At 38.3% G+C, this 72089-nt stretch overlaps 1 protein-coding gene across 10 annotated transcripts; it reads left to right on the top strand.

Moving 5' to 3' along the window:
- Positions 1-12057: 12057 nt before the first annotated feature.
- Positions 12058-56170, top strand: CLCA2 (chloride channel accessory 2). Of its 10 annotated transcripts, XM_042997731.1 has the most exons (19): positions 12058-12229; positions 13357-13588; positions 14438-14671; positions 19065-19194; positions 19293-19586; positions 20463-20600; positions 23541-23691; positions 26829-26937; positions 28064-28223; positions 30351-30578; positions 33327-33557; positions 34353-34530; positions 35395-35501; positions 37511-37735; positions 40512-40782; positions 44099-44269; positions 47840-48073; positions 54337-54430; positions 55515-55598. In XM_042997731.1, the coding sequence occupies exons 5-19, from the start codon at positions 19401-19403 to the stop codon at positions 55516-55518; spliced, it is 2487 nt and encodes an 828-aa protein (XP_042853665.1). In that variant the 5' UTR covers positions 12058-12229; positions 13357-13588; positions 14438-14671; positions 19065-19194; positions 19293-19400; the 3' UTR covers positions 55519-55598. The 10 variants fall into 10 exon arrangements, with proteins under 10 accessions (XP_042853665.1, XP_042853660.1, XP_042853656.1 ...); XM_042997726.1 differs by lacking the exon at positions 54337-54430 and having other exon boundaries at positions 47945-48073; positions 55515-56170; XM_042997722.1 differs by lacking the exon at positions 54337-54430 and having other exon boundaries at positions 55515-56169.
- The last annotated feature ends 15919 nt before the right edge of the window (positions 56171-72089 follow it).

Consider the following 72089-nt stretch of genomic DNA (forward strand, 5'->3'; position numbering starts at 1 on the left):
CCTTTTCCAGCATGTCCTATAATTGAAATCATACAGTATGTGTCCTTTTCATATAGGTTTCTTTTAGTTTGTAATATGCATTTAAATTTTCTCCATGTTTTTCATGGTTTGACATCTCATTCCATTGCCTGGATGCACCATAGTTTATTTTTTCATTTACCTACTGAAGAACATCCCAGTTGCTTCCAAGTTTTGGCAATTATGAATAAAGCTGCTATAAACATCCACATAGAGGTTTTAATGTAAACATATGTTTTCAATTCCTTTAGGTAAATACCAAGGAGTGAGACTGCTAGATCTGATTATCTCTTTTCATCCAGATATTTTCCACAGAGTTTGAGGCCTCAGACATGAGTCTTTTTAAAAAAACTGTAGTAGCATAAGTGAATCTACTTTTCCTTCTCAACTATAAATGATTCCCGTAATTACCATAATTTGCAAAAATCCAGGATGTTTGACTAGTTAAATAAGGACTTTCAAATTCAGCCCAAGTTGTAGCATATGTTCAATATTTACTATCACTATAACTATTTCATGTATGGAACATTTAATATATCATATAGACAATTTTTAAATCAAAATAACTTGTTTTAATATCATACAGAAAATAACATTGCTTATCCTTATATTGTAAGCTCAGTATTCTATCCTACAGACATTATCATTTCTTTGGCTGACTAAGGGAAAATGATGCATGAGTGCGAAATTTCCTTCTTAAAATATATTATTATTTGGCTCTGATTAGGTTTTAAAAGCTTTAAGAATAAATCTAAGCAATTTAGTTCTCATGGCATAAAGATGTTATGTGGTCATAGAGAGTAGAGACACTATTTTATTATTCTTGTATTGTTTGAAAATCTATGAATATAACTAAAAGTTTATTTAAGAATTAGTTAACTATTTAAAGAACACACATAATTGCATAGCAAAGGAGAGCATCAATAACAGAAAAATGCAGCCTAGTGAATGAGAAAAGATATTTGTAAACGATATAGCCAATAAGGGGTTAGTATTCAAAATATTCAAAAAATTCAAATAATGTATAACTTGACACCAAAAAACAAACAATCTGATTTTAAAATGGGCAAAATAACGGACTAGACATATTTTTAAAGAAGACATATGGATGGCCAATAGACACATGAAGAAATGTTCAACACCACTAATCATCAGGGAAATGCAAATCAAAACCATGATGAGGTATCACCTCACACTAGTCAGAATGTCTAATATCAAAAGACAAGAAATAACAAGTGTTGGAAAGGATGTGGAAAAAAGAGAGCCCTCATACACTTTTGGTGGAAATGTAAATTGGTGCAACCACTGTGTAAAACATTACGGAAGTTTCTCAAAAAATTAAAAATGGAAACACCATATGATCCAGTAATTCTACTACTGGGCATTTACCCAGAGAAAATGAAAACACTAATTCAAAAAGAAACATGCATGCCTATATTTATTGTAGCATTCTTTGCAATTGCCAAGATATGGAAGCAGCCCAAATGTTCATCAATAGATGAAGGTACAAAGAAGGACACACACACACACACACACACACACACACACACAGACACACACAAAATGGAATATCATACAGCCATAAAAATAATGAAATCTTGCCATTGGTGACAATATGGATGGACTTAGAGAGTATTATCTTAATGAAATAAGTCAGAGAAAGACAAATACCATATGATTTCACTTATGTGCAAAATCTAAAAAAACAAAACAAATAAACAAAGGCAAAACAGAATAAACTTGTGGTTGCCTGAGAGGTAGTGGGTGGGGGATCAGTGAAATAGGTAAAGGGGATAAAATGGTTCAAATTTTCAGTTATAAAATAAATAAGCCACAGGGATTAAAAGTACAGCATAGGGAATATAGTCAATAATATTATAATAATGTATGGTGACAGTTACAACACTTAGGAACATTGAGTAACTTATAGAACTGTCAAATAAATATGTTGTACACCTGAAACTGACATAATATTGTATGTGAGTTATACTTCAACAATAAAACAGGAAAACAAAAACAAAAAAATAAACAACACTCTGAAAATGATGAACTCCTAGGTGTCAAATATGAAGAAAAACATTCATAAGGAAATAAAATGTGGTCCTTTGGAAACAGAAGATTAATAATGCAGGGATACGATATGAAATTGGCATAGTTAGCACATTTGGTCTAGTATACATTTTAAGAAAAACTTAAGAAAGCTGAAGGATTAGTCCTGTTGTTTGCTTTTTTAAAAATCGTTTTCTTTTAGACCCGTTTACTTTGGATGGGCTTTTGTCAGTAGGTCTTTTCCCCCTAGTTTATTGAAGTTCAGCGTGATCCTTTTGTATGGAAGAGAAAATTGCTTGGTCAAAATTCTACCTAGAAGATGAAAGTAATATTAATTTTTTATCAAAATATCATATAGTCCACATATTAAACCACTTATATACATGTTTCCAAACACTGATTGGCACTTTTTAGAAATATCAATGCTATTTTTTTAAGTGCCTTTATCAGTTGTAACAGTTTGGGTTGGAAGTAACAGAATACCTGACTAATGTTGGCTTAAAGAACCGGAGCGTTTGTTACCTCACACAATAAGATGTCTGGAGTTAGGCACTCTCCAGATTGGCACAGCTGTCACCAGTGTCATCAGAGACACAGGCTCTTTCTAAAACCTTTCCGCTCTACTACCCTTTACTTTTTGGTTGCCCTCTTCACCTTCCACCTAAGGGCCACAGAGTCTCCCTCAGCTAAGTGCCTTCTTTGGAAAGAAAGGTGGGATTTTCCTAGACATTTTTCATTTATTTCAGGGAAGAAAATATTATCTATAAATGATCTCAACATCACCATCTCCTTCTCCACCTCCCTCCTGCTAGCAGACTAATCCTTAGATTACCGGCTTGAGTCGGGTCACAGAGTTGTGCCCCAATATGAGGGAGGCTTGGAAAAATGAGCCTCAGACATTTTTGACCTCCATCTTGGAAGACAGCTTCTGCCAGCAAGAAAGTGAAGGAGGCAAGCTATTGTCCAGGCAACTAATAGTGCCCATAAAGGTGCCACACACACCAGAGAAAGGCCATAAATTAATATAGTTTAATATTTATTTTCTTAAGTTTATCTGTTTTGAGAGAGAGAGAGCAAGAGAGAGAGCAGAGAAGAGGCAGAGAGAGAGAGGGAGAGAGAGAGAGAGTGAGAGAGAGAGAGAGTGAGAGAGAGAATCCTAAGCAGGCTCTGCACTATCAGCACAGAGCCCCATTCAGGGCTCGATCCCATGAACCATAAGATCACGACCTAAGCCAAAATCAAGAGTAGAGGCTTAACCAAGTGAGCCAACCAGGTGCCCCTGTATTAATATTTATTAAACTTTTATTGTGACCTAAATACAGTTTTAATCACTACATGTACTCTTTTTTTTAATGTTTATTTATTTTTGAGAGAGAGAGAAACAGAGCACGAGTGGGGTAGGGGCAGAGAGAGAGGGAGATACAATATCTGAAGCAGGCTCCAGACTCTCAGCTGTCAGCACAGAGCCTGACATGGGGCTCAAACTCGTGAACTGCAAGATCATAACCTGAGCTGAAATTGGACGCTTAACTGACTGAGCCACTCAGGCGCCCCACTCCATGTACTATTTAAATTTTACAACAATTTTACAAATGTGGAAAGTGAGGCATGGCGATATTGAATAACTTACCTAAGGCCACACAGTCAGTAAAAGCCAGAGCTGGAATTTCAATCCAGTTAGTCTAATGTCAAAGCCAAACTCTTAACCATTTAATTGCTGTTTCCACATGATCATTGCAAACAGGATTAAAGGTGAATGTCAATAAAAATTTATGTATTTGAAAACAGAAGTGGCAGACATTTTTAACATATTCTTAGACTCTGGAATTTTACTATTTTACTATTTTGCTTTATCCCCTGCTTAGTAAGTAATTTACAAAGTATGACTCATTCCTATTATCTATATTATAACTCATCCAAGTGGAGATAAAACATGTATATGATATAATGACATTTAGGATAAATTATGACACTAAAAAATTCATTCCTTTATTCTTCATTGAAAAATACAAAATGCTTCCCAAAAAGTTTCTTTTAAAAATCTGTCACTTGCTCACAACCATTGCTTTTTTTTTTTTTTTAAACGTTTATTTATTTTTTGAGACAGAGAGAGACAGAGCATGAATGGGGAGGGTCAGAGAGAGGGAGACACAGAATCTGAAACAGGCTCCGGGCTCTGAGCTGTCAGCACAGGGGCCCGATGCGGGGCTCGAACTCACGGACCGCGAGATTATGACCTGAGCCGAAGTCGGCGCTCAACCGACTGAGCCACCCAGGCGCCCCCAACCATTGCTTTTAAAATACCCTCGGGGAAAGGGAGGTAAGATGGCAGAGCAGCCTGGAGACCCTGAGCTTGTCTTGTCTGTGAAACACAGTCAGCACCAAACCATTTTGCACACCTAGAAAACTGATCTGAGGATAAACACAATAATCTGCATAATTTGAGCTACAGAGCTCGGCAGTTAGGCAGTTACATGCTGTGGAGACATGAACTGGGGGAGAGAAAAGCCACAGAGGGTAGGGAGCTGTTTTTGTGGATGGAGGACAGAGAAAGGGGAAGAATGCAACACATCGGGAGAATGCAAGAAAAACACTCCCCTAAAAGTAGCTGGAGTGAAAACACGCAGGGGACTGAACAAGAAATCTGTTCCCCAAAACCACTGATGGGAAGAAAGGAGAGGGTTTCAATACTACCAGGATTCAATAAACAGTGGAGTGCAGAATCTGAAGTTCTGGAGCTCAGTGCCTGGTGGTGCTCTGGTGAGGAAGTAGGATGAATCCCCAGAGCAGGCAGCAGGGTCCGTGTGCCACACGGAGAGAAGTGGCTCCCCTGCTTAGAGTTTGGTAGAGGCCATACGGCCTCCCCACAGGCAAAGGTCACAGTGGACCTGGAGAGCAGCCACGTTTGCTGGTATTGGGACAAAGACAGCAGAGTGCAGTGAAACCTGGCACTGGCTATGTTGTGATTTGCCATAATCTCTGACCCTCTGCCACTGTGCGATTGCGCAAGCGTTTTCTGGGGCAAGCCAGCACCCAGACATTGCTCAGCGAGACCCTCCCCCAGAGACTCGAGGCTGGACCAAGCCACAGGGGTCCCTGAAATGCAAGATTTTGAAACATAACCCCATCTGAAATAAAACTCTGGAGGGAGGTGCTGCCTGGTAGGTGGGACGGCTTAGACATGAACAGGGCAGAGGCCAGGGGTGGACAGAGGGCTGAAACAAAGGAGAGGTGCTTGATAGTGGGTCGGTGAGAGCAGAAGCTCCTGTGCCAGAGACTAGGGACCTAAGTGAAGCCATTTCCACCTCTCCCACGCATGCGCATATGTGCCACCTTGATTCACCCCACTAAGCTAAGCAGCGCCCCATAGTGGAGAACGGAGCCATTACACCAAGCCCTACTCAACTGTGCCCTCCAAGCACATTCCGCAAGACCAGCACAAGTCCCTCCACCTGCTTAGTGTATGGACTATAGAGGGCTCCATAGTCTCAGTTCTAGGGGAAATGATGTAACTTCATTTGGTTTTTATTTGGTTTGCTGGTTCATTTATTAGTCTGGGGTTTTTCTGGTTTGTTTTTTTGTTTCTGCTTTTGTTTAAGTTGGTTTTTTTTTCCTTTCTTGGATACAGAAAGAAAATTTTATTTTTGTTTTTTAATTTTAATTTTATTTTTATTAATTTTTTACTTTATTTTTAATGTTTTATTTTTTATTCTATTTAATTTTCTTTATTTCATTTTATTCTATTTTATTATATAATTTTTAAATTTTTTTAACATTTTCTTACCTTTTTTTCTTTTCTTTCCCTTTTTTCTCTATCCTATCAAGCTTCTTGCAACGAGCAGACCAAAACACGCCTAGAATCTAGCTTCCTTTATTTGAGTTTTTGTTTTGTTTTTAATTTTTTAATTTTAATTTTTTTCCTCCAAAATGACAAACCGAAGCAATTCACCCCAAAAGAAAGAACAGGAAGAAAAGACAGCCAGGGGCTTAATCAATACAGATAAAAGCAAGATGTCTGAACTAGAATGTAGAGCCATAATATTAAGAATACTAGCTGGGGTTGAAAAAAGCACAGAATCCTCTTCTGTGGAGATAAAAGTAAAAATCTAGCCAGGACAAAATTAAAAATGCTATAACCGGGGCGCCTGGGTGGCTCAGTCGGTTAAGCGGCCGACTTCGGCTCAGGTCATGATCTCATGGTCTGTGAGTTCGAGCCCCGCGTCAGGCTCTGTGCTGACAGCTCAGAGCCTGGAGCCTGTTTCAGATTCTGTGTCTCCCTCTCTCTCTGCCCCTCCCCTGTTCACACTCTGTCTCTCTCTGTCTCAAAAATAAATAAACGTTAAAAAAAATTTTTAAAAAAATGCTATAACCAAGATGCAGTTTCAAGTGGATGCCATGACAGTGAGGATGGATAAAGCAGAGCAGACAATTGGCAATATAGAAGATAAAATTATGGAGAATAATAAAGCAGGAAAAAAGAGGGAAACAAGGCAAAAGAGTGCGATACAAGACTTAGAGAACTCAGTGACTTATTAAAAAGGAATAACATCCAAATCATAGGAGTCCCAGAATATGAAGAAAGAGAAAAAGGGCAGAAGGTTTATGTGAGCAAATTATAGCAGAAAACTTTCCTAATCTGGGGAAGGACGCAGACATCAAAATCCAAGAAGCAGAGAGAGCTCCCATTAGATTCAACAAAACCAACCATCACCAAGGCATATCATAGTCAAATTCACAAAATACACAGACAAGGAAAGAATTACAAAAGCAACCAGGGGAAAAAAAGGTCCTTAACCTATAAGGATTACATTCGCAGCAGACAGAAACTTTGCAGGCCAGAAAGGAGTGGCAGTATATATTCAACGTGCTGAATCAGAAAAATATGCAGCAAGTATTCTTCATCCAGCAAGGCTATCATTCAAAATAGAAAAAGAGGGCCACCTGCGTGGCTCAGTTGATTAAGCGTCCAACTTAAGCTGAGGTCATGATCTTGTGGTTTGTGAGTTTGAGCCTCATATTGGGCTCTGCCCTGACAGTTCAGAGCTTGGAGGCTGCTTCGTATTCTGTATTTCTGTCTCTTTCTGCTCCTCCCCCACTCGTATTGTCTCTCTCTCTCTCTTTCTCTCTCTCTCTCAAATAAGAAAAAATTAAAAAAAATAAAAAAAAATAGAAGGAGAGATAGAGTTTCCCAGACAAACAAAAACTAAAGGAGTTCATGACCACTAAACCAGCCCTACAAGAAATTCTAAGGGGGACTCTTTGAGTGGAGAAAAGATGAAATAAAACAAAAAAGACCAAAAGCAACAAAGAGTAGAAAGGACAAGAGAATATCACCAGCAACAACTCTACAGGCAACACAGTGGCACTAAATTCATATCTTTCAGTACTGACTCTAAATGTCAATGGACTAAACACTGCAGTATCAGAACAGATTAGAAAACAAGACCCATCTATATGCTGCTTACAAGAGACCATTTTAGACTAAAGACACCTGCAGATTGAAAGTAAAAGGATGGAGGGGCATGTGGGTGGCTCAGTCGGTTGAGCATCCGACTTCAGCTAAGGTCATGATCTCGCGGTTTGTGAGTTCGAGCCCCGCATCGGGCTCTGTGCTGACAGCTCAGAGCCTGGAGCCTGCTTCAGATTCTGTGTCTCCCTCTCTCTCTGCCCATCCCCTGCTTGTGCTCTGTCTCTCAAAAATAAATAAATAAATGTAAAAAAAAAAAACTTAAAAATAAAAAATAGAAAGTAACGGAATGGAGAACAATCTATCATGCTAATAGTCATCAAAAGAAAGCTGGAGTAGCTGTACTTATATCAGACAAACTATATTTTAAAATAAAGACTGTAACAAGAGATGAAGAGCATTATATCATAATTAAGTGTCTATCCACCAAGAAGCTCTAACAATTATAAATATTTATGCCCCAAACATGAGAGTATACAATTATATAAATAAGTTCATCACAAACATACAGAAACTCATTGATAATAACACCATAAGAGTAGTGGACTTCAACACTCCACTTACAGAAATGGACAGATCATCTAAGCAGAAAATCAACAAGGAAATAATGGCTTTGAATGACACACTGGACTAGATGGACTAAACAGATATATTCAGAACATTTCATCCTAAAGCACAAGACACATTCTTCACAAGTGCACATGGAACATTCTCCAGAATAGATCACATGCTGGGACACAAATCAGCCCTCAACAAGTACAAAAACATTGAGATCATGCTTTGCATATCTTCACACCACAATGCTATGAAACTCAAAATCAACCACAAGAAAAAATTTGGAAACACCATGAATACTTGAAGACTAAAGAACACCCTATTAAAGAATGAATGGGTTAACCAAGAAATTAAAGAGGAAATTAAAAAGAACATGGAAACCAATGAAAATGAAAACATGACAACCCAAAACCTCTGGGATGAAGCAAAGGCAATCATAAGAGGGAAGTAAATAGCAATCCAGGCTTTCCTAAAGAAGGAAGAAAGGTCTCAAATATACAACCTGATCTTACCCTAAAAGAGCTGGGGAAAATAAAACCTAAAACTAAAACTAAAACTAAAGCCAAAAACTAGCAGAAGGTAAATAATAAGATTAGGACAGAAATCGATGATATCGAAATTGAACAGTAGAACAGATCAATGAAACCAGGAGCTGACTCTTTGAAAGAATTAACAAAATTGGTAAACCCCTAGCCAGATTGATCAAAAAGAAAAGGACCCAAATAAATAAAATCAAGAATGAAAGAGGAGAGATCACAACCAATACCGCAGAAATGCAAACAATAATAAGAGAATATTATGAGCAATTATATGCCAACAAATTGTGCAATCTGGAATAAGTGGTCAAATTCCAAGAAACACATAAACTACTAAAACTGAAACAGGAAGAAATATGAAATTTGAACAGACCCATAGCCAGTGAAGAAATTGAATCAGTAATCAAAAATCTCCCAACAGGAGCCCAGGGCCAGATGGCTCTCCAGGGGGAATTATACCAAACATTTAAAGAAGAGTTAACACCTATTCTTTTGAAGATGATCCAAAAAATAGAAGTAGAAGGAAAACTTCCAAACTCATTTTGCAAGGTTAGCATTATCTTGATTCCAAAACCAGGCAAAGACCCTACTAAAGAGGACAACTACAGACCAATTTCATGATGAACATGGATGCAAAAATTCTCGACAAGATACTAGCAAACCGGACCCAACAATACATTAAAAGAATTATTCACCATGATCAAGTAGGATTTATTCCTGGGATGCAGGGCTGGTTCAATATCTGCAAATCAATCAATGTGATACATCACATTACTAAAAGAAAGGATAAGAACCACATGATCCTCTCGGTAGATGCAGAGAAAGCACTTGACAAAACACAGCATCTTTTCTTGTTAAAAATCCTCAAGAAAGTAGGGATAGAAGGATCATACCTTAAGATCATAAAAGCCATCTTTCATAAAAGATATGATAGAGAAAAGATATGAAAGATCCACCGCTAATATCATCCTCAATAGGGAAAAATTGAGAGCTTTCCCCCTAAGGTCAGGAACATGACAAGTATGTCCACTCTCACCACTGTTTTTCAACATAGTGTTGGAAGTCCTAGCCTCAGCAATCAGACAACACAAAGAAATAAAAGGCATCCAAATCAGCCAGGAGGAAGTCAAACTTTCACTCTTCACAGATGACATGATACTCTATGTGGAAAACCCAAAAGGCTCCACCAAAAAAGTGCTAGAATTGATCCATGAATTCAGCAAAGTCACAGGATATAAAATCAATATACAGAAATCAGTTGCATTTCTATACACCAGTACTGAAGCAGGAGAAAGAGAAATCAAGGAACTGATCCCATTTACAATTGCACCAAAACCCACAAAATACCTAGGAATAAACCTAACTAAAGAGATGAAAAATCTATATACTTGTAAACTATCGGAAGCTTATGAAAGAAACTGAAGAAGACACAAAGAAATGGAAAAATATTCCATGCTCATGGATTGGAAGAATAAATATTGTTAAAATGTCGATACTACCCAAAACAATCTACATATTCAATGCAATCCCTACCAAAATAACACCAGCAGTATTCACAGAGCTAGAACAAATAATCCTAAAATGTGTATGGAATCAGAAAAGACCCTGAATAGTCAAAGAAATCCTGAAAAAGAAAACCAAAGTGGAAGGCATCACAATTCTGGACTTCAAGCTGTATTACAAAGCTGTAATCATCAAGACCGTATGGTACTGGCACAAAAACAGACACAGAGATCAGTGGAACAGCATAGAGAACCCAGAAATGGACCCACAAACATACGGCCAACCAATCTTTGACAAAGAAGGAAAGATTATCTAATGGAATAAAGACACTCTCTTCAGTAAATGATGTTGGGAAAACTGGATAGCCACATGCAGAAGAATGAACTTAGACCACTTTCTTACACCATACATGAAAATAAACTCAAAATGGATGAAAGACCTAAATGTAAGACAGGAAGCCATCAAAATCTTAGAAGAGAAAACAGGCAACAACTTCTTTGACTTTGGCCACAGCAACTTCTTTCTTGACATGTCTCCAGAGGCAAGGGAAACGAAAAAAAAAATGAACTATTGGGACCTCATCAAGATAAAAAGCTTCTGCACTGCAGAGGAAACTATCAGCAAAACTAAAAGGCAATCGACGGAATGGGAAAAGATATTTGCAAATGACACATTAGATAAAGGGTTAGTATCCAAAATCTATACAGAATTTATCAAACTTAAGACCCATGAGACAAATAATCCAGTGAAGAAATGGGCAAAAGACACGAACAGACATTTTTCCAAAGAAGACATCCAGATGGCTAACAGACACATGACAAAATGCTCAAAATCACTCATCATCAGGGAAATGCAAATCAAAACCACACTGAGATATCTATCACCTCACACCTGTCAGAATGGCTAAAATTAACAACTCAGGCAACAACAGATGTTGGCGAGGACGTGGAGAAAGAGGAACCCTTTTGCACCGCTGGTGGGAGTATAAACCGGTGCAGACACTCTTGAAAACAGTACAGAGTTTCCTCAAAAAATTAAAAACAGAACTACCCTATGACCCAGCAATTGCACTACTAGGTATTTGCCCAAAGGATACAGGTGTGCTGTTTCAAAAGGGCACATGCACCCCAATGTTTATAGCGGCACTATCAACAATAGCCAAAGTATGGAAAGAGCCCAATTTCCATCAACTGATGAATGGATAAAGAAGACGTACACGTATACACACATATACATACAACGGAATATTACTCAGCAATCAAGAAGAATGAAACCTTGCCATTTGCAACAATGTGGATGAAACTAGAGTGTATTATGCTAAGTGAAATAAGACAAATATATGATTTCACTCAGATGTGGAATTTAATATACAAAACAGATGAATATAAGGAAAGGGAACCAAAATAATAAAAAACAGGGAGACAAACCATAAGAGACTCTTAAATACAGAGAACACCCTTACTGGAAGGGTATTGGGCTAAATGGGGAAGTGGCATTAAGGAGGACCCTTATTAGGATGAGCACTGGGTGTTATATGTAAGTGATGAATCACTAAATTCTTTTCCTGAAATCGTTATTACACTATATTGTAACTAACTTGGATTTAAATTTAAAATAAAATAAAATACTGTTAATATTTTTATATTGTGAACATCTGATCTTAGCTAAAATGTATCATCCATTGTACATTTTTAGTTTGTAAGATGACTCTATTTCTAGTAACCAATTATATTAAATTTATGTTTAGTTATATTAAGGAACTGATAGATTTTTCCTTTTTCCTAGTTACGTGCCTCTAAAGAGACCCTACTCAAAAAAATTCCTATTACTTTCTAATGGAGAAAAAAAATAAAAACAGCTGTGTAGTGAAAGACATACACTGTACTAACCATGTTTTTAAGTTTCTCCCTATTTTTTTTTGTAGGAGAATAGAAAAAAGCAGAAGAGAAAATACTCATATGGGAGACACAAAAAGAATTGATGAGTAGTAACCGAAAAGAAAGGAAGTCCAAGATGCTCTCAGTTTAAGCAGAGCATTTATTGGAATTTTCAAGCAAGTCACAGTCAAATGTGGAGGTTATTCAAGAAAACTGGGATCAAAGTAAGGGGCTAGGTACTGCAGATAGGGGAAGAGCTCGGAGACCATAGCTATGCCCAAGCTAGTCAAATGGAACATAGCAACTTTAGGGAATAGAAGTGACATATCACAAGAAAAAGAATGTTAGCAGAATAAATACTTTAACATCTAATTTAGAGGAGAAGAAATAGAAATGAGTTGAAGTGGCTTTTGAAGCCATTCAGGAAGATCAGTGACTAAGCCAGAAGAGTCTTTAAAAACCCTCCTTGGCCAGAATCCCTCCTGGGCACTATATAACCTTCTGAGGTTGAAAGGGATCCCTTCCAGCCCTCCCAGGCTGCCTGGTTTCTAAGTGGTGCTAAGGACTCTGAGGGGCAGGGCATTGGCTCTGCATGAGACCAGGCAGGGGTTTTGTGGGTGGTGGCTAGTTAGTTGTTAGCTTTTGCTGTTGAAAGTAAGGAAAAGAGAGAAAGGAGGAGAGATTAGATCCCTTGGGATAGAAAGAGACGGAGGCGAATGGGGGGCCAAGGGCACTCCACATTTGTGGAAAATTACTTAAGGAATGCCGATGCCCTCAGTGATTGGGAAGTGTTTTATTTTATTTTTCTGTGACATAAATACCTCTCTAGGTCCACCTATAAACTAATAAAGTCTCAATTGTTCACCACCTATGTACATGTTTCTTTGGAAAACTCAAAACATTATATTTGGAACAAAATAGCAAAGCACAGGGACAGCTCCTGTGGCTCCAGGAAACAGGAATTTTAAGAAGTTGTGGAAATCTAGGAGGGGGACCTGTCGTCCTCAGGTATTGAATTGACATGGATAAAAACCAATTACCCATAAGTCTCTGAGGAACAGGGGACCCCAGCTGACAACAGCAGATAATTAAATTAATAATAACTGTATCTACCACTTACCAAACACCTATGGACAAAGCATCAAGAACCACAGCTTTATGTTATAAACTTGGACTATATTTTTTATTTAATTCGACTATAGATAAACTCATATCATTTTCATGTCATTTCTCCTCATTTTATCTCTTCTGTTGTCAGTCAGCATTATGTGAGGCATTTCTGGGCAAAGTATTCTTTGATTCCTCTCTTAATAATCCTACAAACTGAACGACTTTTATTTCACCTTAACAGCAAAAAGTATTCCCTGTAGAGAAGAAAGGAAACTCCTAGAAAGCTGAAGGAAGGCTAAAGAACGACAACCAAGACCATTGTCTGAGGTCCGTCCACTCCATTGCCTCACATGTGGTCAGCGATAAACCCCTCATTGGCCCCTGCTACCACCCTTGGCTTCCTCACAGAACGGAAATCTGGAAGGAAGATTGTGTCACTGGTCCACATCCATCACTGATGGCCCATTTCACAGGTAAACTCCAGTCTTTCCCATGAGCTGCCAGCCTATGTGGTATGTGCACTGGACCCGGCCTCCGTGTCACAGCCCCTCCAAGCTCGGGGCCCCGTTCATGGCCTCTTGTGCCTGGCTCCACTCCAGGCAGCTTCTGGCCCCAGGGGCTTCCCACTCACCCTTCTCTTTGCCTGTGCCACTTCTCGCTCAGATATTTGCCTGTTTCCTTCCTCACTCCCGATAATCTTATCTGTGAGGCCTCCTGCTCCACCTGATACGAAACAGCAGATTTCAACTTCTACCCTCTCATTTTTTCCTCCCCTTACCTGATTTCTTATTTTCCATAACACTTTCACTAGATATCCCATCACATTTGTGGGTTGTCTCTCTCCCTTTTCCATTAGGACAGAACGTAAACTCTATTTTGTTCACACACATCCAGCAGTTAGAATGGTTCCTGGCACCTAAAACATGATTTTATGTTTTTAGCACCTTTATTGAGGTGTATTTGACACAATTTTGTTTTTGAATGAATAACTGACTGAGGGAGGAGAAATAACAGTGAAGGAAACAGTCCCCTGTTTAAATAAGGTACATCCTTGGCAATTACTTGTTTGAAACTACATTTTGGAGATCGTTGAAACAATCTTATCATGGCTCATATAATGATCAATAAGAAAATAGACTAAATTTGAGGCAGGGGCTCTAATCATAGAAAGGTGATTGTGACTTTCAAGAATCTAAATTCTGTGCTGTTGGTTTATTTTTAAACTTTAACTCTGTACTCTATAGCTGTTTCTTTACAAAGAATATTTAAACAATGGTGTCACCATAAAAAATGCATAATTAATGCAATGTTTTTCTCCTGAGGTCTGAAGAAAGCACAGGCTTTTCCCATAAGAAGGTAAAAAATATTTTTAAAGACTACATAGACTGCTACGATCACAAAGCAAATCCTTGGATATCCCCCAAGAGCTTTTCTGAGGCCAGCTACTCCAGGTGTGGCCCAAGGACCAGCAGCCTCAGTATCATCTGGGAGGTGGCCTCACCTTGCAGAATGTTGGTCTCACCTTGACCTACAGAGTCGGAATTGAATTTGAACAGGTGATTGTTAGGTACATTAAAGTTTGAAAAGTACTACTCTGAATAGCTTTTGGTGTACTCTGGGAGGGAGGTCTGTGCAGGTCGATTCTGTTTGCTGCAAGTTTTGTCTGGAGATTCAGAGCCCCAGGTAGCTGCCCCCTGAGAACAGAAGGGGGAGCCCTACTCCCCCAATTGCCAGATCTTTCAGCTGGTTGGAACTGTTCTGTTCTTTGCAGGGCTGGTGGGGTGAAGTGGAGTAATAGAAACAGCAAAAGGAGAGGAAGGAAAACGCAAGGACGTGCTGCCCCATGGTGGGATTGGGGGCAGCAGGGGAATCTGGCAGAGCCTTGGAGCTTCACAGATGGACAGAATCAGAGCAGAAAGAAAACAGGACCGGAGGCTCGGGAAGAACTATGTAGCGTTTGTGCTTCTCATTTCATTTATTGTTCTCTGAGTCTCCATGTTTATGTTTCATCTCTTTAAACACTTTCCTTTACATGTCTGCTTTCTCTTTGTGTTCTTCCCTGGAAAATAATGATAATAATGAAGATAATATCTTACATCCACATGATGCCATATGCAATCTGGTACATAATTAATACACATGAGTGTTTTATAGAAGGCGCTTTTATGCCTATTTTGCAAATGAGAAATATTCCATACCCTTTTCTCCATGTTTTTTTTAACTGAGTTATCAGTAAAAGTAGTTGCTGTTTCCCATTCATTTTGGCAAATTTTAGTGGTGGTTTTTTTTCATGCACAAACTCATCTGCAGAGTTCTTGTCACAGTGAGGGTGGGGAGGAGGCTTAATAGCAAAAGTCTGGGGGTGAAAGACCACATAGGGAGAATGAAAACAACGAGAAGTATAAGAGTCTCATGCTCTGACATGGTGGTAACTCAACAAAACACAAATGACTTCCCAGACCCTATCTGTACCATCCACTTCACTCCTTTACTTGAAAATGAGTCTAAGTTTGAAGAAAATGGGATAAGGGAGGTATGAGACGTGCCATCTGAGTCGCTAGCAAACTATATTTTATTCAAAGTCTTACTTCTTTTTCGATTTATTGCACAAATGTTGCAAAACCAAAGTGGTCCATAAGCTTTGTAGCCCTGCCACATAGTGAACTTTCCTGCTTTAAATGCAATTGCTAAAGAGTTGAAACAAAAGCCTGAGAGGAAATAATCCAAAACTTCCCTGGACTCCTCACGATGCCAGATGTCCTGACTTCTCTGACACCAATTGCATGTTCTAGTCACTTTGACTGTGGGTCTCTACCTGCAGACTCCATGAAAATGGATAGAGAGGCCTTCCGGGGCTAGGATGAACTGCAAATTCAGACAACGAACAAAGATGTGCTTTAGATTCTTCAGTTACTGAAAGTGAATAACTCTTATTTTCTTGAAAGCAGATAAAAGCAGAGCAGGTTCTTAGAATTTATTTATAGCTTGAAATAAATGTCTGAACCTTGTATTCCCACTTTTCTTCACTTTAGGTATATTTCATTTTTCAGAAATCATAAAATCTATAGACATGAGAAATGAATATTTCTTGGATGCAAGGATAAATTGTGGGGTTTTTTTTTTTTGTTGCTGACAAAGTCACACTTTATCAGAAGTGGACACTCCGCTCAGGAATGACATTTAAGTCATTTAGACGTTTAAGATGTTCAGAAGACAGTTGTTGAGAGCTTTTTACTTTTGTTTCCTGTGCCGTCAGCCTGGTCAGAGCAGAAGGTGGTAAGAAGAGACCTTTAGTTGGCCTGGCCCCAGGCCTAGTTGCTGACAGCAAAAGGGTGTTGAGAGTACGATGGAACAGAAGTGGGGGAAAGGCCTTCAAGAGTGAATGTGACACTCTGACATGGTCAGAGAATGGGTCAATGACCGGGAATCTTGTAGGGACAGATGATGAAAGTAGATGCCAGTCGAGTGGCCAGACCTGGTAATCAGGTTCCAAAAGCAATGGGGCAAAAAACAGGTAGACAAGAATGGATGTCATATCTAGGCCCTCAACCTAGGAAGAGCAAAGCCTGAGTGTCCTTGTTCAGGTGAACTGGACAAGACCGTTCACATACGGCTGTTCTTTATAAAGCTACCCACAGTCGCTAGCCAGCATTCCACCTCACATGCTGTGGCAGCTATTGTAGCTGTTGTTAAGGACAGACAGAGAGAGAGCCCTCACTGGTACCCTCAGCCAGAGAACAATTCACACAAGTGTGGACAGTGGCGAGAAGAAACTCTTATCTGATTGTTGGTGGAAAGCTACTCTTAGTATGGCTTACGATTTTAATTTTTGAGCATATTGGGTTTTTTTGTTTTAGTTTTTTTGTGTGTGTTTGTTTATTTTTAAGAGTGAGAGAGACACAGTGTGAGCAGGGGAGGGGCAGAGAGGGAGGGTGACACAGAATCCAAAGCAGGCTCCAGGCTCTGAGCTGTCAGCACAGACTCGGGGCTCGAACTCACAGACCATGAGATCATGACCTCAGTCAAAGTTGGACGGTTCACCAACTGAGCCACCCAGGTTCCCCGAGCATATTGTTTTACTGATGCCAATAATCTCAGCACAAGAGATTGGCACAAGAAAATAAACTGCCAAGAAAAGTTGAAAATAAATTTCACTGTTTATCGATGAGTCACAGTTACAGGCAAATCCTTCAGAGTCACCACACCACTGGGCTTCCACTCTGTAACACAGGGAGAGGTGTGAGGGAAAAATCCACAGCTGGGCATTAGCCTGGGAAGACAAGACAGCTAAGCTGACCTCTAGCTGTACAGTGAGCAACTCTGACAGCTGTGTGGTTACCAGAGACATTCCCTTCTCCTACATACCCTGGGGAGCACCAATACCCGAGCCCCTTCTGACAAGAGGGAGCAAGAGGAAAACTGCTTCAGAGAAGAGGTACCTTCTAGAAGAGATACTTATAGAAGAGATACTTCTAGAAGAGATAAAGTTGCAGGGGGGAGCATTTCCACACTATAATCCAGGGCTCTTTTGCAATCAAGCTTTTATTTTCTTCTCCTGACTCCATTTATTCCTTCATTCAACAAATATTGATTGAGAGTTTACTGAGGTAGGTGCTCAGGAGGTAGTGATAATAACAGGGCATGATACCTTCTCTCATATGCCTTTCATGGAAAGCAGACAACTATGCAAATTACACAAAATGAATGTGACACTGTAACTATAATCACACTTCAAAGGAGAGGCATTTGATGCTGTGAAAGCATGAAAGAGGGGATTTGACTTAGGAAGCTCAGCTCAGCCTTCCAGGGCAGGACTGGAAACAAGTTTCCAAATAGAGAGATAGCAGGAGAAAAATTTCCTTTACTATCCCTCAATGCAAGAAAACATAATATAGTGAAAAACAATGAAATTTGGAGCCAGTCAGTCTCATTCTAGCACTATGACAATGCTTGTACAATCTTGAACAAATTAGATTTTCTAAGCTTTAGCTTTTGTCACCCATAAAATAGACATGGTAGGGTCACCTGAGTGGCTCAGTCAGTTAAGCGTCTGACTTCGGCTCAGGTCATGATCTCACGGTTCGTGGGTTCGAGCCCCACATTGGGCTCTGTGCTGACAGCTCGGAGCCTGGAGCCTGCTTCAGATTCCATGTCTCCCTCTCTCCCTGCCCCTCCCCTGCTTGCGCTTTATCTCTTTCTCTCTCAAAAATAAATAAACATTAAGAAAAAATTTTTTGAAAAAATAGGCATCATAAAACCTATCACACAATAAAAGTTAGTTCCTTCCCCCATTGGCTAATTTTCAATCCTTCTGAGACTCAGTGTCTTCACCAAAAAAGAAAGAAAGAAAGAAAGAAAAATAGAAATAAGAATCATGCTTGCATCAGGGAATAGATTTTTAAATGGGTTCATTTGTAAACTCTAAAGCATTATTTGGTAGTTATCAGGTACTATTAATCACTTGCAAAATAGGTATGATGCTTACTATGTGCAGACCCTGTGATAGGTCCTGAAAAAATGGAAGATTAGACTGATTCACAGCCTTGTCCTCAGGAGAGGGTTGCTGAAGGAAAAATTTATTCTCTTCCCTGGTCCAAAGAGAAAAGGCAGCAAGGGCGGAGGAAAAGGCTTCTGTGGTCCACACAGGCATTCAGGTTCCTGGCACTTGGCCCTCCCTGGGGGATATCTGATACCTTCCCCTCAGCCATCAGCTGAGAGATTGCCCAGACGACCTATTCCAAGGGCCCCAGGGACAGGGCTGCAGGATGAATTTCTAAATATTCAAAATAAGCAGACAAGGGAATCTTACAACAATCAAAAAATGACTTGAGTGCAATAGAAAAGTTGTGCTGATGGAAGGGATTGTCAAGGATGAGGAGAGAAAAGTCACTACGGATTTCTGTGTTTCTGCTGAAAGTGGACTGAACAATCCAATTCTCTGATTTTCAGCCCAACCAGGCCTCCCTCTTTCAAGCGCCTTTTGTCCTATTTCCCCTCTTCCTTCTGAGAAGATCTACAATGAATAAGGAGTAATTTCTTGCCCAACCATGATTCAAAAGGAAGTTCAGCCACAGAACAGGTAAGTGTGACTTTGCCTAGAGAAAAAAGACATGCAGAGGCAGGTCTCAGGGAGATCCACCCAGGTTTTGCAAAAAACGGCACCTCCTTCATTCCAAGTTCTGGGACCTTCCAAGTTCAGGAAGAAACTATCCGCTTCCCCACTGACAACCTGGTGCAATGAATCCAGGAAGACCAGTGTGAGTAAACTGGACACTTCTCTACAACATGACCCGTCGGGACAATGTGGGTCCTGTTTGCAGCCTGAAGTTTGTGACTCTCCTGGTGGCCCTAGTTCCAGAGCTCCTATTCCTGGGAGCTGGAGTGCAGTTTCAAGACAATGGGTATGACGGATTACTCATTGCAATCAATCCTCAGGTATCTGAAGATCAGAACCTCATCCCAAACATTAAGGTGAGTGGCAAGCGTGAAGTCAATACCATTATCCTATTAGAACAGGACTGTAGCCTTCTTTAAAAAGCTAACAACCTTCCCTGATTTGTATTTGAGTAGTAAAGAGACCAGCATTTCTTTTAACTACCCAAAATTATAATTACGGCCAAACCAGTCTGTTCATCTAATTCTGCACAGTCTGGGCTCAGAGTGTTCATCTAGCCCTTCTTGATTTGTTCTTGTTGGTTACTACTAATTTTAGCCTTTTTTGTTTTCCTAACATGACTGCTTTTGGGGTAGCAGCTTAAAAAATAACCCATTGTGGTAACAAAGACCAGATGTTTGACTGATGAATAAGCATGATTGTGCTTATTAAAATCAAATTGTTGGATTTCATCCTGAGACGGAGAATTCTCAGACAAAAAGGGAATCCGAGAGCAAAATTCTTTTCACCTGAATGTTCTGTAAAGTAATTGACTATTTTCACCTTAATGTGGTGCAGAAGGATCATAGCTCCATTACTTTAGAGCTTCCGTTGGTATTGCTTAACAGAAATTGGTATCATCATAAGGTGTGGTCTTGAACATGCCCATAGGAGTGACATGAAAGGGATTTGTCTGGTAAAAGCTTGAAAGCCTTTCACAAAACTGGGAAAAATTATTTAGGCAAGCCCAGACTCACTATTAGTGTCCTAAAAATCTCTTCCAGTTAACTATTTGAGGTTTATTTATTTTGATCCCAAGGTTTCCCAAAGTCTAAAGGCTGTCTCTAAAAGAAATGGGCTCCTTTAAAATCTTTTCATTATGCTTTACTATTACTCACTCAAGTATAATCAGGAAACCAAAACATGAAAGATTTACATGTGCCAAGGTAAGCTTTTCTTTTCTTTGGTTATAGGACATGATAACTGAAGCTTCTTTTTATCTATTCAATGCTACCAAGAGAAGAGTGTTTTTCAGAAAGATAAAGATTTTAATACCCACCACGTGGAAAGCTAATAATTACAGCAAAGTAAAACAAGAATTATATGAAAAGGTAAGAATTCAGGATTTTCTTAACTGAACTTAACTTGGGAAAAAGCAACCAATATACATGGTGTTCAAATGTTAAAAGTGAGAACTTAAGCAAAAAACAAATAACTGATGTTAATATACAAGTAATATTATTAGGAAGATTGTTGTTCACAAAATACATGGAAGTACAACAAATGAGTGCAAATTATGGAACAAAAAATAAGCAAAATACCATTGCCCAAGTAGCTTCTCAGAAGGTCTCTGCTTTGTAACTTACAGGTTCCTTTCTGAAATTTCTGCTTAAGGCCCAAAAGAAGGTTTTACCCTCCCGACTATGAGCTGTGCAGGGAACAGTTCCAGTTACAACTACCTTCTTTTCCCATCCTGTCTGGGGCAGTAGACACGCATGTCCAGACAGAAACATAAGCCATAAAAATATGACTGACTTCTCCTGCCCTGGAGAAGGATTGATTGCAGCAAGTAATCCGTCACACCCATTGTCTTGAAGCTGCACTCCAGCTCCCAGGAATAGGAGCTCTGGAAATTCACAGAATTTCACATGAGCCCAAGTCCAGGACACTTTTTAGGAGTATAGTGATAAGGAGGAAGGAAGAAAGGGGGGAGGCGAGGAGTGGCTACCTTTTCTTTTCCAACCTAAAAGAACTTAACCTTCGAAGGACTCTCACAGGCTGTCGATCAGAGTCAGGCATCCATGATTATGTCTGCACGCTGTAAACAAATGTTAAACACATTTGGCAACTGGCCGAAGTTACTGTGAACAGCAGCCCTGGCAGCCACGAGAAGGGGCAGGAACAGAGGCAGTGTGCACTTATTTAGCTCAGGTCTTCAGCAATGGAGTGGATTCCAGATCCACAACCACAGCTCAGACAGAAGGGCTGGGACATGTGGTGTAGCTTTGCCTTTTCTTCATGTGTGCCATTTGGCATGAAATTTCCTGAGATTATTTTAATTCTCCGTTCTTCTTTGAAGTCACTCAGTAATCAAATGGACTAGCAATCTAGATAGCATGCTGGTGTCCTGAAGAAGTTAAAGAGGCTCTTCAGACACTCGATTTATGGCCAGGTGAAAGCTTTTGACAATTTGCTTGGCCATGGAGCTAGGAGAAAGAGAGGAACTGGGATAAACTGGAAAGAAAGCTAGTGTTTTGAAGCTTCAACTAAGCACCAGGCATGCTATGTATATTGTTTTGTCCTCACACACCCTAAAATTAGTTGCTATCCCAAATTATTATCACAAGTTAGGAAACAGACACTCAAATAAGGGAAGGATTTTATCCCAAGTCAAACAGTAAATTACAAAGCCAGAATTTCGATCCACGTCTATTTGCTTCCCAAACCCGTGCTCTCTGCACCAAGCTATGCTGTCTCCAGCTATCTGGAGATGGCATTAATCAATTTGACTTTCTGTGAAACAAAGAAGCATTGGAGACAACTAACATCAAAACCAGGTCATACTCCTGATCCTAATGGAGGGCTGAGAAATAAAGAATTAAAACAAAATGAGAATAATACTGGACCAAAACATTAAAGGAAAGAATAATCATTGAATGCTGTTCATAGGTCTGTTGGATGCCAATTCCTTTAGCCTCATAATGTCAATTAAGCAAACAGTGAATGATCATCATATACAGGGCCATGCTACGTCCTATAGAGGACACAAGGACAAGCAAGGTAGTTCCTGTCCCTGTGAATCCACAGTCTAATATAGATGGGGGGGGGCAGTTAGAAAAAGGTAGGTAAGAACTGTATTACTATGATCTATAGTAGAATGGACCCCCAAACAGCCTCTGAGTATTTCATCCCTAGTGGAGCACCCCTTCCTTTTAGATTCAGGACAAATTTTGAGACACAGGAATGAGGTTTTGTCCATATGAAAACTATCCAAGGGCATAAGGGCATGACATCTGTGGCCCTTTTTGTAGGTTCTGCCTTACAAAGGCCCTGGCTTTAATTCTTATCTTTCTAAAAATAAATGTTGATTATTATAAAAATAATTCATGCTCGTTGCAAAAAAAACTCAAACACTGTAGAAATAATGCAAAATAAAACTGAAAATATTACCTTCTTCTACTCAGTGGCATGCACACACACACATAAAACATTACACATATGGTACACATAGTGACAAAGTGATTTATATTTATAGGATCATATTAGATCTATAGTTCTAAAATCAGCTTTAAAAAAAAAAGTTAACAACATACTTCTAAGGGAAAGTCTTGAGACAACATGTTATCTTTCTTCCTAAAAATAAAAGAAACAATTTTGTCTGTAAAATTATATTCTCTAGATGGTTATTTGAATAGATATTCACTTTAGTTTTGGACTTAAAATACTGTGTTTTAGCAATAATAACTGAAATTGTCAGGGTACAAGATGAAATGCAACCTCATGACAGTGACTGTTTTGCTGATCTAATGGGAATGGGAATGAAAGGGAAAGGCTTAAAACAAACACATCTTATTGTCTCCTACTGATGAAGTAACCCACAGAAAGCTGTTCACAAAAGGCTATAACACTTTACAGTGCAATTATGAATGACATTTGTTGTTTCTAAACATTTGTGCAACTTTTTGTTACATTTTATAGTGTCTTATAATGTCAGAATTTTACAGTGTTGACTTTTCAGAAAATTTTAATCTGGAAAATGGGAAGGTCAAATGGAAATAATAAAGCTCTGGGCATTTGCAAAGCTTTGAAAATAGGGATGTTTTTGAAAGTGCCAAGTAATTTTATTGACATTTAGTTGTGCATGCATTTTAAACTCCATCTAATAAGACATACAATTTTCTAAATCTGTTATCAAATTAGAACACAATTCATACAATAAAATGCACAGATCATAGGAGTGCAGTTCAAAGTGTTTTAACAAATGTATATGTTCATGTCACCAACATCACTGTTAGGATACAGAGTGCTATAAAACATTTCTTTTAATATAGGCAAATGTCATCGTGACTGACTGGTATGGGGCACATGGAGATGACCCCTACACACTGCAATACAGAGGGTGTGGAAAAGAGGGAAAATACATTCATTTCACATCTAACTTTCTACTAAACGATGACTTAACAGCTGGCTATGGACCACGAGGTAAGTAAGTGCGACCTATCCAGCAACAGACATTGGGCAGTACTGTTTGCAATATTTTGTGCTTGAGGCTGAAAAGCAACTCAGAGAACCTGAAACCTTCTAAGGTCTTACCATTTGGATGGGGAGATAGGCAACATGCCCATGAAAAGATAAGAGACAAAGTGAGCCAGAAACACTTGGACACCAGATTCGTAGCCCAGACAGTGAGTGCTATGAGAATTCAGTGAAAGGAGAGAATAGTTTGCACTAAGGGCCCTCAGGAAAGGCCTCACAATGGAGGGGATCTTCAAGGTTAATATCATGTTGACAAATGGAAAGATGGCAGAGAACAGTGCCAAGAGTATGAATAAAAACAGTGGCAGCAGAAGAATCTAGAGCATATTTGAGAGATGGGAGCAATCATGGCCCTGATAGTGCAGAAACCGTGGGGAGTGAAGCAGTGGAAGAAAATGCTGAAATGCACATGGGGATAGGTGACGCGGAGCCTCAAACGCCCAAATTAGCAAGTCACTGCTGAAGGTTTAAGAGCACAGGAGTGAAATCAGTAAAAAAGTGTTTGTATAAGATGAACCTGGCTGTATGGATGATCTGACTCCTTCAAATCAGTGAGAGGGAAAGTGAGTATCAGGAGAATAACTAGAAGTCCAGGCAAAAAGCAATAAGACTTGAAAAGAGTGGGGGCAGTGAGATGAGGACACGAAAGAGTATTAAGAATGAAAAACATATACAGATATATAATAAATGATAAATATATGATATATATAATGGAATATTACTCAGCGATCAAAAAGAATGAAATCTTGCCATTTGCAACAGCGTGGAATGGAACTAGAATGTGTATCGTGATAAGCAAAATAGTCAGAGAAAGATAAATATATTATTTCAATCATATAGAATTTAAGAAACACAACAGATGAACATAGGGAAAGTGAAGGAAAAATAGTAATAAAAACAGAGAGGGAGGCAAACGATAAGAGACTCTTAAATACAGAGAACAAACTGAGAGTTGCTGGAGGGTGTTATGTAGCGGGGGGGGGGCACTAAATGGGTGTGGGCATTAAGGAAGGCACTTACTGGGATGAGAACTGGGTGTTATATGTAAGTGATGAATCACTAAATTCTACTCCAGAAACAATTATTACACTATATGTTAACTAACTTGGGTTAAAATAAAAAATTTAAAAAAAAAAGAACAATGAGAATTTTCTATGTGCCAGGTGCTGTGCTGTTTGCTTCTCTTGTTATTTAATCCTAACAGCTCTAAGTGATGGGAGATATTCTGGGGCGGGGGGGGGGGAAGCGGAAAAAAATAGAGGTCTGACTGCTACAGAGTGAAAGGCCAGGGATGGGGTGGGGGGGGGGTGTATAGCAGCATTAAGGAACACACCAGGTTTATGACAGAAGTAGGAGGGACCTGTTTAAAGGGGAAATTCACAACTCTGGATCTAGGAAAGTTGATTGTGGGGAGCAGTGGACTGTTGTGATAGGCTCAACCTGTGGTGATTGTAGACGGCTGGAGTTTGGGAGAGAAGTCAGGGTCATAGCTTTGGAAACTGGCATTTAGTGGATGAGATCTAAGGGAGAAACTGTACAGAGAACAGATCAGCAAGTCAAGGGCTAACTATCCCATGCTTGTTTTTTGTTTTTGATTTTAACATACAGTAGTGCCTTTCAAATTATGTTTTCACTTTACCCCCATTTAAATACAAATAGATTTTATTATCCTCTGTATAGCGAACAGGAGCTGGAGCGACACACTGTATAAAATACACTTTGTAAAACACTTTATAAAAATGTCTTTTCCCCAGTAACTATGAGGTGCTGATAATCTCTGCACAAATAGATGATGACTTCATCAACACTTCTAAATTCCATGACTAGGCACAAACTTTTTCCTAATACTTTCAGCTTAGATGGTTCCCCTCCCTTCCTTTGTCCCACAGTCCAGAAATTGCACAATATGCTGCAGCCTCAGTCAACTCTGTAAACAATTCCTGGGTTCCCAGAACTTAAAAGAATTCAGAATAAAAGAAAGGGCTTTGGGAGGGAGTTAATCTGGAAAGCTTTTATTGGGGAGTGGTTTTGATTGGGTGGGAACAATGAAGGAAATGCAAGATTTAGAGAAGTGGAGATAAAGATATAAAGAATTTGATGCTGAGGATGGGGGTTTCCCTGGGCCAAGAGCTGGAGACAAATATAAACATGGAGGATCAGAGATAAAATAAAAGATAAAGGACCATCCAAGCTGGAGAGGACATTTAGGATCTTTTTTACTCCTTCATCCCTCCCTGGCCCCAGAGTTTCAATCACTGCTCTAGAGAGGAGAATTACTTACAAGAAAAAAATAGGCATGCTTGGCTAACCCAGACTAAAGAATAGGAAATCTTTATTTGCTTGTTTGGTATCTTAGTCTGTTTGGGCTGCTCTAACAGAATACCCAAAACTGAGGGCCTTCTACACAACAGAGACTTATTTCTCACAGTTCTGGGGGCTGGGAAGTCCAGAATCAAGGCCCTGGCAGATTTAGTGTCTGGTACCCACTTCCTGATACATAGACAACCATCTCCTCTCTGTGTCCTAACATGGAAGGCAGAGGAGGGAGCTCTCTGGGGTCTCTTTTATAAGGGTACTAATCCCATTCATGAGGGCTCCACCCTTGTGATCTAATCACCTCCCAAAGGCCCCACTTTCTAATACCATCACATGAGGCAGTAGTGTTTCAACATATGAATTTTAGGGGGATGTAAACATTCAATCCACTGTACTTACATATGCTTCTTTCCCTCTCCCCTAAATCCTGAAACTGTAGGCCTGTATGAAGCTAAATATAAACATGTTAGGCAGCTTCACTTGGGGAAATGAGAGAATGTGGGACTCATCACAAGTATCATATAGATGTGCACAAAGTAAATCACTGGTTTGCATCTACAAAGACTAAGCATAATTTCAGACTGCCTCTTTTATGACAGGGGTAAAGTAGGGGATGGAAATAGGTGAGGAAGAGAAAAGCGGGAGGCAATTGCACTTCAACCTTTCGTAGTAAGTGTATATGGTCAAGTGATGTTACATGTTCACTAGTTAGCAAAGCCCACTGCTGAGATTTTAGGAACTTAAAACAAAAGCTCTCTCTTCCACAGGTAGGGTGTTTGTCCACGAATGGGCCCATCTCCGTTGGGGTGTGTTTGATGAATACAACAATGAGAAACCTTTCTATATAAATGGGCAAAATCAAATTAAAGTAACAAGGTTGGTACTTTTTCTCATGTTTAAAATTCATTGTTTATTTTTTTTACTCTAAAATGAAGTTGATAATGGCAGCTAAAACCTAACTGACAAGAAAGAGATCCTTTTATTTTTAAATTTTATTTCATTTTTGAAAAGTTGGTAAATACTTATGTGGTTCAGATATGAAAACAATATAAAAAGTTATACTCTAAGGTATCTTGTTACCACCACTGTCTTCACCCGGCTCCCTCTCATCCCCTCCAGTAACCATTTTTATTAGTTTCTGGTTTATTTTTTAGTATTTCTTTAAGCAAATCCAAATAAATATGAATATATATTTCTCTTCATTAATTTTTTAATTAAAAATAAGTGCTTAATGTTCCATTGTATGGATATACTATATCTTTTCAACCAGTCTCCAACTATTGTTGGACAAGTGGGTTGCTCCCAATTTTTTGTTGTTACCAACAGTACTGCAGGTCATAATGCCATATACATACATATATATATATATATATATATATATATATATATATATATATATATATATATTATTTCTCATGTATGCAGGCAGATCTATATGTCTGCTGAGTAGCTTCCAAGAATTACTGGGTCAAAATGTACCCTCTGCTGTAATTTTGGTAGATATTGACCAATTATCATTTGATCATCAATTGGAAGATATTCCTCTTTTGAAGGTTGTGCTGTTTTTCATTCCCTTTGGTAGAATTTGAGATTGCTCATTTAGGAAAGAATCCTTTTTAAATATCCTCATCCCATGTTCATTCTCTTCTGCTCTCTTGTCCAATGGCAATGAGCTCAAAGACACTGTGATTCAGGATACTATTGGTCATGCTGTCTCCTGGGCCTCTAAAAGTTCACGTCCATTTCCTGGTATCTTTTCCTTTGACCCTGTTTAGTTGGTTAAAGCCTTTGGTGATACAGAATTTCTTATGCAGCTCAAATGCTTTAAAACAAAGTGGAGTGTATTTCTAAATTAATGACCTTTCTTAACAGAATAGTTTTTAAAATGTTTTATGTGTAGCTTGTTGCAAGCTACAAGCCTTGCAACAAATTATTATATGAACCAAATGAAGAAGAAACAGAAGTATTTCTAAAATAGACCAATTTATCTTTCTATTTTCAGGTGTTCATCAGACATCACAGGCATTTTTGTGTGTGAAAAAGGCCCTTGCCCCCAAGAAAACTGTATTATTAGTAAACTTTTTAAAGAAGGATGTATGTTTATATACAATAGCACCCAAAATGCAACTGCATCGATAATGTTCATGCAAAGTTTATCTTCTGTAAGTATGGCCTTGGAATGAAAATCTCCTACAGCATTCATCTCTTCCCAAGATGGCCTGAAATGTTTAAAGTGTTTAAACAAAAAGACATTAAGATTCACTATGTTTTAGAGCTTGAGGGCCTTAGAGTTCATCTAGTTTTTATTTCACAGATAAAACAAAAAACACTGAGGCCCCAAAGATGTTTGCCAAAAAATATATTCCTTTAGAAAAGTGATTATTTGCTTTCTGGGGAAGGTGATTTAACAAGGGTACTCTGGAAACCTCAAAATAAGCTGCTCATATGGTGGTGCTTTCACAGGAAGGTGTATGAGTAAGAGTAATAAAACACACAATTATATTTCTCTCACTTGAAGTAGAAACGACTCTTATTTTGTTTCCTAGGTCTTTCCCTTGTTTTGCATAGTACAGAAATTAAAAAAGGACTCTCTCGCCCTCTCTCTCTGCCCCTCCTCCACTCATGTGCACTCTCTCTTTCAAAATAAGTAAATAAACATCTAAAAAAAAAGAAATTAAAAAGGAAAACCAGGTATTACCAAGTCAACTAACCCTTAGTTTTGCAGGTTTAGAAACCTACCTTGTCAGTATTCCGCACTGATAAGAGCCTAGTGTATGAATCCAGAACACTATTTTTAAATAATAATTTATTATTTATTATTAATAATTTATTATTGATAATTTATTATTATTAAATAATTTATTGTTTAAAAATAGTACTCTGTCATGGGGATCCAATCCTTGCATCCTCTAGCCAATTCATTCTCTCTCTAGAGGAAGCAGCATGAAACAGCCAAATTGTCCCCAGAAGCCTCTCTGAGAGAATGGAATCAGAAAGGAGGAAGACTGGTGGTACAGAGGTTTAATGGCATCAGCCTTCATGACTGGATATATCCATCCATCTTCACAAAGACCTGAAACTCACGTCTGTGTGTCATCTCCCTTCCATGGTACTGGGAGCACATGGGCACATGCCCCTGTGAAGTTTTCTGTTTCCACGGCTGACCAGTGTCCCTTAGATGGACACATTCTTTTCTTTAGAAAACTTTTTTTTTTCTTCAGTCTGGTTTTGGTCAAGGCTAGGAGTCCTTCTGTAACTTTAAGGTGATTTTTCACTTTTCTTGTCTGATCCATTATATTTTTAATTTATAGCCTTAATATCTGAACCCAACTTGATTCCATGTATTCATCCACAATGTTTGTGACTAGGCATTATCTTTGTGAACCTTTGAAAGACCTAATCATTACTATCCAATCCAAGAAGTTTCATAGTCATGAAATAAACAGAAAGGAGTTAAAAACAAAGAAATTATGACAGCAAAAATGGGTTCTACTCCTGTCTCCCCATGCTACTGAGAATATCTTTAAGCAATTATTAACCTTCTGAAACTTCACCTTCCTCTTCTATGAAAATAGAGATAGAACTGGAAAGTCTATTAGGTGTCTGCTAGTTCTAAGCTCCCATGTTTCTGTTAGCATGAAGTAGCTACTCTACAGGAATATAGCCACTGGGAGGAGGTGGTAACACATCATTTTGCAATGTGAAACATACCTTTAAAAGGGGTGACATATGTTCAGTATTATTAAATAGACCATATCTATATTTAAAAATGGGGAGAAAGACCAGGAAGTAAGTTTAAGTTGTTTTTTTTCCTCATCCTATTGTTACCGAGATCAATATTTGAACTAGATCGATTTATGTTGACTGATCAATAAATAAAGGTGCAGGTGGGTCATTAAATACAATTTCAAGGAATAGGCTGACCAAGACAATATCTTCTGGGGTGTTTTCTTTAACACGTTATCGTACTAAAAAAAGGCGGGAGATTGTTTTGTTTTCCTAAGACTGAGATATATATACACGGTCTGCTCTCTGTTATCCAAGTGCAAATAGATGATAATAGAGACTGATTGCAAGTACCACGAGGTGCCAGTGTTTCAAGCAAAGGATGCCAACGTTTATTTGTAAACTCAAAGTCATTCTTGAAGTAATAAAGGACTGCTATGGCACTTCTAATTTCTCATCTTTCAGCTCACCTTTCCTTTTACCTTTAGTTGCTTGAGAATGAGAAGTATGTCTAATATGGGAAGAGTCCCTTCATTTTCTGATAGGCATTGTTCTATTTATAGGTGGTTGAATTCTGTGATGCACGTACCCACAATCAAGAAGCTCCAAACCTACAGAACCAAATGTGCAGCCTCAGAAGTGCATGGGATGTAATCACAGACTCTGCTGACTTCAATCATAGCTTTCCCATGAATGGGACTGGGCTTCCACCTCCTCCTGTATTCTCCCTTATTCAGGCTGGTGACAAAGTGGTCTGTTTAGTGCTGGATGTGTCCAGTAAAATGGAAGAGGTAACATTTTGGTAATTAATGGCTGTAAACCATTCACCATTTTTTCTATCAGTTTTTAATTCTTTTTATTTCCAGAGGGTAAGGGCAGAGGAGGGGAGGCCAAAGGTTTGGAATCTTCATGCATTTCATCTTTTCTTAGGGACTAGAAGAACAAATTCACAATGTAGGCCAGAAATTGAGATAAAGCAGATAAATGAAAGCCACAGGTAATTCCTAGTCCTGAGTTTTGCTACTAATTGCAACTTTTTTCCAACCAAGACCTTTTTATAAAACTCTGACATGTAACAAAATTTCCTTTGGCCACATTTCACTCACTGGTACATATCCCTAGCGGAGGCAAGAGACTATGGGTTTGCAGAGAGTGTGCATATCCATTGTGTTTATGTTCCCCATGTCACCATGGATGGAAAACCATACCTCAGTCATGTAGTAATCGAGGAGCCTTGCAGAAATCCTCTTTTGAAAATCTCATAGCTCTCAGATAGTGGTTAAAATCTTAATCTCTGGAACCAGGCAGATGTGCTTTAATTCCTGGCTTCTTCACTTACTGTCTCTATAGTCAAGACCAAAATAACTTTCTTGAACTATTTTATCATCTGTAAAATAGGGATTACAATAGCTACTTTTAGTGTGGTGACAGGAGCAGCTGATACTGGTTTCTTAAAGTCAATAGTTAAATTTTTAGGAAATTTGCAAGCAGTAGTTAAATACAGCCATTATTAAAAATTAAACCATGTAGATTTATAATTAAATAAAATTGTTAACATATAATAAATGCTCAAAAGTCATCACTTCCTAAATATTCTTCTACTATTTTTTACTATTATCTATGCCCAGAGTCAGTAAACAACAGCTCATGGGCCAAATTTGGCTCACTACCTGTTTTTGCATAGCCCACAAGCTAAAAATGGATTTTACAATTTAAATGGTTTAGAAAAGGTCAAGAGAGTAATATTTCATGATATGTGAAAGTTACATGAAATTCAAATTTCAGTCTCCATAAAGTTTATTGGAACACAGCAACACTCATTTATTTATATCTTGTCTATGGCCACTTTAGTGCTAAAACAGCAGAATCGAGTGCTTGCAACAGAGAATATATGGCCCATCAAGCCTGAAATAACTTAACTTCTAGCCCTTTTCTGAAAATGTCTGCTGACCCCCAATCTGTGCTCTTAAGATTACTTCCGGTCACCTGTATCTGGTCAACATCTCTTCCCAATTCTGCTTTTAGTGACATCACATTGACAACTTGAAATCAACCATGGTGGGAGTAGTTAATCCCACAGAGATTTTCAGTTGCAACAGATCAGGGTGTCTCTCCCTCTTTTGCCAGAAAGCCAGTTTTTGAAAAACATTTACCAGCACACCACCATCTATTTCATAAAGTTGTTGAGGGGGAATAAGTGAAAAAATGAATATGAAGCTTTTGGTTCAAAAGTGGCAGTATTATTTAATCATAGAACTTGTCCTAAGGAAGAGTTTATCCTCTTATATTCTCTGGATCAGTAATCCTGGAAAATTTGCCTTTTTCAATTTGTCTCTGAAATATTAGGAACACCACTAATACCTTCAGCATCTGGATAATTTTGTAATCTTGCCCACCTACAGTTGACTAGGCCATGATCTTCTAAAGATGGTCTCGGGGTTATTTATATTGGCTAGCTACCTCTATTGAGCAAGAATAGGTAGAATGAAAGGGATAGTTGTACTTGAGAGAAGATGTGAAGTTAGTAGAAGGGAAATAAACCTAAAGTAACACACTCACAGCAAAGCAAACTCCCTTTCCTTTTCTTGCCAATATTGTCCTTGAACCACCATAGCCATTCTTTCATTAGGTGCCTGGACTGTGCTTGCTTGGTGGACACAGAGATGACAGAACATAGTCTCTACTTCACAATGCTCACAATCTAATGATGCTGGGGGAGCAGCAAGCTGAGCTTCAATGACCCCCTGTTCAGTGATGACTGTGGTCTCTTTCTCCAACTCAGACATCTCCCTTGATATCTGGACCTACATTCCGCATTGCTTCGGAAGCATCATTTCCCATTTGGAAAGGGAGCCAATGAACTCAAAGTGTGTAGAGTTTGAGATACCTGTGGGACATGAAATTTGTGATGCTTCTGAAGCAATGTGAAATGTAGATCCAGATATTAAGGGAGATGTCTAAGTTGGAGAAAGAGACCACAGTCCTCACTGAACGGGGGGTCATTGAAGCTCAGCTTGCTGCTCCCACAGCCTAGTGAACCTAGTGAACATCAGTAACATCACATGCCCAAACCTGGTCACTAATATTACTTTTCAACTGGTTAACACTCAGGTTTATCTCTACTGCCATGTATGTATCTCATACAATCCTATTTTAATAAGTAGGAAAAATATTATGTTTCCTCTTACCCAGACTGGATTTTAAAAGAAGCAGTTACAAATCTAGTTTAAACTGGTTTCATAGATCTCGAATTCTGAGTTGGAGAGAAATAGTGGGAATATGTGTTCTTAGAGAGCGGTAAATATGAACAGCTTGTTGGAGGTAGGGTTCTCAACCCCTCTGTCCTCCTTGACAAACATTTATTTTTGAGCCTACAATTAATAAAACAAGATTCCAGCATAGTGTCATTCTATAAAACTCAAAAAGTTACAATGTGACACTGCTAAATGATTGGCAGAGATATTTGCCAGGTTGCTGAGTCATATTTTTGTCTACCAACCAAAGGTTGTTATTTTTATTTTTTCCTTTTTGGGACACAGGCTGACAGACTCCTTCGACTGCAACAGGCAGCAGAATTTTACTTGATGCAGATTGTTGAAATTCATACCTTTGTGGGCATTGTCAGTTTCAACAGCAAAGGGGAGATCAGAGCCCAACTACGCCAAATTAACAGTGATGATGACCGAAAGCTGTTGGTTTCACATCTACCTTCGACTGTGTCAGCAGAAGCACAAACCAGCGTCTGCTCAGGGCTTAAGAAGGGATTTGAGGTACAGTTGGGTACGCAATGCCCAAATCACCATCACTTTCCTTTCCTTCATTTTATAGCTAAGGTTCCTTCTGATATGGGGCAATCTGTTACAGTGTGGTCATGACACTGATAGGCAAGTAACAATGGGTTATTTTTAAGGTCAGGAACCATGTCTTGTTTACCATTAAACCCCATGTGCCTAGCAAAGTACCTGGCACATATTAGCTGCTCAATAAATGCTAGTTGAAGGAATGAGTAAATAAATAAATACACTGGCCAAGGCTGGGGAACTTCAGCATCATCTGGACAATTTCTAACACTGACCCTCTGCATTCGGTGATTGGCCCAACTGTAGCCATTTTTATGCTTGGGTTTTCCAGTCAAAATCAGTAATGTCTGGCTTTTGCTTATAGTAATTCTAGACCCATCTAACTCTAATGTGTAGCCAAGGTTGAGAACCACTTCTCTAAGGCCTCTTATTGGTCTTTCACCGGATGTCAGAGGCAGAGATAACATACAAGAATGTGCCCCATTTCCTCTATCATGGACCCTCTTCTAAACTAGGGGCATATTGTGATGATTCAAAGAGAAAGAGTCTCTCTGTACAAGCAATCCAGCAATGGCATGTACAGTGACAAGTCCTTTGATGAGGTGAGTTGAGGACGGAATGGGGATGGGCTTGGAGTGCAGCAAGCCACAGAGGATCTCAAAGAGGCATATGCCTTGCTGATGGGAATTTGGAATTAGTGAATTCTTCCATTCAATGGCAACTTGAATTACATTTCCTTCCAAATGACTGATACTCTACGTTCAGGTGGTTGAAAAACTGAATGGAAAAGCCCATGGCTCTGTGATGATATTAGTGACCAGTGGAGGTGATGAGCACATTGGCAATTGCTTACTTACTGTGCTCAGCAGTGGTTCAACCATTCATTCCATTGCCCTGGGCTCATCTGCGGTCGAAAACCTGGAGGAATTATCACATCATACAGGTAAATATATTTGTAAACACTTATGTTTTAGAGCATTTCCTTTTAAATTGAATATTCAAAGCCTTTTAACTTGAATACTCCCACCCATAAAGCTCATATTATGACAATAGAATGTGTGGCTTAATTGGAAAAAGACAAATAGAAACAGCTATCTTAAGGAAAACAACACAAAAATCATTGCTAAAATCTGCCAAAATTTTGTTGACCTTTAAAGATTTTCCTTAGAAGGTGCCAATCATATACATCCAATGAAAATATAATTTTTATAATTTTTTGTTAAACTAATCTGAGCATGTATAATCACAGAGCTAAAAATATATTTAAGATTAAACGCACTAACTTTCATGATAAGGACACATACCAAATTGTAAGATCCATATTTTTTTTTTGTTCTAAATGAGGCATGGAATAATTTTATCTTATAGTCCTTATAGCCAATAAAAATGAGTATTGCTGACTTACAAATTAAAAGTCAGGTTTTTATTGAATTATTTTTGAAAACAATGTTTTCAGAATGTAAGCATAAGTGTAAACGTATAGCACTGCAGATAGCAATGAACCTAGAGTGTCTAGGAATCACCTTCATTATAAGACTATTCAAACAATATTCATTGAGTTTCTATCAAGTACCAGACAGAGGTGTAGATCTTGACATTACAGCCGTGAACAGAACACACAAAACTACTCACCTCTGCTGCTCACCATGTGGCTGGCAGGATGCCATGCAATGCCAGCCAAGTGCTACACCTCCTTCCCCAAAACTAAGCCTCTCACATGGGAAAGGTTGTTGCAAAAAACCTCACATATTATTTTTTGTTTTATTTTACACATTTTAATGGTTAACATCCCAATCATGTATTTCAGGAGGTGTAAAGTTCTTTGTTCCAGATAAATCAAACTCCAATAGCATGATTGATGCTTTCAGTAGAATCCCCTCTGGAACCGGAGACATTTTTCAACAACGTATTCAGGTCAGAATTTCCTCAATGGGGCTGGGGGACAGGGAGAAGGAAGCAAGGAAAACAAATGAACTGTGTTAACTCACTCATTAACCTTATTGGAATATGTAACAATTCTTGCACAGAAGGCTTTTAAAAGAGCTTCTTGGTGTCACCAGAGCCAGGATTCATTGTTACCTGATGCCTGTTTTTCTCAACCCTAGTAGTAATTTCCTGAAAATTGCTACCTTGGCCTTTTAAAGTCTGTAAGCAGAACTTGCTCCTTCCTAGTAGCTCAAAATGGGGATGGGGTGGGGTTGGGGGGGGGTGTAGAGGTAAGACCAAGATGACAAATAAGAAACTGTTTCTTAGGTTTAGTTCTATAATAACTTTCCATCAATCAAAATCCATTTTACTTTTTTTTTTTTTGCTTTTTTAAAAACTTCTTTGAAGCTCCTCCCTTGTGTTAAAAACATCAACTATTTCATTAAATTCTAAACAAATTTAAATATTTCTTCGACTACTGCAATTTACTTGACTTTGCTCACAAAGGCTTCCTCTAATCAAGCCATTTAAAAGGGCCAAGTTTTTTCTAAGTACTTTAAAGATATTTTGAACATAACTGAGGGTTTGAACAAAATTGCATCTGCTGTTTCCTCACAGATGGTAAGTTAACCTGCCAAGTTAATGACTTGATGTGAGCAATGAAGTCAGTTAAATTATTCTTAGAAAATATTTAACATGAAGATTATATGTACACAGCAAAGACAATAGCCACAATTTTATCATTAGAAGTGAAAAAAAGGGGAATCATAAATGAGAACATGTATTTATAAATTAGATTACATTTGGCTCTTCTGAATAATCTTCCTACCCTGTGACTTCTTCTTTAATGCTATGAAATAAAAACAAGCGTTTAAAAATGTTTTCAAAAATTTAACAAAATATTATTCATATGGCTGAAATTTGCCTTATGTTCTCAAACGTGGCCACCTCTCCCCAGCGTATGTCATTAGCCCCACTAGATTATGGACAGAAACTATATCCCCTTCAGCAGCTCAGGCCCAGGGCACAGAATGTGCCCCAGTAGTCAGCAGTCTACAAATACTTATAAGATGGATTTGAACAAATAATCCACAGTGTCTTTGCTGTCATCCACCAGTGAATTTTTTATGCTTTCTGAGTTTGAGCAATATTGCAGAGCATTACTTAGTGTATTTATTTAATAAATAAAAATGTCCAAAGTTATTTTTACGCTTGTGTGTGTTGTGGATACACAGTGATTCAACGTAGGGTCTCTTGGTGTCTGCTGGCCTGGGCTCTATTCCCGTGTCACCTCCTTGTATGTGACACTGCACATGTTACTTCTCTAAGGCTCTGTCTCATCTCTGAAATGTGGCTAACAGCAGTAGTCACCTTAAAGCATTTTCAAAAGGATTAAGTGAAGTAATATATGTAAAGCATTTAGCTCAGTGCCATCACTTGTATGTACTCTGTAAGTGTTGCATGTGTGCACCTACATGCGCGCGCACACACACACACACACACACACACGTGTTCACGTGGCTTATTGCAGATGGCTAAATAATTCTTCTAATGTACCCAAGCTCCCTGAAACTCAGCGTTTTATTTCTTATTAAAATATATAAAAGTATCTGGAGAGATAATATATAAATTAAACCACTGAAGCACGTTCACAAACAAAAAATTTTTAAAGCCTGTTAATTGCTGATCTGAAGCTAATGTTGACTTGGATAACAGACAGTCTGGGAACAGCTAAAATCAATTGGTAAAAAAAAATGAAGAGACATTTGTATTAACTATGACAATATTTTATATCTTCCGTACTTCTATAATATGCAATATTTTGCACTGGCGAGGTATTTTGTGAAAAGTGATTTATATAAATACAGTACCTGTCAGAATTTAGTAATTTTTATTTTTGCCAATGTATTTTTGTTTGTCCTGGAAGTAAAGAAAAAGATGGGATGTTTATGCCTACCACTAGAAACTTTCATGTATATTTGTATTCTCTTGAACAGCTTGAAAGTACGGGTGAAAATGTTAAACCTCACCATCAACTGAAAAACACAGTGACTGTGGATAACAGTGTGGGCAATGACACTACCTTTCTTGTCACATGGCAGACCAGTGGTCCCCCTGAAATTGCATTAGTTGATCCTAATGGAAGAAAATACTACACAAGTGATTTTATCACTAACCCAGCTCTGCGGACTGCTCGCCTCTGCATTCCTGGAACTGCTGAGGTAGATGCTGTGAGCTTTGTTCATAATGACAACATTTGGTCAAGCACATGACTTTCAACTGAATCACATAATTAATTAAATGCATTATGTAAAGAAATGCTATTCTGATACATCACAATTTTACTTTATACAAAGGCATTTTGTGAATGTTAAAAATTTAAGAGAAAAAGGGGTGCCTGGGTGGCTCAGTCGGTTAAGCGTCCAACTTCAGTTCAGGTCATGATCTTATGGTTTGTGAGTTTGAGCCCCGCATCGGGCTCTGTGCTGACAGCTCAGAGCCTGGAGCCTATTCTGTGTCTCCCCCTCTCTGCCCCTCCCCTTCTTGCACTCTGTCTCTCTCTCTCTCTCAAAAATAAATAAACAAAAATTTTTTTTTTTAATTTAAGAGAAAAAAACAAGGTTTGTTCAAAACTTTAAATAATGGAGGGGCACCTGGGTGGCTCAGTCAATTAAGCGTCTGACTTTGGCTGAGGTCCCTGAGTTCACAGACTCGGGTTTGGCTCAGGTTTGATCTCACTGTCTGTGAGTTTAAGCCCTGCATCGGGCTCAGTGCTGACAGCTCAGAGCCTGGAGCCTGCTTCAGATTCTGTGTCTCCCTCTTTCTCTGCCCCTCCCCCACTCGTGCTCACCCTCTCTGTCTCTCTCTCTCTCTCCCTTTTTCTCTCTCTCAAAGATGAATAAACATTAAAATTTTTTAAAAATTTAAATAATGGATACCAAAGTCTTCTCTCTTCAACAGTAGATATTAATATGTATGCAGTATAAATAATTTCTTTTTGCTTACTTTCTTCTTTATAAAGTTCACATAGACATAGTTATCTATAGGCTTGGGGAAAAATCTAGCTAGAATTTATAATATGAATATATGCAATACATACATTTTTGAATATCTGCTGTGTGATGGATCTTGTTCTAGGTGCTTTACAATAAAACACCATGATAGGAATAAGAACAGGGTACTCAGAGCATCCAGGAGGGATGCACAGACTTCTGGGGAAGGTAACGGCCTCCTGGAAGTAAAAACATCAAAACGGAAATATGGAGAATAAAGGGGCCAGAGGTGTCAACGACATTCTGGGCAGAGGAAAGAGCACATAGAAAGGCTCAGAAAAAATAATTCTATTTTATTATAATTAAATTATAATTAAAGAGTTATAATTCTATAACTCTTCATAGAAGAGTAGGTCAACATGGATGAACTATACAGCAGCATGTAGGGTGGAGATTTAGGGGCAGGAAAGAGAGGAAGTGATGAGGCTAAACACATAAACAGAAGCTATGTCAGCAAGGGCTCTGTATGCCAGGAAAGGCAAGAAGAACCTAAACCCTAAAGGTAAAGGGAACCACTAAAGGGTCCAAGTAGGCTGGGGATTGCTCAGGCCCACTCTTGCACTGCCTGAGTGCAGTCCTTAGCATCCTTGGCCCTTCCTGCTCCCAGGTCACTGTGGAAACCTGTGCTGTGGCTTCCCTGCCTCTGGGTTTCACCTCTACCCCGGTGATTGTTCTGAAGCATACATCTGACCAAACCTTGTCTCCTGTTCAAAACTCATTGGTGGTCTCAGGATAAAATCCATGTGGTTACTATTACATATCAGGCCATTGACATTCTGACTGTTGCCCAAGCTTATTTCTTAACCCTCTTGCCAAACATCCTCTGCTCTGCTCCTCCTTACTTTTCTCCCGACTCATCGCGTTCTTTTTACATCATATTCTTTGTACAAGGGCCAAGAACACTTTACCTACTTTTTGCTCCCTTTGCCTGACCTCTTAGGGGCCCTGTAGCAAAACACATATTACACCCAAAGAGAAGTTTTTGATACAGAGATCTGTGCTAGATGTCTATTACTAATGTTATGATTACAAAAAAAAAAAATTATTGCGAATCATGACTTCACAAGAAAATGGCCACGCACATGAATTCCAGTGAAGAAGGCTGGGTAGGGTGTGGTGATACCTTAACTTTCCACACTGAGTCACAAGTTAACCCCTTGCTTTCTCTCTTTTCCCTCAAGCTCTACTTCATTACTCCTGTTATGTCCAGGGTTTAATAAGATGTAACAGCAAGAATGAGGAAAAAGAAAACATTCATGTATAATCTCATCCAAAGAATAAATTTCTTAGCAATGGTATTTAGAATTTCTTAGAATGGTATTTAGCAATATTTCTATAAATTAACACAGACGTTGTAGGATCCTGACTTATTAAAAATATTGCTCTTTTTCTTGGTCTCTAATAGTGTATGTGGGTTTTGTTGCTTAAGATTTCTGTATATTGGGGGTGGGGGTTGAGGGACATGGAGGGAAGGAAGGATGCTATCGCTTTTTAAATCCAGGCGTTCACATAAATCATAATTGTTTACTTAATTTGCTGTAATTTTCTCAATTGTAGAAAAGGAATAAAAACATTGAAATTTCTTTTGGGTGAAGGGGCTCAAATTAATATTTGCAAAATACTTCAGGCTGGACACTCATCATTATCTTCTAAAAGTATGAATCAAAATGTGTCCTCCCAACAAATAAGTTCATGGTAACATTCCCTGAAGAGTTACCTAACGATAAAAGTGGGTTGTGCTGTGAAAGCCATGTAAATGGTGAATTGTAATACCCTCACCAATATCATTTTTCCTACATTTGTTTGTAATTCCTTTAAAAAATGCAACATCAACAAAACAAGGAGTAAAACCCTAGAAGCTTAGGCTCATGCTTTAAAACTGAGGGATGTTTTATTTTTTTTTTTTTCTTCACACTTGACAAAACAAAAAAGCTTTGTTTTGCAGCCTGGGCTCTGGACCTACACACTGAACAATACCCACCATTCTCTTCAAGCCTTGAAGGTGACGGTGACCTCTCGCGCCTCCAGCTCAGCCATGCCCCCTGCCACTGTGGAAGTCTTTGTGGAAAGAGACAGCCCCCAGTTTCCCCACCCTGTGATGATTTACGCAAATGTAAGAAAGGGGATTTATCCCATTCTTAATGCCACTGTAACGGCTACAATTGAGCCAGAGACTGCAGATCCTGTTGTGCTGAAACTTTTTGACGATGGAGCAGGTAACAGGCAATGTCTTGTCATTTTTCGTGTTCTCAAGAGGTGTTGTGCCAGGGTGCTGCAGTATCGATCTTAAGCTTATCTGTAAAATTCCTTCAATTATTTTTCCCATCCAATCTTTTAAATTTTTTTAATGTTTATTTACTTTTGAGAGAGAGAGAGGGAGAGAGACAAAGTGTGAGAGAGGGTGAGGGGCAGAGAGAAAGAGACACAGGATCTGAAGCAGGCTGACGGCACAGAGCACGACATGGGGCTCGAACCCACAAACCACGAGATCATGACCTGAGCTAAAGTTGGATGCTTAACCGACTGAGCCAGCCAGGCGCCCCTCATCCAATCTTTTGAGGGTCTCAAGTCCTCAGAGAATCACTGACATACTGAGTAGCTGCAGGTCACATCTGCACAAGGAAAGAGAATGTGAACTTGGGAAGAGTCCTCTTGAGGGTCCTTGGTGTGGCTGTGGGGTGAGCAAAAGGGTGGGAGGAAGTAGCTTGACACCTAGGTCTTGGCTTTTGGTTGGCCAGTGACACTGGTAACACAATGAGGTCACACAGAACAGGCTTATACGTCCTTGTGGCAATTCCCGTATTCCTCTAAGATTCACCAGCTGTATTAGTCACTGAAATAATAGGATCAGAAAATTAAAATAACAAATGAAAACCCACGAAGTGAGATGCAGTAGTAGTCTCCTCAGACCCAGCTATAAAGAGAAAATTGGAAATTGGAACTTGTGACCCAGGAGATAACCCTAGACTATTCTTTAGCCAAATAGCAGGGTTGATAGGAGGGCAGAGCCAGTGTGTTTGCATGTGCGATTTGCTCATGAGACCACCAGGCCAGCAAGCGTAGTGGAATCACACCACAGATTCTCCTACCAACCACTGGGAAAACAAAGTAAAAGAAAACAAAACCCGACTTCAAGCACTCATTCTGCACATGGCGTTCAGAGCCTCATCATCATACATCACAGACCGCACAGCATCAGGCCAGGAAAGAGCAGCACCTGGACTCTTTTTGACTTTTAAAAACAAACTCCTTTGTTGTTTTATCTTTCCTGTTCTGTTCTTTCCCTAAAGAATAAGAATTTTCCTCAGAATGAGAATTTACCTCGAAGTCTATGTTGACAGCTCCAAGTGTTTGATCTACTAATAAAACCATACTCCTGCTCTCCGGTGTTTCAAAGATACATTCTTTTTCAAGAATCTTAGGTTTGGCAACACATTAGCATCCTGCCATGGCAAACTTGTATGACATTTATGAAACAAAAGTTCCTTTGAAAGATTTCAATTCAAGCCTATCTCAGAGGGACACCAGAGAAGTCCTCTCATTTTGCCTGTTGGAATGGATCCAAATGAGCTTCTCATGCTCTGATTGCTTATCCATGGCCACACCTTTTAGCTTTTGTATATAGTCCAAAAATGCACTTTGCAGAACACTTCTCCTTTGCTTCAGTCTGTGGGCTGGCCTGGAGAATAGTTCCTGTACTCTTTGGAAAGATCACCTACGTCAGCTCAACAACTTTTGTATTTATTCCCTGGAACCATTTCATTTATTTGTTGTCTACATTTATGCTCTAATGAAAGAAACAATGGAGAGTATTTCTTAGGCATTTTAGGTAAATTTAGGTTTTTTTTTTAAACCCAATACTTAAAACACACGTACATAGCTAACACTTCTTTTTATAATGGAAGCAGTATTTACCTGCTTCCAAATTAATGAACAATAATAAAAATGTATACTGATGAAATTCTTTACAATTTAAAATGTACTTTCTCATGAATACTCTGAAATACTCAACACAACAGCCCTGTGAGATGAGTTGTCCCTGTTTTACAGATGAGAAAATTGAGGCTCAGAGAGGTTGTTTCATAGCTACTGAGTGGCAGATCCAGACCTCAAAATCAAGTCCCATGACACCTGAGCTAGTGTTCTTTCCCATTTCTTTCTGACTCAGGGATTAAGGGAGGTGGGGGTGGTAACTGTGGCAGAAAGATTTTCCTTTATCATTTCTTAACAAAGGTAGACCTGATTCCTCAGTAAACCACTAAATACCAAGATTTCATTTCTTCCCAATAGACAAAAAAAATTTCCAGGATGCCTGAGTGGCTCAGTCAGTTGAATGTCCAACTCCTGATTTTGGCTCAGGTCATGATACCATGGTCATTGGATCAAGCCCCGCATAGGGCTCCACACTACACATGGAGACTGCTTTAAGATTCTCTCTCTCTCTCTCTCTCTCTCTCTCTCTCTCTCCATCTGCCCCTCTGCTCCACTTGTGCTCCCTCTCCCTCTCTCTCTAAAATAAAAAGAAAATTTTCTAAACCTACTATGATAATAAGTTGCTTAGCACTTTGTATTTTAATTAAATATACTCCTACTTTTCTCATGCTAAGGAGCAGCCCTGCCTCCACAGTGGGGATTCAGGAACACTGCAGGGGTGATACAGGGCTAGGGTCCAAAGTGGAGTATGTGGTATGAACTGACTCTAGGATAGGACAAGCCATTTGCCCAGGGTGGTCATCTGCACGTGAAGAGTGAATGTGTTTTGCACTTGGGCTGAGCTCTGCCGTCCACTGCTACCCTGTAGTCTAACTCTCCCAGGCTTCCTGCCTCCCCTATTCAGTCACGGACTTGGTTTGGACATGAACTGCTCTCTAAGGATCAGCGTAAAAGGAAAGAAACCTAGCACTGGCCAAGCTTTCAGAATGCCTCCTAAAGCAAAGCACAGTGGACAGAAACAAAGCCTGTCAACCTCCAAGTCAGCAAGCCCCTTAGAATCTAGAACAGTTCCATGTACCCTGTAATGAGAAAATTAAATAATTTCACACAACTTAATCAACTACCAGAATTTTTTTCCCCAATGAGGGCTGCAGGATGTTCATAAACCCCTTGCAATTTTATGAAATGTGTATATGAGCATCTCTATTTATTTCCTAGGAACAGAATAGCTTTTATCTCAAAAGGGTCTCTCTCATAAACAAAAAGAATATGCTTGGTTTCCATGAAAAACTAGTATTATTTATAACGATAAGGAGAGCTCTAAAGTTGATAATTAAATGTTTTATTAGCACTGAAATAGGGTCCATTCACCTTTAGAGAATAATTTTTCAGAGGTTTAGGAATCACAGGGAGAAATTAAGGAGCCACTGGATTTTAATATTAAAAGTAACTAGAACCACGACAGTATAAGCTAAAATGGGAAGAACCAGGGGAGTAAAGCCTATTTTTTATTTTAAAGCATATTTATTTTAATTAAATATTAGTAATCAACTATGATGACAGTGTTGACATTGAGCTTTTTTTTTTATATATATGCAGGTGCTGATATTATAAAAAATGATGGAATTTACTCGAGGTACTTTTTCTCCTTTGCTGTAAATGGTAGCTACAGCTTGAAAGTGCATGTCAGTTACTCCTCCAACAAAAGTGGCCTAGCCCACTCTGTTCCCGGGAATCGTGCTATGTACGTACCAGGTTACATAGCAAATGGTAAGAATCATCAGCACTGGTGTTTGAATAAACCTCGTTTAATGTATACATCTCTGGTGTGTGTGTGTGTGTGTGTGTGTGTGTGTGTGTGTGTATTAGAGAGAGAGAGAGGGGAGTGACGGAAAGAGAGAGTTGGAATTTCAAAACTCTTTATGCGTCCGTCAATGCATAATTTGTTGGCCATCTCTTCACTTCTCAGTGATTCTTGATAGTGGATAACAGGAAGGCAATAGATAATTCCTACAGATATTTTTATGTCTTCATTGCAGCCATTAGTTTGGCCTCTTTCTTGTGGCTGTTTCACCAGAATTACTAACAGATAGAGATTTATTGTGTTTTATCTCAGTTACAGCTCCTGTATCTCCTTTATAGAGGTTTCAGGAAAAAAAAAAAAAGGCAAAAGTTATTAGCAGTTGAAAGAAAAAAAAAAATGGCCCAGACGATCCACACCAAAAATGAATTCCTGAATAAATATGGATTTGGATGTTACAGACAACTGAGTTATTCCTGAAAATGTCCTGTCTTCCTTCAAGATAAAATCACCAAATAAGTAAAAGATACACATCCTTTCTTAACACCATTATTATAGTTCCTGAAGGGAAGCAGTGGTTAAAGTATAACAGACAAACAAAAATATGCTATAATCATCTTAAACAATCTCAGAAAACATTTTTAAACATTCTTATTTCCAAAACTGCAGAATCTTTTTGCTTAATTTTAATGTATTTTATCAGCAATAATTAATCATTTGGACACATGATTCTATATTTTTGTTCTTTAAGTAGAAAATAATCAAGGTGCTCCAGTGAATTTGCATCTCCTGATAATTTTAGTGATGTCTAAAATATAATTTACTCTCTCATATATTTATTTTGGGTTACTTTGAAACCAATGTAAATCAAATTGCAAGGTAACGTGGTTTTACTTCATAGATATGATTTCATATGTAGCTATAATACCTTACTTGTAAATAAATATTCCCTCTTTCATTTATACACTGAACATTTTTGAAGGCTTACTAGGTGACAGGAACTAGGAACTTGGGAGAACAAGTAGAATAAGGCCACATTCCTACTGAGGAGCTTGAAGGCTACTGTCTGGTCTGCTATCTTTCTGAAACCTGTGAGTTTAAAGGATACACACACATATTAGCATCTAGTGTATAGAGATTAGAAAAGTAATATACAACTGTGCTTCTATCTGTGTATCTTGGAGATGCCCTTAGCAGCATAGAAAGAAAAAGGTAGGTTTCCCTAAGCATTCCTACCAAACATAACATTTATCACATCACTTTTAGATGATCACCTGGAGCACACACCTCGTGTGTGGTGTGGGAGCTGCTCACGCCGCCTGGGTGGCTCAGTTGGTTAAACATCTGACTCTTAATTTCTGCTCAGGTCATGATCTCACGGTTCGTGAGTTCGAGCCCTGCATTGGGCTCCGTGTTGATGCCGTGTGGAGCCTGCTTCTAATTCCCTCTCTCTCCCTCTCTCTCTCTGCCCCTTCAGCCCCCTCTGTCCCTCAAAGTAAATAAATAAACTTAAAAAAAGGGAGCTGCTCTATTTTCACACCACTAAATCTCCAGACACAGTAATGTCTGCATCCTTCTTCTCCTCTCCAAAGACCAGTGTCTCTGCTGGCTTCTGCTCTGGATCCCATCTAGCCTGCCCATCCAGAGGCCTTGTGAGCTCACTTTTGCACGGTCCCACTCTTCTGGCCCCTCTGAACCACATTCAAGCATGATTTATTACATCTATTTTAACTGGTCTCCCTTCAGATTCTGTCTACCTCCCTGTCATCTACATCCTTGACATTAGTCTAATTCTGCCATCTGCACTTTCTCACCTTTAATTTACCACTTTCTATTCATCGCAGTCTGACTTCCACCCAAATCACTCCACTGGAAGTGCTCTGGCCCCAGCCACCAACGGCCGCACTGCTGTTAAAGCCAACGAACGCATTTCAGTCCTCATTTTATCTGACCTTAGCAGTGTCTGCCACAGCTGACTGATTTCTCCTTCGTCATATACTGGTTTCTATGATCACCTCTTATTCTCTGGAATTTTTTTGTTGGGCTCCTTTCCCAGTTCCTCCTTTTCTACCAAGCCTCTAACTGTTGGCAATTTTCAGAGCTCAGGCCTAACCTTCTTACCCTATCACCTGTAGCCACACTGCCTGGGTTTGGAACCTCGCTCCTTCATTTACTAGCTTTGTGATTTGGGGCAAGTTACTTAGTTTCTGTGTACTTCTGTTTCATCATCTTGAAAAAGAGGGGTAATAATTGTACCCTCCTTGTAGTGGTGATAGGAAAATTTAATAGTCGATCCACACAAGGTACTTAAATAAGTACTTGGCACGTAGTGAGCCAGGCAGTCAATAAATGCTATTTAACACTATAGTTGACATTTTTATTAGGTAACTTCATTAATCCATATGGCTTTAATAATATCTATATGCCTATATCTTCCAAATTCACAAGTTCAAAATTATTAAATCTAGATAAAACCTCTTTTTTGAGCTTAAAATACATATCTAACTGGCTCCTTGTCATCTTTAATTAGATGTTTTAGAGGAATCACAAACCTTGTAACTTACATGTTTAATCTCCTTCTCTTTAGCCTGCTTTTCCTCTGAAGTTGCATATTTTAGAAACCTGGGAGCTGTTTCTTTTTCTTTTTCTTTTTTCCACCAACTTCCTTTCCTGTACGACTCCATATTCAAATCCAGCACCAGCTTTTATTGATTTATCTCCTAATTACATCTCAAACTGCCTACTTCTGCCCTCCTCCCCACTGCTGTCACCCAGCCCAACCTGCCATCCTCCCCGTCTGGACTATTGTAGTGGCTATCTAAAGGGCCCGCTGATTGTTGCATTAGAACCCATTCTCCAATGAAGGCAGCTAGAGTAACCTGTTCGAGAGTAAATGTGACCATGTCACTGCCTTGCTTCCCCATAGTTAAACTCTAAAATCATTACAGTGGCCTGCCTACGTGAGCTTCTCTCTCCTGTCTTATCTCAAACTATTCTCCTCCTTGCTTTAATTTTTTCTTATTTGCAAAGTTCTTTAGTACCTCAGAGTTTTACACAACCTGTTCCCTTTGCCTAAGATATTATTACCTCTGCTCTTTGCCTGACTGACTCCTACTCACCCTTTATGATACTTTTAAATGTTACTTCCTTGATAACACTATAAATTACATACCTGTGTTATTTTTCTTCACAGCACCCTGCCTTTTTTCCTTCCTACATTTATCACAAGTTATAAACATGGTTGTATTAGTATGACTATAAATTCTGTTTTATAGTCTTGAGATACTGTTTTGTCTGTGATTACTGGCACAGCATATACCCTCAATATACTTATTTAGTGAATGGAAGGATGGGTGGATGGATGGATGGATGGATGGATGAATGAATGAATGAATGAATTATAGAATAAATAAACTCAGTTATTCTAAAGATGTATTAAAGAAAAAAAAGGTTTTAAAATGTCTCTCAATAATCTCTCAAAACCAAGCTATTCAGGAGATTCTAATTTGTTGTTTTGGCCATTCTTTTCATGGTCACAGGTAACATTCAGATGAATGCCCCAAGAAAATCAGTGGGCAGGCATGAGGAGGAGCAAAAGTGGGGCTTTAGCCGAGTAAGTTCAGGGGGCTCCTTTTCCGTGCTAGGAGTTCCGGCTGACCCCCATCCTGACGTGTTTCCACCATGCAAAATTATTGACCTGGAAGCTGTAAAAGTGGAAGAGGAGGTGACTTTATCATGGACAGCACCTGGAGAAGACTATGATCAGGGCCAGGGTAGGCTTCTTGGTTTCACTATCTGTTTCTCTACGAGGTAGAATTTCTAATAACTATGCCAGGGGTTAGTTGGGTAAAAATGCTTTGGGGGCTTAGAGCTGACAGAACTGCAGAGAGTTGTTATGAAAAGCTCTGAGTTGTTCATAAGGCATTACATGGAACGAGAGTCTAGGGACAAGAGCTTGTCAGCTCCCCAGAATTGAGAAGGCTCTGGTAAACTAACTGACACTCATCATCTAGAACTCTTGATTGGAAACATAAATACCATATGCAAGAGTAGTCTAGTCAACAGAAATGGGTCCTGCTTTACAGAGCATGGACTTCCAAATACTGGAGTTATTTAGTTTTCTGAAGATTAGATAGTGAATAATGAATTCGAAGATTTACAAGTCAAGGTTAGGGGAATAATTCCCATAAGTTATGCAAAACTTGGTGCATTTTCTGCCCCCATTTCTGAACCTCACTTTCATCAGGGAAACTAGAACCAGGTCCCTTATTTGGCCTTTCCTAGCCTTGTTTGGATGGACATTGATGAACTTCTTTCTTAACTTTCCTTTTTCTAAGGCCTACGCCAGCCTTCAGGCTTCCATCATCATTCCTTGACCCTCATAGCAACTCAACATAATAACTTTTCTGCAAGAATCGCCTTTCTAAACATCTTTGCCATCACCAAAACACGGTTATCATTGATTACACATTAAATGGTTTATTTCCTGTTGCCTCTGATTGAGATTCCTATAGGAACCAACATTCTCTATTGAAAGGTTTTTGTCATTATCAGTCAATAACAGTAAACACCTTGGGCCTTTGCCAGTCTTGCTTCAACTTGGGCCATTGTTTTTTGGCTTAAAATTTTCTGTCCATTTACTACATTCACCAGAAAGCATCTCAATTACAAATAATTTTGTGCTACTGAGGAACATCAATATTGTAGCTTTGTCTTCTAATTCTTTTATCAAACTCTGTCTCTTCTTGCCAGAGGAGAAGGAAGTAAAATATATTCTGAATTAAGAATTCACTTAATTTAAAGATTGGAGATATGAAATGATTGAAACTCTGGGATGGATATGCCCCTTGTATAAAGGAAAAAGCTGTAACTCACATCTCAGGAAAAAAATTCTTCCTTCTGTGGCTTTAAGTCTAGCTGTTTGATCTTTGGCAAGTTGCTTAACCTCTATTGGCCTCAGTTTCCTTATATGGAAAATAGGACTACAAATATTTATTTCATAAGTTATCATAAAGAATAAATGAAGTGACACATAAAAATCAGAAAGGGAAGAGAAAGTATGCCAAGTTTCCTGGGATCCTCGTTTGCATTGCTGTTGTCTTCTGTAGCCATAAACACTCCCATCTGTATTTAAAGGTAAGAGTGGTGCCTGCCACCTAGTGTTCTCACTCTTTCCTCACTGCCTCAGAAATGCAGTGTGCTACATGAGGCAAAAGCTCAAATTCCCATCCCTACTGGGAACTGTTCTTTCGGTGCCCCAGGAGTTTCAACTACACCACTAAATTAAAAGAGTAGAGAGAGGGGTGCCTGGGTGGCTCAGTCGGTTGAGCATCCCACTTTGGCTCAGGTCATGGTCTTGCAGTTCATGAGTTCAAGCCTTGCATTGAGCTCTGTGATATCTCAGAGCCTGAAGCCTGCTTCAGATTCTGTGTGTATCTCTCTCTGCCTGTCCCCTACTTGTGCTCTATCTCTCTCTCAAAAATAAATTTTAAAAAACATTTAAACATTTTTTTAAAAGAATGGAAAGAAAGTGTGTGGTATTGGTGGTTATTAATGGCTTGGAAAGAAGAAATACAACCATATGGGGTGTTAGAATTGGTATCACAAAGGGCATTAATCAAGGGAATAGAGAGATCTCCACATAACCTCACTGATGAGAGGGATGACTGAAGCAGATCTGGCTCATTATGATGTCAAAACCATAAACCACAAAAGATATGTTGGGAGATGGCTGGATGTGTATTAAGTTGCTGAAATCACTCAGTCATAACGGATTCGGTGGCTCAGCAATGGCAAAATTGACCAGTTAGTACTGAATAGACCAACTGGCAAGTAGATTCCTATTTAATTCATAAACATGTGCTTTTATTGACTCCCCCCCACCAAATTATTGTCTGGAAAGGCGTTGTCTTCACGTCTATGACCAGAGTTAGAAATAATGGGGGTATGTCTCTGGTTAACAATGATAAAAAATGTGACTATTCTTAAAAACGTTGTTAGCAGTAAAGGAATATCTAATATATGCACAAGCATATCAGTGTATATCCAGGTGCCCATTCTTCACCATACACAATGTCCTAAAAACGATGACCAATTACATGTTATAAATAAAACATTAGCAGATCACCATTATGTCTGGGAATGTATACAGGCTAGGCATTATGGAAACGGGTTACTTCCTTGGGTTTTCATTATAAGTCTGGGGTAAAATACTTGTTAAAATTCAGCACCAAGCATGTGACGTATCTTTGCTATAAAGTTAATTTCTTTTGTATATCTTTCCAGAAATTGAAGTGAAAATATATTTACTAAGTAACTATTAATACTCAGCACAGTGCTAAACATTATATAAACATAATTTAAGATGGTCATTGCACTCCCAAGAATTTATAATCTTATATTAAGGGGAAAAAATAGTCAAAAACACAGTTTAACACCATGCCATCTGTACGGTTTGGAGAGGCCAGGTTCTTATCCCAGGAGCCTGGGCAGAGCCTTTGGACAACAAAAAAAGCACCAATCTTGTGCCTACTTCCCTGCACTATATTCCCTACATGCCTAACAGCCTGACCTGCACACTCTTCCTCAGACATCTTTTCATCATGTTCTTATATAACCATTGTTGAACACATTATCTTTAAAAATTGTTAAAAATGTGCTGTTTCTGAGGAAGCTGCAGTGACAGCAACTGTTCTTCCCATTATACCCTCCCCTAACCCTCAGTTATGCTTCTGAGCTGGAAGAACACTTAGTAGAAGAAACCTAAAACAATCCTTAGGGGATAGCTTGGATGTCAAATGAAGAGAGGTAGTAGGAATTGTTCTCACTAGTGAAGAGAGAGCTCCCTAAAGATGGGACCAAGTCTTCAACTTCCTCTGTCCTCAGTGTAAGCCCAGAGCTTTCCATACTAAGAATTTATTGGTAAAGGTGCTAATGAAGATGTAAGCCTCAGTAACTGGAAAAGAACAATTACTGGGAAATAAGAAATAGGAAGGAGTGTAGTCTAGTGGGAGGCTGCGTAGCATAGTGTTAAGGTACTGGGTTCTAGAATCAGACACAGCATGTTTTACCTGTGTAACCTGAGACAAGTTACTTAATTTCTCTCACTTTCTGATTTTTAATCTGCAAAAGTAGATAGTAAGAATAGCTACCTCAGAGCATTGCTGAGAATTGAATGAGGTAAAACACAAAGAGGGATTAAAATAGTGCCTTGTCCATATTAATTGCTTAGGAAATACCAGCTTTTGTAACATTTTGGAGACAGAAGGGACATTAAAGACAAGCTAATCTGACCTTCTTGTTTCAAACGTAAGGGAATGAACGTGAGAGTTTAAGTGTCTTGCCCAAGGCCATAGAACTACTTTCATTGGCTAAAATATACTGTTAAAGCAGAGTTAGAGATGAAACCCAGAGAGATACATACCTAAGAGGTCAAAGATGCAGAAGTGGCCTGATTTCTCTTTCTCACAGCGACAGGGGCAACACAACTACCGTAAACAGAAGGAGCCTCTCCATGAATGTATGGGCTGAGTTTGTTTTCAGTCTTTGCAGTTTCACAGCTGTCCTGCATAAAGTTTAGTAGGTGCTCATGGTAGAAAGTGCATGGGATTTGGAGTTAGAAGAAAGAATTTGGTTCCAGCGATACAACTTTCTAACTGTTGACCGTGTCACATTTAACCTCCGATTCCCCATCTTTTTATTTTAAATTTCACAGAGGGGGGCTGTACATGTGGACAATCTTTGTAAATGCTAAGGCTTATGAAATATTACTTGTTTCATTATCCAGGAGAAGACTCTGGGAGAACCTCGTGGAGAGCTTTCTCCATAGAGAACCACAGACATAGGAACAATGGATATGTTCCACTGTGACTGTGGAGTAGATGGTCAGCCTCGCTTCTTATCCATGTCTGTCCACCTGTATTTGAACTGCAGCAGGGAGCAACTCAGCTCCAGTGCTCCAACTCAGCTCCCAGAGGGAATTGGCTGATTGATAAATTTGAATATAGAGGCTATTTTGTTTTTACAACCTTCTCTAAGGGTGCTTTCCTTTAATTACTATCCAGGAAATAGAAATAGTCTCATTATTAAAAAGTAGTATAGATTTGGAAACTGTTCAAAACACAGCCATCAGAAAATTTTCATTTTTTAATTGAAACTTGGAATGTCCTATGGTTTTCATTCCTTAGAACAAAATCTTTGTTTGGAGCTGATTTGTCCATTGTTAAATGTATTTTTAGCCATTTCAGATAAGAATTATGATCTTATTAGAGTGTTAGTACTATAGGTGGTTTCCTTTTTTGCATCTAGTGATTCTTTGTTATTAATTTTATTTTTGAATTGGTAATACATTCACGTGGGTTGAAAATCAAAACAGCACAGCAATGTGAATGTAACACGTAAAAATGTACTGACCTGTACACATAAAAAATGGTTAAGATGATAAATTTTATGTTATGTGTATCTTACTCCAGTTTGAAAACTCAAAATAATATAAGGAACATCAAAACAATTAAATTTCTGCCCTCAGCTACTCCAAATTTGGCTGTTCTATAACATGCAGTTTTCTTAACTTAGCACAGTTTGCCTTGAATTAATGTTTACCATTTCACATATAATGTGAGAATCTTTCAAAAATATAATTCCGTGTACCCTCCCGTCCTCTTTTGCGGTCTTGCTGGCATTTATCGTATGTCTACATTTTTATAAAGCCCAAAATGCATTGCTATGGTTTTTGTTATAAACAATCACTTGTACTTTTAAGAAATTTTAAAGAGAGAAATTGACCCTTTTTAGTCACCCAGATTGTCAGCATTTCTAGTCGTCTTCCTTGCTGTAGGTCTGAATTTTTATCTAGCATCATTTCCCTTATTGCTCAGGTCTTTGAGTGAAATTCTCTCAGGACTCATTTATATGAAAATGTGTTTATTTCACCTTAATTTTTTAAAGTACATTTTCACTAGATATAGGATTCTTGGGCAATAGATTTTTCTTTCAGTACTTAAATAGGTCATTTCATTGTCTTGTTTTCAATTTTTTTCTTATGAGAAGGCAACTATCATTCTTACTATTATGTTCCTAAGTGTAAAGTGTCTTTTTTCCCTTTGACTATTTTAAATTATTTTTATCTTTGGTGTTGAATAGACTGACCATGATGTGTCTCAGTGTGTTTTCCCATATATATTCTTTTTGGGGATTGCTGAGTTTCTCGGATCTGTGGAATATTCTTTCTGAGCAGATTTAGAATATTTTCAGCTATTATATTTTCAAAAAAATTTTGTTCTATTCTTTTTCTTCTTTCTTTCTTGGATAATATTAACATAACATAACATAACATAACATAACATAACATAACATAACATAACAATACCGACACTAAATGGATAGGACAGTGGGTCACAAAGATCATTGAGATTATGTTTGGTTTTTCTCTTTTTTTCCTGAGTGCTACAGTTTGATTTCTAAGCACTTGTCTTCAAGCTTACTGATTATTTTCTGTTGTGTCCAATCCACTCTTAATCTCCTATTTTTTTTAATGTTTATTTCTGAGAGAAATAGACAGAGGGTGAGTGGAGAAGGAGGCAGAGAGAGGGAGACACAGAATCTGAAACAGGATCCAGGCTCAGAGCCCAATGCGGGGCTTGAACTTGGGAATGGCGAAATCGTGATATAGGCCAGTGGGATGCTTAAAACTGAGCCACAGGCACCCCCCCCCCAACACACACACAATCTCTATTCTTAAAGCATGGCTCTTCCAGTGTTTAATGGATATTTAAGGGCTAATAAGCTCCTCTAACTTGGCAACACTCACACTCCAAAATCTATATCTATACCTTTATATCTATATAAAACTCTGCTCAGTTTTTCAGCCTTCTAGCTATTATTTGTCTCTTGAGTTCTTAATGTTTCACCCATACATGAATAATTGGACGTCTCCCGATGACTTGACAAAAGTATATAGAGTTGGGGCTGGTCCTTCTCCAGCTCCTTCAATTTTTAGCCCCTCTGGCAATCTCTTCCCCTGTCCTCTGATTTCCAGATCCAGAAGGTAGCTTTCAGATCCAGCTATCTGTACAGGAGAGGGAAGTGCCTTCAGAGGAAAAGCTGCATAAACATGGATCATTCCTACTCTGGTTTCCTTTTTTTTCTTTTTTACGGATTATAACTCCTCTTGTTTCTGCCTATTTTTATCTGAATCCAGTGCTTCAATGGCTTTGTGTTGTTGTTCTGTTTTTTGCTTTCTTCAGAGTTCATACCCACTATCTGCTGGAGAGTTAGTCTAATAGAAGCCACTTAGCCATTACCAGAACTCAGAATTAAACTTTTACCATTGACTTAAGTAACATATACTTTTGTCACTTAACATTTATGCTTATATTTTTCTTAAGAGGATACTCCCCATGTAGAAGTTTTTCATTTTATGTATTCAAATTTATCAATTTCTTGTTTATGGATACTGAATTTTGAGTTTTAATTAGAAAGGCCTTTCCTACTTCAAGACCATACTGGAATTTACCTATTGTTTCCTACAAAATACTTAATATTTTTATTTTTTACTCCAAACTTTTTGATAATTATGGAGTTTATCCTGAAAAAAAGGTTTGTGATATGGATCCAATTTTATTTTTTTACAAAATTGTACCCAACTGTCACAACACCATTTATCAAGAAATTTGTATTCCCCCCCCCCATTAATTTGAATTCTGTGTCTATCATATGCTAAATTCCTGGCTGTATTTTGGCCTACTTTTAGATATTAGTTTATTCATGTACCAGAACTGTAGGCTTTAGTTATAGAAATATTATAGTGTTTTTATATCATATAGGTTTAGTCCTTCCACACTGCTATTTTTTAGACTTTATATGGCCAACCCAGATTATTTATTTTCTGTTCAAGTTTTACAATAAGCTTGTTAAAATGGAAACTAGAAGCACTTTCAATAGAATCATGTAAAATTTACAAAATAACTTAGGGAAAAATAACATCTTTATTACGTTGAATCTTCCTATTCAAAAAACATAATAAGCTTTTCCTCTTGCTTAGGTTTCAATATGAGTTCTTATATAGTGTTTTAAAGTTTTGTTCATACACAATCTTTTGTTATGTTTATTTCTAGGTATTTTGACTTTTTCTTCCTATTCTCGTTAGTCATTTATAATAAGCTAGATAACTTACCCAAGTGACTTAACCTTTCTATTTATATTTTTTAATTTCAGCTAACAGCTATGAAATAAGAATGAGTCAAAGCTTACAGAAAATTCAAGATGACTTTAACAATGCCATTCTAGTGAATATATCAAAGCTACTAAGTCCTCAGCAAGCTGGCACCAAGGAGATATTTACATTCTCACCAAAGCTTTTCACAAATGGACCTGACCATCAACCTGATGGAGAGACACAAGAAAGCCACAGAATTTATGTGGCAATACGAGCAATAGATAAGAACTCCTTAAAGTCTGCTGTATCTAACATTGCCCAGGTATCTCTGTTTATTCCCCCAAATTCTGCTCCTGTACTTGCCAGAGACCATCTTATATTGAAAGGAGTTTTGACAGCAGTGAGTTCAATAGGAATCATTTGCCTCACTATAGCTGTAACACATTATATTTTAAACAGGAAAAAGAGAGCAGACGAGAAAGAGAATGGAACAAAATTAATATAAACAAATGTATAGAGTGCCTTCCTTCTTAGATATAAGATCCATGGCCTTTGCACTTTATAAAAACATACCAATAAAGTCAAATTGACATCAGAACTATTAAAAATGCTTTGAGTTTTTGTATAATACAGGTCAGATTTTTATATGCTAAACAGACACCAAAAAATATTTTATAACACTCATTTTTGAAGGAAATTAGGAAACCCTTAAGCTTTGGCTATGGACAAAATAATAAAAATTAGTCACCAAGGTAATGTCTTTAAAAGCAAAGGCAAGGGCAAAGTTGAACTAAAGAATCAAGAAAAGCTTGTTTTATTGTAGAGGAAAAATAGCCCCAAGTAGAGAAAAGGAGTTTGGTATAACTGTCTATATGAAGCAATTGTTCAGTTACTTTGCTTAATTTTTCATTCCTTATCTTTTCAGAACAGGTTGCTTACTTATGACTAAAGATCAAGCTGCATTTTATTTTTTTTTCCTGTTGGTATTTTAATTTTTTTTAATTTTTTTTCAATATATGAAATTTATTGTCAAATTGGTTTCCATACAACACCCAGTGCTCATCCCACAGGTGCCCTCCTCAATACCCATCACCCACCCTCCCCTCCCTCCCACCCCCCATCAACCCTCAGTTTGTTCTCAGTTTTTAAGAGTCTCTTACAAGCTGCATTTTATATATGAAGCCCCTGTTGTAAAGTTCTTCACTTCTTGCCATTTGGTTAACTATACTAAGATCAAATCCCACTGCTAATGCTCAGATATATCTTTGTTCACTGTAAGAGTTAACATTAACATGTGGGTATTATCCTTGTCCCCTGACACAGATTTGATAACAGAGGTCTATTGAATTTATTGCGTGTAAGTTTCTATTCTCATCAAAGCAGCTTTCCAAGTTATTGCCTTGGGTGTTATTTAATAAAAAAAATGGTTATAGCTCTCATAAGGCTTTAAGTAAAGAAGGAGACATAGTTCTGAGCTTATTTTAATACGTACATGGTCTACACAGTTTTATCTGAGTTCAAGCAAAGAAGAGGCCATGGGGTGGGGGGGGCATACTGACCTTTAGAAATGATTAACTGATTCTATCTTTTGTTTAAAGAAGACTCTACGGGGGCACCTGGGTAGCTCACTTGTTTAAGCACCTGACTACAGCTCAAGCCATAATCTCACGGTTTGTGAGTTCGAGCCCCACATCAGGCTCTACACTGAGAGTACAGCCTGCTTCAGATTCTCTCTCTCCTTCTCTCTCTGCCCCTCTCTCACTCTCTTTCTCTCAAAATAAATAAACATTTAAAAATAAAGAAAGAAAGAAGACTCTAGGAATCCTTTCTCCATCAAAGGTTATTTACCTATGGGGGTCAGAGGTGAATAGAGAGAAACACAGGTCACAAGGAAATAAAAATCTTTCATCTAATTTTAATATCCTTATGGTTTTAAGATTATTGAGCAGTAGAATCATTTGCTTTCTATATTAAATAACTTTAAAAATTTATTGAATAAATACAAACAATAAAATGGAATAGATCTATTTTATAACCAGGTCCAATTAAGAATGAAAAGTAGATTAAGTTCTGGAGAAGGGGGGAGAAAACTGGGTAACTGGGACAAGAAGAAAGAGAAAGAACACATAAAGCCTGAGTCGGAGACTCAAAGCAGTGCTGAGGGGTAAAATGGCCAGAAAATCTCTCACCCAGGCTGCCTCCTTGCAGTTCATACTACATCCCACGTGTGACCTGTTAATGTTCTAAATCTCATAGTGCCTAAAGTTTTCCAGATGCAGACTTCAAGCCCCCACTTGGCAGTCAGTCCCTTCTTCCTCTATTGCCATCATGCTTGCTAGTCTGGGATTTTCTTCTCTGTAGCTTCCATGAGCTGGAAATATAGAATGCTGAGATAGGGCATGGTGGGTTTTAAGTCTTTAAGTGTTTTCCTCATTTTACAGATAGGAAAATAAAGGGTTAAGAGAGCACTGTGCAGATTAGCAGCAGAGGTATATAGGAGTAGAGCCCCATTCTTATACTACTCCTTTACTCTGTATTTAAGAAGGTGTGGGAAGATCGTGAGGATTATGCCTAGAAATATTTAACTCTTTTAAGAGCAGTTAACAAGAGAACAAGTCTGGTTTTGAGGAACCGGATTTGTTTATTTTTCCATCTTGTGTGTACAGGAGTCAATAAATGGACTTTATTCCCAAAATTAGTGAATTGAAAGAGGCAAAACAAAATAGATTAAAGGTGTTAACATGAGTAGCTGAAATGCATTGTAGCAGGGTAGAAAGGGTGATCTCATAAAGCAGGTAAAGCAAAAATGTTCAGTAATGAGGAAATGAGGCATTAGACAACAAGAAAGATATAATAAATGTGGTAAAATATTGATTTAGAGATCGCAGCAATCATCAATAGAATAGAGCCACTAAAAAGGATGTGACATTGATCTTGACCAAATGGTGGGAAATAAAACAGACAAGAGTTGAGCCAAGGAGTATGAGGAATTGTGGTCACTGGTGAACTACCACATGAATAGTGACATCATTGAAGATTTGATCTGAGATCGTAAGAGGAGGAAAAATGTGAGCCAGTCAGTTATCTGGAGGGGGAAGAGAAGACTAGGTAGATATTATTATTATCTTCCAATGCCAGTATGGTTGTTGTTATTCAATAAATAGAAATTTGTTTTGGAAACTGAGAATATCCCCTCTATTTTTTTCTCTACTCTTAAAAGAAAGATAGCAAAAGAAGTTTAAATCTGAATGGACGTAAGAGAGAAGTAGGAGGTAGAAAATTTCTAGGGGATGAGTTAATAGAGTCTATGCCCTGAGCAGATTGCTATTTATGTATGCACTGTTGACTGCCCCCCAAATATAATTTACACATGCATGTTAGTATCAGAAAGTCTTCCAAAAAAAAGTTACTTTATTTGCTTTAGGATTTGCCCTCTGCTATAATATAATGATTCGTAGAAGAGTTGATCCTGAAAAATAGCATTCACTTAAAACTTAATGTGACAAATCCAATTGCACTAATGGCAGGGTTGTTCATATGAAATGAATCCTCTTGCTAACAGGTATAATTCTATCTATCTATCTATCTATCTATCTATCTATCTATCTATCCATCTATCTATATATATATATCATAACTTGTTGAAGGTATTAGACACCAAAAAAGAAAAAAAAAAGTAGGTAGAAACTGGTAGAAACCCTTGAAAAAAGGGAAGAATTCTAGGTGAGACCCATATTTAACTAGCTTTTCCCTCTGAAGGCATTCCCAGTTTGCTCACAGCATCTGGATAGAGCCCAAGCAGAAAGTGGCAGTCTTACTGGATTGACAAGCTGAGGTAAGAGTTCTGGGTTGCCAAAGCAGTTGGAAATTGAGGGAGAAATTCCCCAAAAGGAAGCAATTACAAGGGGAAGCTCTCAAATCTGTACCCTCACAATCCTTAGGTGAGTCCTAAGCTGCAAAGGAATCTAATAGAAAACAAGAGCTTGGAGGCTAAAAGAGTTAAACATAGATTTCAGTAACTGCCCAGTACTAGGGAGAAAAAAGTTTACTCAAGTTACAGAGGGTTGATAAGAACCTTGTGTTTTCATTGAAACTCCAGGAGGACCATATTAGGGATAAGGACCACGTCCCCAGACTAAGAGTTATGCTGTAGAACAAAAGCAAAACTGAAATAGATCTGCCCTCACAAAGCCTAAAACCAAGTCTCCACAGAATCAAGATGATTCACCAATAATTAAACTACTGCTAGAAGAAAACATATACTGATTCTCTACATCACACAGTATATAATAAAAAATTAACAGACATGCCAACAAGCAGGAAATGTGTCCCATAACTAATAAGAATCAAAATCTGTTAAGAGAAGATCCAAAATTTATCCAGATTAGAAATTAGCATCCAATGAGTTTACAATAACTATTATAAATATGGTAAGTTATAGGTAAAAATAGGAAAAAGTAATGAAAAGAGAAGAAATTTCAGGAAAGATGCCAAAACTCTAAAAAGAAGTAACTGAGAACACTAAAATAGAAAAATACAATGTATGAAAGAAGATTTTTGTAATGGATTAACAACAGACTGGTACTACAGAAGAAATGATCAGATGATTTGAAGAAAGAAAAATGGAAATCATGCAAACTAAAGGAAGCATTTCATTTTTTAAAAATGGAAAAGCTAAAATGATAGGTGGAACACTATCAAAAAGTTTAACACACATAACAATTAGTCCCAGAAGTAGAGGAAGAAAAAAGGGAGCATAAAAATATTCAAAGAAATATTGGTTGAAATTTTTCCAAATTTGACTTAAACTATCAGCCTATAGATCTGAGATCCTCAGTAAACCTAACATAGGATTTATGCAAAAAAAAAAAAAATAGCACCTCAGTATATAATAGAAATAATGACTGATTACTCATCAGAACCAGTTGAGGCCAGAAGACAACAAAATGACATCTTTAAGTGATAGAAGAAAAATCTGTCAATGCAGAATTCTATATTGAGCAAAAATACCTTTCAAAATAAAGGCACATAGATAAAAGCTGCAATTGTGTTCATCAGCAAGAAATACCAATTTCTTTAAGCTGAAGGAAAATGTCTGGTGAAAATACAGATCTACAGCATGGAATGAAGATCATTGGAAATGATAGATAGGTAAATGTAATATATTGTTGGTTTTCTTTTTTTACTTTCAATTCCTTTAAAAGGCAATTGACTGTTTAAAGTAAAAATAAAAACAATGTGTTGTGTTATTAATAACATAAAGAAGTAAGATGTATGACAGTAAGAGCAGAACAGACTTACACTGTTGAAAGTTGTATATTCAAGTAGACTGGGATCAATTAAGAAGGCATATTATAATTCCCTTGCCACCCATTAATAATAGAGAAAGGTATATCTAAAAATCTAATAAATGTGATAAAATGGAACACTAAAACTAACCAATTAACACAAAAGAAAACAAGTAAGGCAAAATAAAGGAACAAAAAACAGAAAGAAATAACAGAAAGCAAATAGCAAGAAGGTAGGCTGAAAGCCAGCTAAATTAATAATTATATTATATATAAATAGAACTACTAAAAAGCAGAGATTTTTCGACTTGATTAAACAAAAAGCAAGATTCAACTATATGGAATTTATTTTATTTTATTTTTTTCAATATATGAAGTTTATTGTCAAATTGGTTTCCATACAACAACCAGTGCTCATCCCAAAAGGTGCCCTTCTCAATACCCATTACCCACCCTCCCCTCCCTCCCACCCCCCATCAACCCTCAGTTTGTTCTCAGTTTTTAAGAGTCTCTTATGCTTTGGCTCTCTCCCAATCTAACCTCTTTTTTTTTTTTTTTCTTCCACTCCCCCATGGGTTTCTGTTGAGTTTCTCAGGATCCACATAAGAGTGAAACCATATGGTATCTGTCTTTCTCTGTATGGCTTATTTCACTTAGCATCACACTCTCCAGTTCCATCCACGCTGCTACAAAGGGCCATATTTCATTCTTTCTCATTGTCACGTAGTACTCCATTGTGTATATAAACCACAATTTCTTTATCCATTCATCAGTTGATGGACATTTAGGCTCTTTCCATAATTTGGCTATTGTTGAGAGTGCTGCTATAAACATTGGGGTACAAGTGCCCCTAAGTATCAGTACTCCTGTATCCCTTGGGTAAATTCCTAGCAGTGCTATTGCTGGGTCATAGGGTAGGTCTATTTGTAATTTTCTGAGGAACCTCCACACTGTTTTCCAGAGTGGCTCCACCAATTTGCATTCCCACTAACAGTGCAAGAGGGTTCCTGTTTCTCCACATCCTCTCCAGCATCTATAGTCTCCTGATTTCTTCATTTTGGCCACTCTGACTGGCGTGAGGTGATATCTGAATGTGGTTTTGATTTGTATTTCCCTGATGAGGAGCGACATTGGGCATCTTTTCATGTGCCTGTTGGCCATCTGGATGTCTTCTTTCGAGAAGTGTCTATTCATGTCTTCTGCCCATTTCTTCACTGGGTTATTTGTTTTTTGGGTGTGGAGTTTGGTGAGCTCTTTATAGATTTTGGATACTAGCCCTTTGTCCAATATGTCATTTGCAAATATCTTTTCCCATTCCGTTGGTTGCCTTTTAGTTTTGTTGATTGTTTCCTTTGCTGTGCAGAAGCTTTTTATCTTCATGATGTCCCAGTAGTTCATTTTTGCTTTTAATTCCCTTGCCTTTGGGGATGTGTCAAGTAAGAAATTGCTACAGCTGAGGTCAGAGAGGTCTTTTCCTGCTTTCTCCTCTGGGGTTTTGATGGTTTCCCGTCTCACATTCAGGTCCTTTATCTATTTTGAGTTTATTTTTGTGAATGGTGTGAGAAAATGGTCTCTTTCAATCTTCTGCATGTTGCTGTCCAGTTCTCCCAGCACCATTTGTTAAAGACACTGTCTTTTTTCCATTGGATGTTCTTTCCTGCTTTGTCAAAGATTAGTTGGCCATACGTTTGTGGGTCTAGTTGTGGGGTTTCTATTCTATTCCATTGGTCTATGTGTCTGTTTTTGTGCCAATACCATGCTGTCTTGATGATTACAGCTTTGTAGTAGAGGCTGAAGTCTGGGATCGTGATGCCTCCTGCTTTGGTCTTCTTCTTCAAAATTACTTTGGCTATTTGGGGCCTTTTGTGGTTCCATATGAATTTTACGATTGCTTGTTCTAGTTTCAAGAAGAATGCTGGTGCAATTTTGATTGGGATTGCACTGAACGCGTAGATAGCTTTGGGTAGTATTGACGTTTTGACAATATTTATTCTTCCAATCCATGAGCACGGAATGTTTTTCCATTTCTTTATATCTTCTTCAATTTCCTTCATAAGCTTTCTATAGTTTTCAGCATACAGATCGTTTACATCTTTGGTTAGATTTATTCCTAGGCATTTTATGCTTCTTGGTGCAATTGTGAATGGGATCAGTTTCTTTATTTGTCTTTCTGCTGCTTCATTATTAGTGTATAAGAATGCAACTGATTTCTGTACATTGATTTTGTATCCTGCAACTTTGCTAAATTCATGTATCAGTTCTAGCAGACTTCTGGTGGAGTCTATCAGATTATTCATGTATAAATCATGTCATCTGCAAAAAGTGAAAGCTTAACTTCATCTTTGCCAATTTGGATGCCTTTGATTTCCTTTTGTTGTCTGATTGCTGATGCTAGAACTTCCAACACTATGGTAAACAACAGCGGTGAGAGTGGACATCCCTGTCGTGTTCCTGGTCTCAGGGGAAAAGCTCTCAGTTTTTCCCCATTGAGGATGATGTTAGCTGTGGGCTTTTCATAAATGGTTTTTATGATCTTTAAGTATGTTCCTTCTATCCCGACTTTCTCGAGGGTTTTTATTAAGAAAGGATGCTGAATTTTGTCAAAGGCCTTTTCTGCATCGATTGACAGGATCATATGGTTCTTATCTTTTCTTTTATTAATGTGATGTATCATGTTGATTGATTTGCAAATGTTGAACCAGCCCTGCATCCCAGGAATGAATCCCACTGGATCATGGTGAATAATTCTTTTTATATGCCGTTGAATTCGATTTGCTAGTATCTTATTGAGAATTTTTGCATCCATATTCATCAGGGATATTGGCCTGTAGTTCTCTTTTTTTACTGGGTCTGTGTCTAGTTTAGGAACCAAAGTAATGCTGGCTTCATAGAATGAGTCTGGAAGTTTTCCTTCCCTTTCTATTTCTTGGAATAGCTTGAGAACGATAGGTATTATCTCTGCTTTAAATGTCTGGTAGAACTCCCCTGGGAAGCCATCTGGTCCTGGACTCTTATTTGTTGGGAGATTTTTGATAACCGATTCAATTTCTTCGCTGGTTATGGGTCTGTTCAAGCTTTCTATTTCCTCCTGTTGAGTTTTGGAAGTGTGTGGGTGCTTAGGAATTTGTCCATTTCTTCCAGGTTGTCCAGTTTGTTGGCATATAATTTTTCATAGTATTCCCTGATAATTGCTTGTATCTCTGAGGGATTGGTTGTAATAATTCCATTTTCATTCATGATTTTATCTATTTGGGTCATCTCCCTTTTCTTTTTGAGAAGTCTGGCTAGAGGTTTATCAATTTTGTTTATTTTTTCAAAAAACCAACTCTTGGTTTCATTGATCTGCTCTACAGTTTTTTTAGATTCTATATTGTTTATTTCTGCTCTGATCTTTATTATTTCTCTTCTTCTGCCAGGTTTGGGGTGTCTTTGCTATTCTGCTTCTATTTCCCTTAGGTGTGCTATTAGATTTTGTATTGGGGATTTTTCTTGTTTCTGGAGATAGGCCTGGATTGCAATGTATTTTCCTCTCAGGACTGCCTTCGCTGCACCCCAAAGTGTTTGGATTGTTGTGCTTTCATTTTCATTTTTTTCCATATATTTTTTAATTTCTTCTCTAATTGCCTGGTTGACCCATTCATTCTTTAGTAGGGTGTTCTTTAACCTCCATCCTTTTGGAAGTTTTCCAGACTTTTTCTTGTGGTTGATTTCAGGCTTCATAGCATTGTGGTCTGAAAGTATGCATGGTATGATTTCAATTCTTGTATACTTATGAAGGGCTGTTTTGTGACCCAGTATGTGATCTATCTTGGAGAATGTTCCATGTGCACTCGAGAAGAAAGTATATTCTGTTGCTTTGGGATGCAGAGTTCTAAATAGATCTGTCAAGTCCATCTGATCCAATGTATCATTCAGGGCCCTTGTTTCTTTATTGACCGTGTGTCTAGATGATCTATCCATTTCTGTAAGTGGAGTGTTAAAGTCCCCTGCAATGACCACATTCTTATCAATAAGGTTGCTTATGTTTGTGAGTAATTGTTTTATATATTTGGGGGCTCCTGTATTCGGCACATAGACATTTATAATTGTTAGCTCTTCCTGATGGATAGACCGTGTGATTATTATATAATACCCTTCTTCATTTCTTGTTACAGCCTTTAATTTAAAGTCTAGTTTGTCTGATATAAGTATGACTGCTCCAGCTTTCTTTTGACTTCCAGTGGCACGATAAATAGTTCTCCATCCCCTCACTCTCAATCTGAAGGTGTCCTCAGGTCTAAAATAAGTCTCTTGTAGACAGCAAATAGATGGGTCTTGTTTTTTTATCCATTCTGATGCCCTATGTCTTTTGGTTGGCACATTTAGTCCATTTACATTCAGTGTTATCATAGAAAGATATGGGTTTAGAGTCATTGTGATGTCCGTAGGTTTCGTGCTTGTAGCAATGTCTCTGGTACTTTGTTTCACAGGATCCCCCTTAGGATCTCTTGTAGGGCTGGTTTAGTGGTGACGAATTCCTTCAGTTTTTGTTTGTTTGGGAAGACCTTTATCTCTCCTTCTATTCTAAATGACAGACTTGCTGGATAAAGGATTCTCAGCTACATATTTTTTTCTGTTCATCACATTGAAGATCTCCTGCCATTCCTTTCTGGGCTGCCAAGTTTCAGTAGAGAGATCAGTCACGAGTTTTATAGGTCTCCCTTTATATGTTAGAGCACGTTTATCTCTAGCTGCTTTCAGAATTTTCTCTTTATCCTTGTATTTTGCCAGTTTCACTATGATATGTCATGTAGGAGATAGATTCAAGTTACGTCTGAAGGGAGTTCTCTGTGCCTCTCAGATTTCAATGCCTTTTTCCTTCCCCAGATCCGGGAAGTTCTCAGCTATTATTTCTTCAAGTACACCTTCAGCACCTTTCCCTCTCTCTTCCTCCTCTGCAATACCAATTATGCGTAGATTATATCTCTTTAGTGCATCACTTAGTTCTCTAATTTTCCCCTCATACTCCTGGATTTTTTTTTATCTCTCTTTTTCTCAGCTTCTTCTTTTTCCATAATTTAATCTTCTAGTTCACCTATTCTCTCCTCTGCCTCTTCAATCCGAGCCGTAGTTGTCTCCATTTTATTTTGCAACTCATTGATAGCATTTTTTAGCTCCTCTGGCTGTTCCTTAGTCCCTTGATCTCTGTAGCAAGAGATTCTCTGCTGTCCTTTATACTGTTTTCAAGCCCAGCAATTAATTTTATGACTATTATTCTAAATTCACTTTCTGTTATATTGTTTAAATCCTTTTGGATCAGTTCATTAGCTGTTGTTATTTCCTGGACGTTTTTCTGAGGGGAATTCTTCTATTTTGTCATTTTGGATAGTCCCTGGAGTGGTGCAGGACTGCTGGGCACTTCCCTGTGCTGTCTTGAATAACTTGTGTTGGTGGCGGGGCCGCAGTCAGACCTGATGTCTGCCCCCAGCCCACCGCTGGGGCCACAGTCAGACTGGTGTGTGCCTTCTCCTCCCCTCTCCTAGGGGCGGGATTCACTGTGGGGTGGCGTGGCCCGTCTGGGCTACTTGCACACTGCCAGGCTTGTGGTGCTGGGGATCTGGCGTATTAGCTGCGGTGGATTGGCAAGGTGCACGGGGGCGGGAGGGGCAGGCTCAGCTCGCTTTTCCTTCCGAGGTCCGCTTCTGGAGGGGCCCTGCGGCACCGGGAGGGAGTCAGACCCGCCGCCGGAGGGATGGATCCACAGAAGCACAGTGTTGGGTGTTTGCCTGGTGCCAGCAAGTTCCCAGGCAGGAACTGGTTCCCTTTGGGATTTTGGCTGGGGGATGGGCGAGGGAGATGGCGCTGGCGAGCGCCTTTGTTCCCCGCCAAGCTGAGCTCTGTCGTCCAGGGCTCAACAACTCTCCCTCCTGTTGTCCTCCAGCCCTCCTGTTCTCCGTTCTCTGAGCAGAGCTGTTAGCTTATAACCTTCCAGATGTCAAGTCCCACTTGCTGTCGGAACACACTCCGTCCGGCCCCTCTGCTTTTGCCAGCCAGACTCAGGGGCTCTGCTTGGCCAGCGGGCTGCCCCTCTGCCCCGGCTCCCTCCCGCCAGTCCGTGGAGTGCACACCGCCTCGCCACCCTTCCTACCCTCTTCCGTGGGCCTCTCGTCTGCGCTTGGCTCTAGAGACTCCATTCTGCTAATCCTCTGGCGGTTTTCTTGGTTATTTAGGCAGGTGTAGGTGGAATCTAAGTGATCAGCAGGACGCGCGGTGAGCCCAGCGTCCTCCTGCGCTGCCATCTTCCCAGGATCCCCCAACTATATGGAATTTATAACAGATACATTTTAAATTTAAAGACATAGAAGTCAAAAGTGAGAAGAGGAAATGGTGTATCATGCAAACATTAAGCATAAGATAGTTGGTGTTAGTATATTACCATAATACAAAATAAGCCTTGAGAAAGGAGAAAAAAGAGGGTCATTTTATAATGATAAAAAATAAACTTACTGATAAGATATAGCAATCCTAAATTTGCATTTACCTGTAAACAAAACATCAAAATACAGCAACAAAAATTTCCAGAACTAAAGGGAGAAATAGACAAACCAATAATCAAACTTGGAGACATAAATATCCCACTGTCAAAAAGTGTGGCAACTAGATAGGAAAATTCAATATTATGGAACAGTATTCAACAATGGAACAAGAATTTGAACAACATTATCAACCAATTATAACATTATAAAACACTACAACCAACTAGTGCAGAGTACAAATTCTTTTTAAGTGTCTAATAATAGTCACCAAGTTAGATCATGTGCTATACCATAAAACATATCCCAGAATATAGAGTCCAGAAATAGACCTGCACACATATGGTCAACAGGTTTTCTACAAAGGCAATCAATGGGGGCAAATCAATGGGGGAAGGCAACTCAATGGATAAAGGAGATTTCTTTTCAATAATGATGATGGAACAAGTAAACATATGTTTGGGAAAGTGATTTTATTCCTACCTTATAAAAATATGAATTCACAATGAATCATACATATAAAAATGAATTAAGACATATATTTGTAGAAAAAATATATCTTCATAAGTATAGTGTAGAAAGATTTCTTATAACAGAGATAACACTAAGCATAAAAGGAAAAAAATAAGCTGGACTGCATCAACACTAAATATTTGTGCTCATTAAAGGGCACTGTTAATAATGAAAAGGCAAGCCACAGAGTGGAAGAAATACTCACAACACATATGTCTGACAAAGAAGTCAGATCTAGAATATGTAAAAATGTTACAAATCAGTGACAAAAGATAAAGAACCCAATAAAAATGGGGAAAATATTTTTTTAAATTTTTTAATGTTTATTTATTTTTGAGAGAGAGAGTAAGTGAGGGAGGGGCAGAGAGAGAGGGAGACACAGAATTCAAAGCAGGCTCCAGGCTCTGAGCCATCAGCACAGAGCCCGATGCGGGGCTCAAACTCACGAACTGTGAGATCATGACCTGAGCTAAAGTCGGACACTCAACCAACTGAGCCACCCAGGTGCCTCAAAAAATGGGCAAAAGATTTAAGCAGACACTTGACAAAGAGGATATATAAATGGCCAATAAGCACATACACACCAAGGCTATCAACACCATTAGCCACCAACAAATTAAAATGATAAATATCACAATATAGTTCTTCATTCCCACCAGCAAAGGTATAAAGATTGACAAGAAAATGTCAACAAGGATGTGGAACAATGGGAAGTTTCCGATATTGGTGAGTGTGCACGCACTTTGGAATACTGCTTGGCAGTTTCTTAAAAGTTATGCATATATCTAACCTTTTACCCAGCACTTCCACCTCAAGAGAGATGAAACGATGTCCACCAAAAGACTTCCTCAAGAGTTTTATAGCCACTTTATTCATAATAACCCCAAACTGGAAACAACCAAGTTTTTATTAACAGAATGGATAAAACAAATGTTTCTATTTGTATGACTTCACAAGAGAATACCATTCAGCAACAAAAAGAAACAAACAACTGACACATGCAACAATGTGCATGAACCTAAAAAGCATTATCTTGAGTTAACTAAGTCAGACTCAAAAGAACACATACTGTATAATTCCACTTATTAAAAAGTTCAAGAATAAGAATATTTTCTGGATATGGAAATCATAAGAGTGGTTGGTTGTCTCAGAACAGAAGGGTTGGAGGTGACTGGAAGGGGCACAAGGAGGCTTTCTGGAGCAATGAAAATTTATATACATTCATTGAGATGGTGGTTACGCATTTGTCAACATTCATTTATCTGTGTACACTTGATCTGTGCATTTTATCGGACGTAAACTTTACCTCGAGAGAAACTTAATATGAATGAATTTATTATATCTTTACCTGTTAGCAATCTTTACAGCAATGCTTCTCAAACAGAGGTAACTTTACCCTTCCAGGGGACATTTGGCAATATCTGTGGACATTTTTGATTATCACAGGTAAGGAGTTCTCTAGTGAGTAGAGGCCAGGGATGCCGCTTAAACAACCTACAATGCACAGGACAGCCCCCACAACAAAGAAATACTCAGCCAAAAATGTCAATAGTCCCAAGGTTGAGAAACCTTGCTTTATAGACAGAAGTGAAAGGGGTCATTTGTAGGGATATTCAATACATGAATATAAGAAAAAGTGACTTTAGTGAAGGGGGAAGGGGCAACACAAAACTGTGAGGCAGGGGTGCCTGGGTGGCTCAGTCAGCTAAGTGTCTAACTCTTGCTCTCAGCTCAGGTCATGATCTCATGGGTCATGAGACTGAGCCATGAGTTAGGCTTTGTGCTGACAGCATGGAGCCTGCTTGGGATTCTCTCTCTCCCTCAATCTCTCCCACTTCCCTGCTCCCGCACGTGCTCACTATCTCACTCTCTCTCTCTCTTTCTCCCTCAGAACAAATAAACTTAAAAAAAAAAAAAAACCTGTGAGTCAGATTTAAATGAGGTTGAGAAGACAAGAATGAAGAGAAAAAATATTTTAAATAAAGATGGTCCATGATAGAGGATACAAATTCAAAAGGTTGATAAAAATCCAATTGATGAAAAAATTATAAGGAGGAATGAATATAAAGTAGGAGTGTGTTTTATTACATATTAAGATATGTGTGGTCATTTATGAATGTAAAATATAGGGAAACAGGGAATAGAAGCAGCGGGGAAGCCGGATGAGAAGTGGGCGCTAAGGAAATGAGAATCTGATTTATTGTGTATCAGAGGAAACACAAAAGGCACAGATCAGGCCCAAAGAAAGAGACAAAATAAGATATGAAAGTTAAGGATACTGATTACAGAGTACATGATGATAGAGAGAGGAGCACTCAAGGGCATAGAAACATATGTTCATACCCATGGAGGTAATTAGAGCCTGATCCCCAAGGCTCAAAAGAATGCCTCCCTCTTGCACTTAGAATATATCTAACTCTTATCAGCAGGATGGTTTCTGGGTAGGGTGGAGAGTGACCCAGCTGGCAGCCAATTTTATTTCCCACTCCCTCTCATCTACAGGCTGCTGAGTCTTATCAAAAAAAGCTGTTTCTGAAAACAATTGCCTCAAGGGCACAAGGAGAAGGAAGCTATCCAGTACAGTGGGTAATTACTTTCCTACCTCCTTGGCTCTGTGGAGCAGGAGCAGTATAAATTAACAAACAGCCAAGAGGAACTTTTCTAAAATTGACATGACCTCACTTCATGCCAAGATAGGAAATAAGAAGCAAGAGCATGAAAAAGATAAAAGGAAAAGAAAGTGGGATAAAAAAATAGAAAAGTAAAGAAAAAAATTAGAAATTTAGAGTAAAGAAGACAGGACTCTTATGTCAATATGTTAAGTATTTCAAAAGGATGGTCTTTAATCCAAAATTTTTATTTTTATGTATAAACTTGTTTCAATTACAAAAGTAATACATGCTATTATAAAAAGTACAGATGGTTAAGTAGGATGTGATAGAGTAGACTTGAAATAAATAAGCTTACTTATTTATTCCTTTATTAAAAGAAATTTGAGTAGTTCAGTTTCTTGCTATTATAAAGTAGACTTTTAGGGACAGTTTATATTAACCTTGTGCATATAATCTTATGAGTTTGTCCCTTTTAAGTGTAATCTCATGCACCTGTGTGAGTATATTTGTAGGGTAAGTTCCTAGGAGTGGAATTGTTATGTTGAAAGATACACACACTTAAATTTTGATCAACATTTCCCCTCAAAGCAGTTATACCAATTTTACTTGCATCAACAGTATATGAATACCTGTTTCTTGATGGTCTTATTATTACCATTACTAAAAGAGGTAATGAACTAGGAGTTGGAGGTAGGAGTCATATTGGGGTCCTATATGGCAAACACCTTAAAACTGACTCTTAAGTTCCATATCCTTACAATATACTTTGGTCATTCTTACTTGATACAATCTAATTTAACGCTCCAGCTTTCTCTATCCTGTTGGTTTCTCTCCTATCTTTCCCCACAAGGCTAAATTTTGGGTAAGTGGGAGAGAAGGTGAAGTATAAATAGACTTTGTTTATTAAACAAATTTTATGTGCCAGGCATTGTACTAGCTGTGCGAGCTAGTGTTGTATTTATTTTGCTTTTATTTTCAGTATTCAAAATACCAGTATACCATAGCAATGTCATTAAAAAAAGTAGATTTGATGCAAGAGATAATATTAGAGAAAATTTAGGTACTACAGAAAAGACATTTTATGATAATGATATAACAACCCTAGACTTATATTCATCAAATAACAGCTTTCAAATATATAAAGCAAAAATTGACTGAACTAAAAAGAAGAAGAAGAAGAAGAAGAAGAAGAAGAAGAAGAAGAAAAGAAAAGAGAAAGAAGAAAATAAATATAAAAATTCACAATCATAATTAGAGATCTTAATACAACTCTATCAATAACTGAAAGAATAGACAAGAAATTGATAAGAAGAAGATCTGAATAATGTGGTTAACCAACTTGGCCTAACATATTTAGAATGCTATACCTAACTACAGAATGCCCATTTTTCTCAAGTGCCCATGGAAGATTTTACCACAATAAACCATAATCTGATTCAAAAAGGAAGTCTCAACAAATTTCAAGTATTTAAATTTTAGAGTGTATTTTCTGACTACAGTGAAATTAAGCTAGAAATCAATAATAGCTTAATTATAGAATTTCCAAAGGTCTGGGAAACTAAGCAACATATTTCTACTTGGCTCATATGTTAAAAAAGAACTTAAAAGTTAGAAAATATTTGGAACAATGATAATTAAAATACAACACATCAAAATTTCTTACATGATGAAATGAAAGCAACAGAAGGAAATTTAAGAAAGAAATAATA

Source organism: Panthera tigris, chromosome C1 (genome assembly GCF_018350195.1).
Source record: "Panthera tigris isolate Pti1 chromosome C1, P.tigris_Pti1_mat1.1, whole genome shotgun sequence".
NCBI lineage: Eukaryota > Metazoa > Chordata > Mammalia > Carnivora > Felidae > Panthera > Panthera tigris.

Coding starts and splice junctions, on each gene's coding strand:
- CLCA2 (XM_042997722.1), top strand. CDS start 19,401: ATGACCCGTCGGGACAATGTGGGTCCTGTTTGCAGCCTGAAGTTTGTG. Junction 19,587..20,462: donor ACCTCATCCCAAACATTAAG/GTGAGTGGCAAG, acceptor CTTTGGTTATAG/GACATGATAACTGAAGCTTC. Junction 26,938..28,063: donor AATCAAATTAAAGTAACAAG/GTTGGTACTTTT, acceptor TTCTATTTTCAG/GTGTTCATCAGACATCACAG.